Here is a 72,089-nt window from a genome sequence, read left to right as displayed (position 1 = left end):
TTTATGTAAAAAACCTAAGAGAATAAAATAATATGCACTCCATCTCATAAAATTTGGAAAGGAGTTGAAGATATTTATGACACCAACAGAAGCACTTGGGGAAATTGATTATGATGGCAGCAGGAAAGTGAGGAGCAAACCTCATGAGGTTGGTACATTCATTTTCTGATCAAGACAGTTAGGGAATCTACTTGAAGGTTTTAGAGGAGAAAGTTTTGAAAAGACTTGAAAGGATAGTCGTGAGAAGGCATGGTTCCATGGACACCACTCTGGCCCTTTCTCTCTGCAAAGTCATCTCCATTTTTAAACATATGGATTCTCCCATCAGGTGAATTGTTCCTCTCAATTTGTTGTTTAGATAACTGACCAGCCGTTTGTGGATTCCAGGGTATTACACACTGTTGTTGATATATAGATTACTGCAAAACATGCTACGTAGCGTGCTAGTCAAAAGCTTGGTCCCATAACCAGGCTTTTACTTTCTTCCTGAAGGTCAAGAGCCACAGGGAGGAGGGAGCAAGCTTGTTTTCTGCTTCCTTGGAGACTAGGATGCGGAACAATGGCTTCAAACTACAAGAGAGGAGATTCCATCTGAACACGAGGAAGAACTTCCTGACTGTGAGAGCCGTTCAGCAGTGGAACTCTCTGCCCTGGAGTGTGGTGGAGGCTCCTTCTTTGGAAGCTTTTAAACAGAGGCTGGATGGCCATCTGTCAGGGGTGATTTGAATGCAACATTCCTGCTTCTTGGCAGGGGGTTGGACTGGATGGCCCATGAGGTCTCTTCCAACTCTTTGATTCTATGATTCTATGGTTCTAAGAGGGAGGGGACAGCTCTGATTTCACTGGGGAGGGAGTTCCATAGCCTAGGAGTCACCACTGAGAAAGCCCTGTCTCTCATACCCACCAATCGCACTTGAGAAGAAGGCGGGACTGAGATCTCAGTCTCCCAGGTGGATTGTAGAGGGAGATCCGTTCAGACAGGTAAGCTGGACTGGAACCATTTAAGGCTTTATAGGTCAAAGCTAGCACTTTGAATTGTGCTCAGTAGCAGACTGGCAGCCAGTGAAGCTGACATAAGAGGGGAATCAGGGCCGTAGCCAGAAAAAAATTTCGGGGAGGATTGAAAATTTGGGGGAGGGGGGTTGAAACCTGCCTCTTAGCTCACGCTGAAGCAAAGAGCACAGCAGGGGCAGAGCAGCCTTCAATAGCCTCCAGCTCCGCCCCTGTCAACCACCCCCACCAAGTCTGGTCTCCTTCATGAGGGCCTTCAAATCTAACCAACCCCCCCCCCCCCCCCAACTTGGTTGCTTCGCTACATCAGCTATTGCTGCAAGTAATGACAGTGTGAATAAATTGTCGATATTTGCTTGAGATAGTGCTTGCAGTTCTGGAGGGACTCCAGAACTGAAACATTTCAGGGGGGGGGGGGTTAACCCCTAACACACACCCCCTTTGCTACAGGCCTGAGGGGAATTGTATGCTCCCTGTACACTTCTCCAGTTAGAAACTTGGCTGCCAACCATTGGACCATTTGGAGCTTCCAGTCTTCAAAGTTGCTCGTGACACACACACACACAAATCAGAAGAATAACCAGAAAAACTAAAGTCTGAATCAGTAAGATCATTTGTGTGATAGAGGTTTATCAAGTGGAGGAGGGTGGGTGGAATTACATTTTGGTGAAGTTGAAGTTCAGCCTTCCCTCCTCTCTCTTTCTTAAGATGCAAAATAGATAGGACAGCCAAGGTGCCTAATATCCTTGTCTGAAGCAAAAGCTCATCTTATTACTTGAATCAATAGTGTTCTTTTTCCATTTGAATTTCATTTTCCTGAAGAAACTATACATTTTGAAAGTGCACAGCTGAGGTGGGGTAGGGTGCTTGATTAATCACAAAGGTGGGTATTGATTTCAGGGCAGCGATGTACAAGCTAGATAACAAGATCACCAAGTAATATCATCTTTAGTTTTCTGAACAGCGGCACTCAGCTTTGTAATAATCCTTATATTTGCTATCATCAAACGGTAATGAAAACATCCACATCAGCATAAATATGTAATTGAAAGAACACCACCGCTTGTCAATGAGTGCAAAATACAAAGGTAAAGAAAAACCAAGACATATTTGCTTAGTTTTAGTAAGGAAGGGAAAAGTAGCTTGCTGGATTCATGTTTCTGAATAGAATAATCCATTTTGTGCTGGCTGCGATGCGTGATTTGGTGATGAGAAAGGGGAGAACCCTTCTTCATGGCTGCTTCCAAGATATGGAAATTCTTTTGACCGAAAGTACATTGAGAGCCCATCTTTTGCCTTTTTACCAGCACATAAACATCTTTTCGTTTAGACGAGTTTTTTGGTCTTTATAACTCATCGCAGCAGAAGGAGTTTTTAATGGTGAGTGTTTTGATGGTAAATGTATTGTTGAAGGCTTTCATGGCCGGAATCACTAGGTTCTTGTGGGTTTTTTCGGGCTATAGGGCCATGTTCTAGAGGCACTTTTTCCTGACGTTTCGCCTGCATCTATGGCAAGCATCCTCAGAGGTAGTGAGGTCTGTGGAATTAGGACAATGGGTTTATATATCTGTGGAATGGCTGGGTTGGGGCAAGGAGCTCTTCTCTGCTGGAGCTAGGTGTGAATGTTTCAACTGACCACCTTCATTAACATTTGAAGGCCTGGCTGAGCCTGGGAAAATGTTTTGTTGAGAGGTGTTAAGATGTGCCTGGTTGTTTCCTCTCTGCTGTTTTGCTGTTGTAATTTTAGAGTTTTTTAATACTGGTAGCCAGATTTTGTTCATTTTCATGGTCTCCTCCTTTCTGTTGAAATTGTCCACATGCTTGCAGATTTCAATGGCTTCTCTGTGTAGTCTGAGATGGTGGTTGTTGGTGTGGTCCAGCATTTCTGTGTTCTCAAATAATATGCTGTGTCCAGGCTGGTTCATCAGGTGCTCTGCTATGGCTGTCTTCTCTAGTTGAAGTAGTCTGCAGTGCCTTTCATGTTCCTTGATTCGTGTTTGGGCGCTGCGTTTGGTGGTCCCTATGTAGACTTGTCCACAGCTGCATGGTTTTGATGGTACTTTATTATATTTTAAATGTATTTTAAATCTGTTAAAATTGTGGTTTAAAAGTAAAGGTAAAGGTTTTCCCTTGACATTAAGTCTAGTTGTGTCCAACTCTGGGGGGTGGTGCTCATCTCCGTTTCTAAGCCAAAAATCTGACATTGTCCGTGGACACCTCCAAGGACATGTGGCCAGCATGTCCTTGGAGCATGGAGCGCCGTTACCTTCCCATAGAAGTGGTACCTATTTATCCACTCACATTTGCATTACTCACATTTGCATGTTTTCGAACTGATAGGTTGGCAGAAGCTGGGGCTAATGGTGGGAGCTCACCCTGCATCCTGGATTTGAACTGTTCAGCAAGTTTAGCAGCTGCTGTGTCTTCAGACAGCCCAGATTGTAGTTTATGTGTGATTTAACTTTTATAAAAGTTGGCACATGTACTTTGATTTAAATGGTTGTAAACTACATCAAATCTTATTCAGGGAGAACGTTAAGATTTCAATTAAATAAATTACATAAAATGAGGAAGGTAGTGGGACATAGGGTGCATCTACACTGTAAATTGAATGTAGTTTGACGCCACTTTAACTTCCATAGCTCAGTTCTATTGAATAATGGGAACTGTAGTTTGATGAGACATAAGCACTCATCGGCTGAGAAGGTTAAAGAACATGTAAAACTACAATTTCCATGATTCCATAGCACTGACAGTCAAAATGGTGTCAAACTGCATCAAATCTACTGTGTAGTTGCACTTCCCCAAAATACAATTAATTTCCCGACTTCACTCCAGGTCTTAATTCTGTTCTGAATCAGAACCACCAGGCCTTTGTCTATTAAAACAGCAATAACTGCTATTCATATGCTCATATTAGTGTTCCTTAATTATCTGGACTTACAAATCTTTTCAGATTTAAGCTCTCAGTGCCATCATTTAAATGCGTCAGCCCCCATCTGCCTTTTGTGCTCTTTGCTCTACTTCTGGACAACAACCATCAATATCAGGAAGGTTGCTTACCATTGATGACAAGGGCTCCTGTTTTATAGCCATGACTCACAGAGATGAGCAAGGAGAACCCATGTAGCTTTGGGAACCATGCTCTCATGAAATTACAACCTCTTTCTGCCTTGAGTAAAGGAGAAACACATGGTGGCTTATGTTGGCTTGAACAGAGGAGCATATCGAAACAGTGGTTTTGTCATTTCGGGGTTTATCAAATGCATTTTGTTCTGATTTTGTTCAGGAAAGCAGTTGTTGTGGCTGGGAAGAATGGGAAAGAAGATAAGACTATATATAAAATAATACAATATGATAGTTCAGTCAGATACAGTTGTTGAGAAAATATATACTGCCTGTTGCACCAGTCAAGAGTACTGCTGTTCAGTTCAAAAGACAAGAGGTTGGAGAAGAGAGGAGGACAGTGTTCTTACAGATTAGAAATATCTACTACGTTAATCTTGTGCACTCTGGTTCCGCTACAGAATCCCTTCCAAGTTTTGACATTTTGAGAGTTAGAGTTCTGTCTGTAGGCAGAAATGAAATATGTATGTGAATTTAGGAAACAAATAAGTAATTCCTGACAGAACTGAAACACAAGCTTTATTATTATTATTATTATTATTATTATTATTATTATTATTATTATTGTGCAGTTTTCTGGCGTATATTTCTGCTGCTTCTGTGATGGTTCATTTGTATTTTGATTTTGTAGCCCACTTGTCGATGGATGTCCAGAATCAGCAGCATCCACCATGGTCCTTTTTATCCTGGGCGTCGACCGAGCCAATATAGACTTCATTTTGGTTTGCTTCTCCATAGTGCTAATGGGTTAGGTGCTCTTGGTTCCATTCCTCAGCTGAGACCTCTCTGGCTTGATTGGACCTGCTGGTAGTTACACTACCGCCAGCACAGCTCTCAGCATCCTTGGAGCAGTTAAGGCCCTCCACCACGACAAAGTGGCACCCATTGGGGGGTGGTCCTTCGAGTTGGAATTGGATCATAAAGAATTGGCGGGATCATAAACCCACAAAGGTCGTGGAAAATGAACATGCAAAAAAACTGTGGGATGAATCCAGACCGACAAAGTTTTGAATCCAGACCGACAAAGTTTTGGAACACAATACACCAGACATCACGATTATGGCTTGGTGTTGCTGTTGTTGTGTTCAGTCTGTTTGTCTTTACTGAAGGCCATCATCTCTAAAGGCGGAATATTATTTTTTAATTTGTCTCCTCTGGACACATTCCAGCTTGTCAGTATCTCTCTTGAATTGTGGTGCCCAGAATTGGACACCATATTCCAGGTGTGGTCTAACCAAAGCAGAATAGAGGGGTAGCATCACTTCCCTAGATCTAGACACTATGCTCCTATTGATACAGAATAAGGGCTGGAGCTTTTGTGATGGAGTCTATCCCAAATGCAGTCTTACTCTTTTGATGTCACCGTACCGGGTTACAGTTGCATTGAGAAAAAACAACAGGACGAACTCAGCTGCTATCAAGACCTCAAAATCGAACTGCAAAGGCTCTGGCATAAACCAGTACAGGTGGTCCCAGTGGTCATTGGCGCACTGGGTGCCGTGCCAAAAGATCTCAGCTGGCATTTGGAAAAATAAACATTGACAAAATCATGATCTGTCAACTGCAAAAGGCCACCTGACTTGGATCTGCGCACAATATTCGAAAATACATCACACAGTCCTAGACGCTTGGGAAGCATTCGACTTGTGATTTTGTGATACGAAATCCAGCATATAGATCTCGTTTGCTGTGACATACTGTGCTTTTGTGTCAATAATAATGATGATGATGATGATGATAATAATAATAATTATTATTATTATTATTATTATTATTTACCTGCCCAGAAAATCAGGAGGCAGAGGGCTTCTGCAAGTGAAACAAACAGTAGAAGAAGAGAAACATGCCCTGGCAGATTATGGGAAAGGCAGTCAAGAACCAACATTGAGGGAAGTCAATAGTAGTAAACTGCTTCAAGTGCAAAAGACAAAGAGTGAATACCGTAAAAACACAATCCAGAGCAGAAGAGAAAACTGGTGAAAGAAGGCTCTCCATGGACAGTTCCTGGGAAAAATTGAGAGCCAAATTGACAAAGAAAAAACATGGATGTGGCTCACAAATGGAGCTTTGAAAAAGGAGATGTAGGGCCTGATTCTGGCAGCCCAAGAACAAGCCATTTGAACCAATGCCATCAAAGCCAGAATTGAAGAGTCGATGACAGATCCCAAGTGTAGACTCTGCAAGGAAGCAGACGAAACAATAGATCATATCCTCAGCTGCTGCAGGAAGATCACGCAGACAAACTACAAGCAGAGACATAACACCATTGCTCAAATGATTCATTGGAACTTGTGCCACAAATACCATCTGCCTACAACAAAGAACTGGTGGGATCACAAGCCGGAAAAAGTTACAGAAAATGAACACTTCAAGCTACTCTGGGACTTCCGCATTCAGACAGACAGAGTTTTGGAGCACAATACTCCTGACGTCATGATCGTGTTAAAAAACAAAGTATGGATTGTCAATGTTGCAATCCCAGACAACAGCAGGATTGAAGAGAAACAACTGGAAAAGCAGACATGATATGAGGATTTGAAGATCAAACTGCAAAGACTGTGGAACAAGCCAGTCAAGGTGGTCCCAGTGGTGATTGGCACACTGGGTGCAATGCCTACACTTAAAAACAATCGGTGCTGACAAGATTACCATCTGCCAGCTGCAAAAGGCCACCTTACTGGGATCTGCACGCATTATTCGGCAATACATCACATAGTCCTAGACACTTGGGAAGTGTCCAACGTGTGATCCAATACAACAGCCAGCAGAGTGTCTGCTGTGGACTCACCTTGTTGTGTTAATAATAATAATAATAATAATAATAATAATAATAATAATAATAATCGACACACTGGGTGCCATGCCAAAAGATCTCAGCTGGCATTTGGAAACAATAAACTGTTATTATGTCAGTAAAATAATAATTTTATTTTTGTATCCCACCACCATCTCCCCAAAGGGACTCGGCGAGGCTTACATGGGGACCAAGCCCAGTCAAACAGATTAAAATATAACACAGTAAAAATACAAATACAAGACATCATAAAAACATAAACCATCAACAAGAGCTAGTAGCTGAGCATAGTGGCCATATACTAAAACTAAAAATTGTTGAGAACCCCCAATGAAAAGAATCTTGAAATAAAAAGCTCCCTGCAGTTAGGGATTCATTCCATAGAAAAATTACTCCTGGTTCCTTTCTCTATTTTGTTCAGAGGAAATTGTGTTTTCTATGTAGAAAATTGTATTTCTATGCTGAGGTATTTCTAAAGCAGAAAAAGACACAGCTGGGCAAAATGTTATTGTGCATTAAATTGGCATATGGATGACTTAGGAAACAGCATTCACTTTGCAGGCAAACAGTAATATTATGCAAAATACTATTTTCTGTACAAAACAATCACATCTTAATTTTGCACAAAATAAGTCCTGAATTTGGGAATAGGCTTCAGAAAAGGTATAGTTTTCAAAGACTCACTTGATGGGAAGAAAATTACTAAAATTACATTTTGCTTCCATTGATAAGAAACCAAAGGTGCATCTACACTACAGAGTTAATTCATTGACCGTATCAGAAGCGAACAGAGTTGTAAGGTAGTTTTAAAAACACAAAGTTTAAAAAAACTTGGCATTATACAAAAAGTCCTTTCACCAGTAATTCACCTCTGCTCAGACTGCATTGTAATAGGTGGTCTGTGATTTGCTCTTCTCCACAATCACATGTTGAGGACTCTACTTCGTGGCCCCATTTCTTAAGGTTGGCAATACATCTTGTAATGCCAGAGAGCAGCCTGTTCAACACCTTGCAAGTCACCCAGGAGGGAGTCTCTCATTCAATATCAGCCATGGGTTGATGTTCTGGGTTTTAGCCTGCCACTTTTGGACTCTTGCTTGCTGAGGTGTTCCTGCAAGTATCTATAAAAATCTTAGAAAACTAGATGTCATTGCCTTGGTCTTTTCATTATTGATTGCTACTTCCTGGCTGATGTCAGGTGGTACAATCCTGGCTAAACAGTATAATTTCTCCAGTGGTGTAGGGCATAGACATCCTGTGATAATACGGCATGTCTCATTAAGAGCCACATCCACTGTTTTAGCGTGGTGAGATATGTTCCACACTGGGCATGCATACTCATCAACAGAGTAGCAAAGAGCAAAGGCAGATGTCTTCATTGTATCTGGTTATGATCCTCAGGTTGTGCCAGTCAGCTTTTGAATGATATAGTTTCTAGCACCCACTTTTTGCTTGATATTCAAGCTGTGCTTCTTGTAGGTCAGAGTATGGTCTAGAGCAGTGGTTCTCAACCTGGGGTCCCCAGATGTTTTTGGCCATCAACTCCCAGAATTCCTAACAGCTGGTAAACTGGCTGGGATTTCTGGGAGTTGTAGGCCAAAAACATCTGGGGACCCCAGGTTGAGAACCACTGGTCTAGAGTATAATTCCCAGGTATTTTGGTGTGCTGTAATGCTCCAGTGGGATTCTTAAGACGAAAAGCACATGTCTGTGATGGATTAGAAATCAGATGGTTTACCCAGTAATAGGCAGTAAGAGCATCTAAAGCTTTGGAGAGCTTCTGTTTAGAGTTAACAGAGTTAATGCAGTTTGTCATAACTTTACCTTGCATGGCTCAATACCATGGAATCCTGGGAGTTGTAGTTTTACAAGATATTGAGCTTTCTCCACCTAAGGGTACTAGTGCCTCATCAAGCTACAACTCTCAGGACCCCATAGCATTAAGTCATCACAGTTAAAGTGTGTCATACCATATTAATTCTACATTTTAGATGCATCCTTAGCAAATAATTATATTTATAACTAGTATCAGTTTTAATATTCTTCCTACCCAGAAATCCATGGGGAAGGTGGGCAAAGAAGCCCTAAGAGGGAATGAACTTGGTATTAATTTTATTTGTTGTGCAAATATTGTTTCTCTATTTGTTTTGATAGACTGCAAACTTTAAGGTTGTTTTGAAAGAGCAGAGGCCTGTAATGAAAGATTCTGCTGAGAGAGAGAAGAAAAAATGTGAGCCGATTTGAATGATGTATTGATGCATAAGGCAAGCTGAAATTGGATGCTTCGTGTAAATTCCCGGAAAATATAGATCAGGTTGGTGATTTAGAACAAGACTGGCTGAGAGGTTCAATGGAGCTCTCCTATTTGCTTTATTTATTTGCTGGGGTCTGTAATTTCTCAATATTTTGCATCAGGTCCAATTCCTATTGAAGCCTGATTGATTTCAAAGTTGAGCTGTGTAGAGCCATTCATTACCATTTATGCTCTCCATAGTTCTCTAACTTTTGCTCTTAGAACGCTAAATCTGAGAAGTGGCTATTGGGCCTGGAGAAATTGTTTGCTTGTTTGTTTCCTCTTAAAACTTTGGCATTTCTCTTCTTTTCCCTATGCATCAACCATCTTCAGACAAGAGTTATTTCAATATAAATGCCCATTTCGAGTGCAATTGTTTGCTTCCCTGCTCCCACGAGTAATCAATATTTTCTAGCGAATGAAGTAGGATTTTCTTATTCAGCAGTGGTAGAGCTCTGTGGATTTCTTGCCTAAGAAAATTCTATGAAATACATGGGGCTGAAATAAGTCAATAGGTAACTTCAAGGCACAAACACACACTCACAAAGCTCTGATCACCAGATGGCAATGGTCATTAAGAGGGGCAACATTTCTTGTGATAGAGATAAAGAGAAAAAGTGTTCTTGCCATACATTAAGGGAACCACTGACCGCATAGGGAAGCTGATGAGGAAACACAACATACAAACTATCTACAAACCCACCAAGAAAATCCAACAAATGCTACATTCAGCAAAGGACAAGAAGGATCCTCTCACTTCTCCAGGAGTCTACTGTGTACCATGCAGCTGTGGACAAGTCTACAGAGGGACCACCAAACACAACATTGCCCAGACACGAATCAAGGAACATGGAATGCAGACTACTTCAACCAGAGAAATCAGCCATAGCAAAGCACATGATGAACCAACCTGGACACAGCATTTTACTTGAGAACACAGAAATGCTGGACCACTCTCACAACCACCATGTCAGACTACACAGAGAAGCCATTGAAATGCACAAGCATGTGGACAATTTCAACAGAAAGGAGGAAACCATGAAAATAAACAAAATCTGGCTACCAGTATTAAAAAAAACTCTAAAATTGCAACAGCACAACAACAGAGAGGAAACAAACAAGGACATCTAATTACCTCTCAACAAAAGTTTGCCCCAGGCACAGTCAGGTCATTGTATGCTAATCAAGGTGGTCAATTGAAACATTCACACCTAGCCCCAGCAGAGAAGAGTCCTTTGTCCCACCCTGGTCATTCCACAGATATATAAACCCTTTTGCCTGGTTCCAACAGATCTCACTACCTCTGGGGATGCTTGCCATAGATGCAAGCGAAACGTCAGGAGAGAATGCCTCTAGACCATGGCCATATAGCCCGAAAAAACCTACAACAACCCAGTGATTCCGGCCATGAAAGCCTTCGACAATACATTTCTTGTGATCTTCCTAAACTATGGTTGGAAGTGGGAATGGGCAAATGTGATATGTTTGGATGAAATTAATAACAAATCAATTTTGGATCCATCATAGTTCTTCTGAATTTCCATTTGTTGGTGTTTTGGAGTTTATCTTATGACTAGCATATATAGCCTGCATTGCCCTTGTGTTGGAGAGGCTGCTATCCCACCATATCTTTCCCCCTTTACTTTCTATTCCATCACTTTTTCCCCCTTTTTCCTTTCCTTCCCTCTCTTCCTTACTCTTCCCTTTCTCCTTTCTCCAGCTCTGAGAGGGCCTACATCACAATGTCTCTCTTTGTGGTTCTTCTCTTCCTCCCTTCCCCTCATATACATGTCACCTTTCTTTCCCAATGACATCACAGTGGGCCATTTCACCTAGCAATAGCCAATCCTTTCCATAGCAATAGCCAATGAAGTGATGCCACAGAAGGACACATAATCTAATAATAGCCTTTATGGTACAGATAGACTGGCAGACATGCTTTGATGTTTATATCTTCTAATTGTGAGGTAACTGGAAAAACCTACTATAACTGTATTTTGTGCCTCTCTTTCCATATAGTTAACACTCGAGTCCCTTCAACCTCCCTTACAGACCCCATTTACAAACATTTGTGTGCACTTGCGCGCATTGAATAATAAATGCCAGCCATCCTGTTGATCAATTACAATGCCATACAATAAATGTAAGACCTTGAAACTGTTTCTATTCACATTTAACAAACATTGCCTTAACAGTAAATGCCTCCAAAGCAGCTTGAAATCAAGTCAGCTGTATTGAAGAATGAATGTGGGGGAAAAGTTGTTTGCTGCAAGAAAATGTAGTAGCTAGTGACTGAAAATTCCCAACTTTTTTGCACAGAAAATATGTTTATTGCACACAAATAATCTTTCTGCATGAAAATTGTACTTTGTGCACAGAAAATGTTTTATGAGTGAAATATATGTGAAAAATTGTTTGCAGAAGAAATTTCAAAACTCAGACTCTTGCTGGCTTGGCATTCTGCTTATCTTATACTTGAAAAACACATTTTCATAGTTTTCTGAATGTTGTGTGGTTTCTGGGATGTATGGCCATGTTCTAGCAGCATTTTCTCCTGATGTTTCACCTGCATCTCTACAGATCATAGAATCATAGAATTGGAAGACACCACATGGGCCATCTAGTCCAACCGCCTGCCATGCAGGAAAACACAATCAAAGTATCCCTGACAGATGGTCATCCAGCCCTTGTTTAAAGTTTCCAAGGAAGGAGCTTCCACCGCACTCCAAAGCAGAGTGTTCCACTGTTGAACAGCTCAAATGGTCAGGAAGATCTTCCCAATGTTCAGATGGAATCTCCTTTCCTGAAAGTTAAACTTATTGCTCTAAAACTTATTTTTAAGGGCAGCAGAAAACAAGCCTGCTCCTTCTTCCTTATGACATCCATTCACATATCTATACATAGCAAATACGTCTACTTTCAACCTTCTTTTCTGCAGGTTGAACACGACCAGTTCTTTAAGATGCTCATCATAGAGATTATGCGTGGTTTCCAGGCCTTTGATAATTTTAGGTGCCCTCTTCTGAACACCTTTCAGCTTGTCAATATCGCTTTTAAACTATGGTGCCCAGAAATGGATACAACCAAATCAGAATACAAAGGCACCATGACCTACCTCAATCTAGACAATATACTCCTTTTGATGCAGCCCAAAATCCCATTAATTTTTTTTTTAGCTGCTGCATCACAATGTTGACTCATGTTCAACTTCTGACGTAGGTTAAAAAAAAGTTTTTATTTCAGCAGAGAGAGCAGAGAGAGATATGAGACAAGGACAATTCTACTCCCTGACAACATCAGCATGCCACCACAGAAGGACCCTGGATCATCATGTGAGGTAGGTTGTAGTATTGTGACAAGATCCAGGCTATTGATGGGGCTTGCCTATCAATAGCTGGGAACAGCTTCATTGTGGGAATTGGTAGGAAGAATATTGAAACTGGTACTAGTTATGAATATATTTATTTGCTAAGGATGCATCTACAATGTAGAATTAATCCATGTTGACTTTTAGTAACCACAGCATTTTTTTCTAAGTGATTGCAGACTGCCTCCTTAATTATCTGCCCCAGAATCTTTCCAGATATTGATGTCAGGCTTACTGGATGGTAATTGTTTGGGTCCTCTTTTTTCCCCTTTTTGAACATTTGCTCTCCTCCAGTCTGCTGGGACTTCTGTTCTCCAAAGATTCTCAAAGATTATTGCCAGCGGTTCTGAAATGCCATCTGCTAGTTCTTTCAATACTCTTGTATGTAGTTTGTCTGGCTCCAGAGACTTGAATTTATTTAGAGTAGCCAGGTATTCCTGGACTACTTCTTTACGTATTTTGGGTAGCATTTTCCGTATTGCTCAAGTTGAACACCAGTCTCCTTTTGGGAGAAGACTGAGGCAAAGAATGTGTTGAATACCTCTGCCTTTTCCCTGTAAGCATTTCACCATGGTCTCCATGCAGAGGCCCTACCATTCCTTTTTCTTCCTTTTTCTACTGACATAACCAAAGAACCCCTTTTTATTGGTTTTATTCTCTCTGCCAAGCCTGAGCTCATTTTGTGCCTTAGCTTTATGAACTCTTTTCCTACATATGTTGGTTATTTGTTTGAATTCCACTTTGGTGATTTCACCTCTTTTCCATTTCTTGTGCATGTCTCTTTTAAATCTTAGCTCAGCTAAAAGTTCTTTGGGCATCCATTCTAGTTGCTTTACAGTTCTCCTATTTATTCTCTTTTCTGGCACTATTTGCAATTGAGACTTCAGTATTTCAGTTCTAAGAAACTCCCATCCATCATTAACTCCCTTCTCTTTTAGTATTCCTGTCTGTGGAATCACACTCAGTATTTCCTTAAATACACACATTTCCTAAAGTCTAGAATGTGTGTTTGACTTCACTCAGTTTCACCCTTCCTTTGTATCACAAACTCTAGGAACACATGGTCACTCCTGCCTAGAGATCCCACCACTTCCACTTCCACTTCCAGAATAGCTGATCCTCTTGCTCTGAGGGGGCTCTGAAGACTAGAAAATAAACCAGGGAGTTCACATTATACCCAAAGAGAATCCAACTAAACATGAAGGAGATCTTTTTGTTGGCTGATAATGAAACAGACTGCTTCAAGTAGACTGTCCTTCTTGGATGGTCTTTAAACTGGGATTGGGTGGTCATCTCTCAGAGGTGCCATCCTTGTATATTTTGGCATGGTAGGGGGTTCAAATAGATAGTCCTGGTTTTATCTCCCCTCTCCAAGAGTGTGAATGTTGAAATTTGATTCGTTCCAAATTTAATAAGGATTGACATATTCAAAGTGTGATGGATCTTTTTTTTTTTTTTACTAAAACTATTTCAGAGTTTGGATGGCTACATTCCAATGTTGCTGCAGGTATGGATTGCAGCAAAAAGAAGGGGTCTGGATGACATGGCCCCAGAATCTATTCCATTGTCTGAGAATTGTCATGTAATTGCAGAAGAGTTTTTCTTGACAACACTAAATTGAATGTTTATTGACTGGGAGAAAAAGGAGAGAAGGTTTGAAGAATATTGTCTTTCTAAAATGTCATTCAGTTAACACTGTGATTCATGCAGTACATACAAAGGTCTGCTGCACACGACAGCAAAACAGGAAATTCTGAAATCATTTAAGTACAATTACTGTTGTTGTGCCTGTGTCATTTTCTCTAATTCAATAAGAAACCCATTTGGAAAAACTATTCTAGCTGCCACTCTGAAATTATTTCTTCCAAGCATAAGTGCCTTTTTTGACCCTTCATTGAAGATTTACATTAACCAGGATATGAAAGATTGTGTTTCTTCACCTCCCCTGGCTAATTCCCAACTCTTTTACATATTACCTTATTCTTACTCCTTTTCTTTGATTTCAATTGTGTATAAATGGCATAGGCAAGCAACAACGTTTGCCTATGTGACACATCCTCCAACTAGGCTTGTGCACAGATTTGGTTTGGTTAGTTCCCTTCAGCCAATCTGGCTTGTTTGGCTTGGTCAGATGGCCATAATGATAAGGGCTCAGCTGATATATGTTTTGTCTGTAGCTGAGCCACATAGCAGTCAAACATTGCACCTCCTCCCCTATTTGGCATCACATGGCATGGGGAGAGGCTACCACATGCTGTTGCACAGGGTTTTCCTGTATGCCCTGCCTGTTGGGCCAGTCAGAATAGAAGAATGTTGTGACGTGCCTTGTGCAAACTGTGTCAGTTTTGGGTTGTTGTAGGTTTTTTCGAGCTATATGGCCATGGTCTAGAGGCATTCTCTCCTGATGTTTCCACCTGCATCTATGGCAAGCATCCTCAGAGGTAGAGAGGACCTCACTACCTCTGAGGATGCTTGCCATAGATGCAGGCAAAATGTCAGGAGAGAATGCCTCTAGACCATGGCCATATAGCCTGAAAAAACCCAGTGATTCCAGCCATGAAAGCCTTCGACAATACATTGTCAGTTTTGTCCTGGCTTTAGAGAGGTGCTTCAGTCTGATTGCCTTGACGCTCACTCTCAGCTTCGTTTTCTTGGATTGGTTTGGTCTCTCTAGTGTGGAATCTTTTTACTTTTCATTTATTTTCCTTTACTTTCATCATTCTTCTTATTTAGTGGGACTGGGAGTTGGGAAAGTGTGGGACAGATTGGGGGGAGGGGGGCGTGAAGGTATTTGAGGACCTGCTCTGAACCACCAAGACTTAAAATAATATGCTTCAAAACCATGTTTTTTCCCCTAAACATGGCTAGATTTCCTACAATACATTTTGATTTTTTCCCAGTGGATCATACAGGAGTGCTTTTTCTAATAAGGGGGCAATGCTTGCTTGCTGCTGCTGGCCTCTTCCACTATGCTTTGTGAGAACAAGAAATGCAAAAGCTTTGGAAGAAGTTGTTTGCTGCTGTTTTTTTATTAGTAAAGTAAAAAAAGTGTAACAGTGGAGCACTGGGCTGTGTGGTGTGGAAGTGCATTGTTGACATTTTGTTTTGTGGCTATTTTCATACTAGAGAGGGGTTTATTCTATCATGCCATCTGAATGAAAGAAATTATATGAAAACATTAATGAAATGTTAGAAATTGTTACCACGCACATGACTAATGACAACTAAAGACCAAAAAAGGGAAACTAAATGTTTTGTTGTTAAACATATTTGAACATTTAGAGAGAGAGAGAGAGGACATCAGCACTTAGCATATGGTTTCCTATGACCATATTCTAGTTGCAAAGGAACAAAACTATTTTACCTATTATTGACCCAAAGGTTTTGAAATTAGGCCTGTTTGATCAAGAAAAAAATTGTTTCTAAAATCGATTTGTAATTGGGGTGTTTTTTTGTTTCGATATTTAAAATATTTACAAAACTTTCCAAAAAAATGTTTTGTTATTTACGAAATTTCGTTAATATTTACAAAACATTTTGTAAGTGTGAATGTTGCAGTAATGGTCACCTTGATTAGCATTGAATGGCTTTCATTTCTCCCACCCTGGACATTCCATAGATATTAGATAACTCCATTTGCCTAGTTTCCAACAGACCTCTGAGGATGCCTGCCATAGATGTGGGCAAAATGTCAGGAGAGAATGCTTCTGGAACATGGTCATACATACAGCCCTGAAAACTCACACAACCGGCCTCCACGCGCCATCCGGCTCCGGCTCCTGCGCCCTCCTCCTCCTCCTCCTCCTCCTGACACTTCCTGCAACACAGCTGGGAGGAGGAGGAGGAGGAGGAGGGCGCAGGAGCCGGAGCCGGATGGCGCGCGGAGGCCGGTTGTAAGGGTGAGCGCGCGCGCGCCATCCAATCGGCTCCGGCTCCTGCGCCCTCCTCCTCCTCCCAGCTGTGTTGCAGGAAGTGCTAGGAGGAGGAGGAGGAGGAGGAGGAGGGCGCAGGAGCCGGAGCCAATTGGATGGCACGCGCGCGCTCACCCTTACAACCGGCCTCCGCGCGCCATCCGGCTCCGGCTCCTGCGCCCTCCTCCTCCTCCTCCTCCTCCTCCTAGCACTTCCTGCAACACAGCTGGGAGGAGGAGGAGGAGGGGGGGGCGCAGGAGCCGGAGCCGATTGGATGGCGCGCGGAGGCCGGTTGTAAGGGTGAGCGCGCGCGCGCCATCCAATCGGCTCCGGCTCCTGCCACGGTGCATTGCTGGGGTGCTTGGGAGCGCCGGATTGGCTCCCAGGCACCAGCAGCACTCAGCACAGCAGCCTCCATCCCATTAACGACACGAGCTGAAGCTCGTAAAATATATGGGGCTGCTGTTTCGATATTTTTAAACCCTTCCGGGTTTGAAAATGTGTTTTGAAATCGCTTATGGTAAAAATAACGATTTAATAACGAAATAACAAATTAACGAACGAAACCGCACAGGCCTATTTGAAATGCTTGACCAACTGCAAGGATGAGGAAAAACATTCAATAGAGTCTAAATAAATAGACTTTTTACACTCATGGTCAGTTGGAGACCCTTTTTAATGTTCTGGAACAAAATCAAATCATATGAAGCAATTTACCAAGAAATACTGAAATACCCAAAGTATTGTATTGCAGATTTTCCTGTTATAACCTGAGATTACATTGCGGCAAGTTCCCCTTGTTATTCTTAGAAAAATAAAATGGACTAAAATACTGACAACAAAGATGACAACAACAACAGGCTAATGAAGAGAAGATGGAAATGAAGAGAAAATAGAACTGCTCAGTAATGTCTGGTTTCTTCCCAAAAGGAAAACAGTGTTCAATTGGATAACAATAAAATAAATGATGCAAGTAATATTCTATAGTCTTAGATAGGACAGTAGATATGGGAACAGCTGGTTATTCAAATATATTCAGGCCTGAGAATTTGCAATCTGCAGCATTAAAAGAGTGGCCTATAATCTTTGAGAAGTATCAGAGAACGGGTGAGATTCCAGGACACTAGAAGTGGGTAAATACTGTGTTCATCTTCCAGGTGTGCAGGAGGCCATCTTGCCAACTACATGCCAGTCTGCTTGATACCAGGAGAGATTCTAAAATAGAGAGTGAAATGTTTGCCTTGTAAGAAAAGAGTAAGCTACTTATTATTGTTATTAGTTTTCAAGTTAACTTCAACTTATGATGAGTTAGAAGGCTTCCTCACATTGCATAATTATAGTGCTATTATTGCATTTTAACTGCGATGGCTTCATCCTATGGAACCATGGACTTTCTAGTTTGGTGAGGCACTATAATGCTTTGACTGAGAATTTTAAATGCCCTTCTTTAAATCGCCAGTCCCATGATTGTATAGGCTGGAGCTGTGGACTTTATTTCACTATAGTCATGCAACCACCTACAGTGGCTACAGACTGTCATGAGCACTTTTGTTGTTGTACAGCTCTCAAGTTGTGCATTGCACCAATATGCCAATCTGTGATCCCACATTCATACTCCTATACACTCTCATAATCATGCCTCCCCACAGATCTGCTGCTCTGTCACTTTTCAAATACTTAAAAAACCCCACAATTTTGCAATTAAGACTAAATTAAAAAATGACAAATACTGTTAAAAGTTTTAAAAGTACTAGCTCAGGAAAAGCAAAGGAGAGTAAAAGAGGATAAGCTGAAATGCCCTATTGCATAAGGTAGGTGATGGGAATGTTGTAGGATTAGCAGGTATTCATGGGTTTTCCTGGTAATCATGAGAGACACGCTAATCACATAGAATCATAGAATCATAGAATCAAAGAGTTGGAAGAGACCTCATGGGCCATCCAGTCCAACCCCCTGCCCAGAAGCAGGAATATTGCATTCAAATCACCCCTGACAAATGGCCATCCAGCCTCTGCTTAAAAGCTTCCAGAGAAGGAGCCTCCACCACACTCCGGGGCAGAGAGTTCCACTGCTGAACGGCTCTCACAGTCAGGAAGTTCTTCCTAATGTTCAGATGGAAGAGAGAAGGCAGGGAGAAGGCAGACCAGCAATGCAGATGGAATAAGGACTATCTGCTTTGGTCCTGCTTCAGTGATGGTTTGCTTCCCTAGTTTGATAAAGTCCCATTGCAGTCCACTTAGGCGATCCCTCGTTGGACGAGTAAGATGGTCTTCCATTATGGGTTTCCCTGTGGGTCCGCATGTGGCTGTGGAGCCCTATTCTTGCTCTGCATCTTCTTCCGCAGTGTGGGCAGTGTGGACCCCCAGTGTGGGCAATGTGGATCCTTTGAGGACCCCCATTGCAGTGAAAGGAAAGCAATGGTGTTACAAAAAATATCAAAGAAAGTAGCATTCTAAATGGAAGGAAAATGGAAGAAAAAAGGAAGAGAGGCCAAACAAGGACAAGATGGATGTATGGTATCCTTGAAGCTGGCTTGCCCTTGAAGGAGCTGGGGGTGGCCATGGCCAACAGGGAGCTCTGATGTGGACAGGTCCATGAGGTCATGAAGAGTCAGAAGCAACTGAACAGATAAACAACAACAAAGCATTCTAACGTGGAGGTGTCCTTTTTGCTTCTTGTAGAATTCGGGGAAATGTAGTATACAGAAGCCAAGGAACTCTCTGTCTGAGAATGCCAAAGGCCCCACCCTAAACTACATTTCCCAGAATTCTGCAGGAACAAAGCAGATAATAACAAAATGGGCACCTCCACCTTAAAATGCTAATATGATATTGTCCACAGTGAATGTATGGATGGATGATAGCGGCTGGAATTTGCTACTGAGTCAGCAGGTGTAAAGACATGAAGCATTCAAGACCTGCAAAACTGCCCCTTGGGGATTTTTGTAGTTTAATTCCCTTATACTGCAATTTTCTTTGTTTATTTGTCTGCTTAATGCACGAGGATGCTATGCTGATATAGTTAAGATTAATGAGTGACTGATTAGAACCAGCGTACACATTTGGAAGCAAGTGATCTGAAATAATTGTGGCAGGAATAATTGCACCAGTCTAATTGGCATACAACTTCCTCCAATGACTCCCCCCTCGACTCTACCCCACCCGCTTTTTAATTGATAGATTGCTCTCTAGGCTGTTCTTCCAATGTCCACCAAAGTGATTATCTTTCCCCAGCAAAAAAAAAAAAAATCCAGTCGACACAGAAGGCAAGCCAGTAAAGCTTGCAAAGAAATTAATTACTTATGTGTCAGTACCAGGAGTCACAGTCTTAAGGTTCAGCACGTGCAAGGGTGACTATCTCATGGTATTAAAAAAGCAGAGGAGGAACAAAAGAAAGGAGCTTCATCAGGCTGGAAGGTGTATTTTGCATTGAATTAATATGCAAATTGGACAAGCTCAAATGACATGCCCCATTTTAGATCTATCACAGTGGTTTACATTTCAAAATAATGAAATCTTATTTTGAAATAAAGTTAAAAGGACAGGCAATGAAAAGGAGAGACAACATAAAATGCAAGCTCACATGAGAGATGAGAGAAGCATACTGATTGCAGACAGTGGGCATGCGAATGCAAAAGAGTAACAAGAATTTAAGGAGAATTTCAATAAATACTGAGAAACTGGATGCATGTGTTATAGTTGGATTGGGACACTTAATATATGCAAAGATACAGAATGGGGGACAATGCCTGGCTAGAGAGCAGTACATGTGAAAAAGATCTTGGAGTCCTCATGGACAACAAGTTAAACATGAGCCAACAATGTCATGTGGCGGCAAAAAAAGCCAATGGGATTTTGGCCTACATCAATAGGAACATAGTGTCTAGATCTAGGGAAGTCATGCTACCCCTCTATTCCGCTTTGGTTAGACCACACCTGGAATATTGTGTCCAATTCTGGGCACCACAATGCAAGAGAGATATTGACAAGCTGGAATGTGTCCAGAGGAGGGCAACTAAAATGATCAAGGGTCTGGAGAACAAGCCCTATGAGGAGCGGCTTAAGGAGCTGGGCATGCTTAGCCTGAAGAAGAGAAGGCTGAGAGGGGATATGATAGCCATGTATAAATATGTGAGAGGAAGCCACAGGGAGGAGGGAGCAAGCTTGTTTTCTGCTTCCCTGGAAACTAGGACACGAAACAATGGCTTCAAACTACAAGAAAGGAGATTCCATCTGAACACGAGGAAGAACTTCCTGACTGTGAGAGCCATTCAGCAGTGGAACTCTCTGCCCTGGAGTGTGGTGGAGGCTCCTTCTTTGGAAGTTTTTAAACAGAGGCTGGATGGCCATCTGTCAGGGGTGATTTGAATGCAATATTCCTGCTTCTTGGCAGAATGGGGCTGGACTGGTTGGCCCATGAGGTCTCTTCCAACTCTTTAATTCTATGATTCTATGAATATATATACCCATCCATAAATCTAGAATTTTAAATTTCCCAAAAACCTGGGTTGACATATCCAGAGTGCATATTGTGCCTCAATCAAAAAAGAAACCACCCCATTATCCGAGTAGAATGGCAAAAGTGCTAAGTCCATTCCAAGGAAGCTTTTTCTACTCTCTCTTCTGTAGCATTGCTTCAGGCCTTTTTGAATGCCTGCCCATGGAAATGACGGTGATGGCTCTTTGGCACTTCCTCTCAAAGAGTGCCAAGAGAATAGAAGGAATCAATTATTCTTTCAAGTTCTCCTGGGACAGACTAAGCTTTCATCTTTCAACACTCAATCCAGAGAGAGAGATGATTCCTTTTTTGAATACTACACATAAACTTTTATCAAAACATGCATAGACAAACACATCCTTTTATCTGAGTACAGAGGCAGTTTTTAATGACTCCCTGGAAAATAGGGCTGGAAGCTGGGCTGCTTGGCTCAAGGTGTTGTGGGTTCTCCCTCTCCAGAGAACGATCCTTGACATAGTCATGGGTTATATCAAAATACATCATTTTGCCCCCAAAACCTGCCCTCAATTTATACTTGAGATTGAATTATGCATGAGTATATATGGTTATGTCTACACGCAGAGAGACATATCTGACACATAGCTAGTAGGCCTGGGTAACAACGGAAAAAAATTGTTTCTAAAATCGATTCGTTTTTTGGGGTTTTTTTGCATTTCAATATTTAAAAGAATTCCGAAATTTTCCTTTTTAAAAGTTTGATATTTACGAAATTTCATTAATATTAACGAATCAATTCGTTAAAATGGCGGATGCGGTTGCGCAACGTGAAAATAATAGTTTTAAATAATAGTTTTAACCTCGGAGAAGGAAAGAGGGGGGAAAGAGAGAGAGAGAGGAGGGGTGAAATCTCTATTCTGGTTTGACAATGCTTCTCAATAATAATAATAATAATAATAATAATAATAATAATAATAACAACAAACCACTTTCTGCCTTCGTGCATGTAAGGCACAGTGAAAGCACTACTGAAAGATGGCCATCCATTCTTAATAATAATAATAATAATAATAATAATAAATATAATAAATATAATAGTTTTAACCTGGAGAAGGAAAGAGGGGGGAAAGAGAGAGAGAGGAGGGGTGAAATCTCTATTCTGGTTTGACAATGCTTCTCAATAATAATAATAATAATAATAATAATAATAACAAACCACTTTCTGCCTTCGTGCATGTAAGGCACAGTGAAAGCACTACTGAAAGATGGCCATCCATTCTTAATAATAATAATAATAATAATAATAATAATAATAATAATAATAATAAATATAATAAATATAACAGTTTTAACCTGGAGAAGGAAAGAGGGGGGAAAGAGAGAGAGAGGAGGGGTGAAATCTCTATTCTGGTTTGACAGTGCTTCTCAATAATAATAATAATAATTATAACAGTTTTAACCCCTGCCCAGGAAGGAAGGAGGTTAGGCAGGCAACAGGCAGGTCTCTGAGTGCTGCACTGCTGTGTCTCTTTGCCCAATGCACGCAGACCAGAGTGAGGAACGAGGTGAGGTGACGACAGGAGGAGAGGAGAATTTGATCCACTTAAGCAGAGGCCAGGGATCTGGAAGTGGGGTAAATGCCGACCACTTGCAACCAGGGAGAGGGGAGGGAAACAACTATAAAACTTGCACCAGACATATGGAAATAATAACGAAATAATTACAAAACAATTACGAAATAGCTTTAAAAATTCGTTTTGTTTTTTAGTTGCTCCTGAATGGTTTGTTATTGCTTCGTTATCAAGAAAAATAACGAATTATTAACGATTTACGAAGTTTTGTCACAGTTGCATGTGACGAACGAAACCGCCCAGCCCTAATAGCTAGTTCTCTGTAGCAATGTCTACTAGTGCTTTCCCTTCAAATCTACAGTGATACAGCCAGCTTCAACACAACAATTTCAATGTTGTGGATAGAAATGGATTAATCTGTTTGCATATTTATCCAGGTGAAAGTGCTACAGCAGGTATAACACATGCAACTGTAACAAAATTGTATAATGTGCAAAATTGCAGAAACCCATTTTGATTTTGTTTCAAAATTTTCATTTTGAAAATATTATTAAAAATAAGGATTGGGCGGGAAGGGGGGTGTTTTGAATCTGGATTTCAAATGTTTTGTTATCATTTCTTTAGTTTTGTTCTATTGGTGGCAAACATTTTTACAAATATATATATATATATATATATATATATATATATATAAAAACCAAAAGAGGTATAGTTTTCAATTTCTCCACAGTGACAAAACATTAGTAAGGTATCATTCCTTCAAGGTTTCCAATTTAAGAACCTTGGGTGAGTTACTATCTCTATCTCAGAGGATTGAAAAAATAGAAAATTGGATATCAGGATGAAACTTGGGACACTTATAGGACACATTTATGACTGTAAGTCTGCCAAGTTTCAGAATATTTTGGTCATCCATTGATTTTTAAGATTTTTTTTAAAAAAAATACATTTTTTTAAAAAAAAGCAAAAGACATATCCTTTTAAATTTCCCCACAGTGACAGAACATGAGTATCATTCTTACAAAGTTTCAGAAAGGTTCAGTCATCTACTGATTTTTAGGATATTTTATTCAATTTAAGCACCTTGGGCAAGTCACACTTTCTCAGCTTTAGAGAACTTTGGACTTTCAAATTTTTATGGCTTTCAAGATGAATGTTGTCATGCTTGTAGGATTTTTAATTTTAAATTGAAGATTTTTTTTTCAAATATAGTCTTTTGAGTTGGTCTGGACTAGATGCCTTTGGGAGTCCCTTTAGGGAAAACTTTAGAGGCTCCATTTTCCATCATTTTTATGGCTATCAGAATGAAACATGGGACACTTGTAGGATAATGTTGTACCTGTAAGCCTTCCAAGATTCAGAATGTTCCATCCATGTGCTGATTTTCAGGAAATTTTAAAACTTTTTGTAGTTAATATTTGTTTTTTGAAAAACACGAGAGGGATCCCCTTGAATTTCTGGACAATGAGACAATATATTTAGGGCAAGTTTCAGAATGTTTTGCTCATGTACTGATTTTTGGGAATTTTTTAAAAAATTCTCTCATACTAAGAGGAGAAGAAGGCTTGCACAAAAAAGAAAAAAACCCACAAGGATTTCTAGGACTTGAAGCCCAAAACAAAACCTTCACAATAGGAAAGAAGAATGGAGAAGAAAACCAACCCTGTGATTAGCTGAGGAAAAACATTTGATGCATCAAGTGGGACTGTACTCAGCCCCATTAACCCCACAGAGAGATCACTTGCTTCAACTTGGAAAAAAACAGTCAGGATATACTAAGGAAACTAAAGAGCTTTTCTGGAATTTCAGGGGACAGGCATGTTTTGGGTTTTTTTGGGGTTCGGGGTGGGGGCTGCCTGCATTTTATTTCAGCGGTTCATATCTACAAATTGATGAATTTGTCTTAAACCTCAAACAATGTCCAAATTTTTGCATAACCCCAACACATACTGATTAGTAGCACTTACCAATAATATTGGCTTGAGGGAGGCTGCTTCACTGCAATGTTGGGTTCAAGGGACTGTCTTGATAGTTGCATAATCTGTGAAGAATTCCAGACGCCAGAATGACCCAACAAATTTCTGGTACCATAATTGACTAACTTACTGAATTATCATTTGAGTGAGGTTTTATAAGCATTACAAAGCTTCAGCAAAAGTTTTGAGGGAAATAAATGTGAAACATGATGATGTAATTGGTTGCATCTAGAGTTAGTCTTCACTGTAGACATACTTGAATTCAAAAGGCCAATAGATAGTTATTAGGCTTGGGCGGTTTCGTTCGTTAATTTCGTAATTCGTTATTAATTCGTATTTAAATTAGCTTACGATCCAATATTGAGCCATGCAGGAATAGTGTGAGGAGTAATTAAGATTCGAAACATTTTTTTCAATTTATTTCGTAATTATTTCGTAATTATTTCGTAATTATTTCGTAATTATTTCGTAATTATTTCCGCATGTCTGGTGCAAGTTTTATAATTGTTGTTTGTTTTATCACACCAACAGTCAACAACAGAGGGAGAGGGAAGCTTCAGAAGTTCCTCCTGTCCCATTTGGAGGTTTTTTTTTAGCATATTGTGCAATCTCGTCCGCCATTAACGAATCGATTCGTAATTTTACAAAATTTCCTAAATTTCAAAAAATTTTAAAGGTAAAATTCGGAATTATTAAAAAAAATGAAACGCAAGGGCCCCCTAAAAACAAAACGAGTTTAGAATCAAATTTTTCCGTGGTTACCCAAGCCTAATAGTTATGACTAAAATGAATCTACTCTGCAGATAAGATCTTCCACAATGCTTGCACAGTATAAATCTATACTCACATAGATAAATAATGGTTGTGTTGCACCATGCTCTGATTGAATAAATTGTGCAACCAGCTGTGAACATGCTTACCATTTTTGCACCCCCCAATGAATTAAGTTGTTTATTGGAAGGCACTGATTAACAGTTATGCACCATCTATGCAGGTGTAATTATATGCAAAACTGTTATTCTAGCAGAACAGGTTACTCAGCTGTGAAATAAATATGGATATTAAATGATGGTCAAAAGGTCCAGCTGTATATGTATGGGAACTTGCATGCTCATAATACCTCAACAGGATGCCAGCCTCCTGAATTACTTACATATTTAAAGCATTTTTATTTTGCCCTTCTCACCCGGAAGGGGACTCAGGGAGGAGCACAACATATATACGGCAAACATTCAATGCCAGAACATAAAATAAACTATAAATATGCATAAACACTAAAATCAATTATCTCCACTTTAAAATCAATTGTTTAAAACCAACCATCAAATCAATAGTTTAAAACCATTTGTATAACTATGTGTGATCCAAATTACCACCAAGATACTATAAAAATGCACAACTGCAAAACACATGTAATAAGTTCTGCTTCTTAATTTTTGAATCTATAGTCATCTGTAAGGTATATATTTTAAGGTTCCATGGATGATGTTACCCATGGGATAAGGTTCCATGGATGATGTTGCCCATGAGGGCCTTTTCAGTGGTGGCCCCTCGGCTGTGGAACGCCCTGCCTGCAGATATCAGATCGGCCCCCTCCCTGCTGGCGTTTCGGAGGAAAGTGAAGACCTGGCTGTTTGAACAAGCATTTGATTAAACAGTGTAATTGAACATAGGAATACGGAATAATGGACGATGAAACTGGATGAGGCGCTAATGATTGTTGCACGTATGCTTAATGATTTATGTTACAATTGTTTTTAATTGCCCTATACTTGTCTCGTGATATTTTGTATTGATGTTGTTCACTGCTTTGAGTCACCTGAGGGCTGAGAAAAGTAGTATATAAATAAAGTAAATAAATTACAATTTGCTCTCCCCGGTGTTCCTCTAAGCACCTGGAAACTTGCATTTGAAAACAATTAAGTATTTTTTTGGCCCAAACCAGCTGAAAATGTCTCAAAGCTGCTACAACATGATGTGGTTCCAGACTTCCTACAACATGTAGTTCCTCCAGCTACACAAACCAAGTGAAAATTGGCATCACTTCCAATCACATCAGGCACACTAGCGTGGATTTGGGATGTTGGAGTTGGGAAACATGTCCTCATCTTTTCTGCAGTCATCCACTCATGTTATAGGTCATACTTGTTTGATATGGAGATTTGCCAAATCTTTTGGACCCCACCATTTCCCTGTGTAATTTAAGTTGTGAAAAGGAACCCATGTAATACTTTCAGCATGCCCAGTGCTCCCATCACCCTTTCCTGTTGTAATTTTACATTTATCAGGGTGTTTTGTAATCTTGGGTGAATAAGTTGCCATTCAGAAACATATTCCACCATCCCTAATTTTCTCACTAAGGAACTCTCACTGAACTTTCCAGGAAGCCCAGATACCTTGGAATACACACCAAAAGCCCCTGCTGTATTTCATAGATTCTTTATCTTTTAATTTAGCAGGTGTCATTTGGAGATGTGAGACATATTGTCTTTTTGAAACACTCTTGATTTCCCTCAGGTTTTCTCACATGCTTTGATCAAACAGGGATCTTGAATTTCATCTCAAATGTCAAAAAAAGAAAGAAAGTGCAAAAATGCAATCTTTTTTTCAAGTTTCTATCAGGGAGTTGCAGACAGAAATTAATGAATGGCATGAGACATTGGTGGCCTACATGGAATGATTAAGAGGAAGTCTGAAGTGTGGAAGGGTTGGAGTGCAGTTGCAGAAGACAGGAACTTTTTTGAGATGCAGTCAACTCAATATGAGGAGTTAGAATTCTGGACTGAACCATGCTAGAATGCAGAAGAAACCAATTTATTGAGTGTTCGTCTATGTTAGCAACAAACTATTCCCCATCATATAATAAACTAGTGATGCATTTACACAGCAGAATTAATGCTGTGCTTTAACTGCCATAGTTTAATTATGCCATGGGATAATGAGACTTGTAGTTTACATGGCTATTAGCTTTGTCTGCCAAATAATGCTAGTGCCATCCTAAACTACAACTCCTATGTTCCATAGTAGGCTTGGGTGATAAAAAAAATGGTTCTAAACCCGTTTCGTATATAGGAGGGGGCTGGCGTTTCGATTTTGAAATGATTTCTGAAATTTTCTTGAAAAAAAGATTGGAAATAGCAGAAATTGGAATTGCTTCATTTGCTTCGTTAATGGAAGGTGCCCCTCCCTCCAGAACCATTAACTTTGACAAAGCCTAAACAGTTTTAAAATCTCGCAGTTTTTTCTGAACAAAAATGTGTTGTTGGTTTGAAAAGCATTTTCAATATGACAAAACCCTGGGTGGTGGCGAATGGCGATGGATTGCAGAGCCGCCGATGCAAAGAGGGGTGTGGCCTTCAGGCAGAGCTGTTCTTTCCCACACCCACCTCGTCCCTCTTTGCATCGGCAGCTTTGCATGCCCGGCGATGCAAAGAGGGACGAGGTGGCCATGGCTAAGAACAGCTCTTCCTGAAGGTCACTCCCCAGTGGCCTTCAGGAAGAGCTGTTCTTAGCCACGCCCACCTCGTCCCTCTTTGCATCACCGGACATGCAAAGCCACATCCAAAAATAATTCTGAACAATGGGGAAATTATTTCAGTTCAGAATTGCTCCTACCACTATTCCTGCATGGCTCGAAATTGGATCAAAAGGTAATTTAATCCGAATTAATTATGATTTTAGAAGCTTACGAATGAACTTACCCAAGCGTATTCCATAGCATTATATCATGGCAGTTAAAGTGATGTCAAACAGTATCAATTCTACAGTGTATCTGCATTCTCACAGAATGAGTAAAAACATTTAGGTTTGCCCTCTCTTCTTATTGTTTTACTGCTATAGTTAATGCTCAGAAATCCAACACAGAGGAATAAGATCTAGAAAGGTTTCAAATTATGCTTTCTTCCTTCCATGAAATCTGGGCACCCAGTGAATGCAGCTAATGAGAAACTTCAGCAGTTGATCCTCTGAACTGATGGGCACTAAAGAGTTACTTCCACCACTTTTTTGTGTGTCAACAGGGCAAGGAGCAAACATGAAAGAGTGAAGAGCTCTTAAATAAGAAATTAAGTATATGGCATTTCAAGGTCAGGCAGCTTTAAATCTCATAGTCACTGTTGTTGTTAATACTTCCTGAAGCATAGATTGATTTAGATTCTTGACTTTGGATTAAACTTTACATCTCTTTGCCTTGTGGCTCTTGTTATCTCGGTAACTGACTTCTCATAAGGGAATGTAAAATGGCTGAGTCCCTGCTACTGTGCTTCACTACAACTTTGGTGACCTTCCTTGACTATCCATATCTGACCTAGATTAACTTGGCCCATCTACAACTGCCTCTCCTTATGTTTAGAGTGTTTAATACTTGCAAAGATGACTGGTGGCTTTCATATTATTGGGTCGCTGAGCTTACATTGGTGTTTCATTTGAAACTCAAATGAGCTATCAAAGCTTCTTAATACCTCCAAAATGAGTTCAGCACCTTGGATAGGTCCTTTAAAGTTCAAATGAAAACTTAGTAGATGAATCATGCCCTGACATGAGAGTCAATAACTTCCAAAGACAACATGCAAGGAAGCATGACCAGGTGACACAATTAAAAATGAAGTTGAAATGGTACCATACAATCTTATCAGCTCATATAGGACTTCATGTTGTGTGCAACAATGAGAAGTACCTCTGGGAAATGAAAGGAGGTATTATGCATTGCCTATTATGTTCAAAAATATTTGTTAATCTGAATCTTTAAACCCCATAGGACTTTTATGTCACTATTTTTGAACTTTTTTAAAGCTTATTTTGCCACCTTTGTAGATAGAGCAAAATATGAGATTCAGTTCCTCTGGGAAATGAAAGGAATTGTGGTTGTAATCCTTCTAGATGTAATCTTTCTAGATGTAGGATTACAATATCCACGATCCATAGTCCCATACCGGTTAGACTACCAAACCTACAATCCTTTAACATTGGCCATACTGATTGGGGTTAACCTGGTACAGTACAAATACAGGAAGAAAATGCAGATGAAATTCATAGAAACACAAAGAAATAAAAATAGGCTTTGATCTCCTTGAGAAATTTTGCAAATTTTGCTAACCATGAGGAAAATCAGTTGTTGTTTTCCTTCATATTCTTATTTTGTAAGGCTCAGATTGCAAAATGTATTTAAAAAGAAAGATTTCAACGAATTGTTCCAAACTGATACAAACACTCCTCTCCTCACTGAAGACTTTTAATGCACTTAAGTACCATATATACTTGAGTATAAGCTGACCCTAATATAAGCTGAGCCACCTCATTTTACCACAAAAAACTGGGAAAACGTATCAACTCGAGCATAAGCTGAGAGTGGGAAACGCAGCAGCTACTGGTAAATTTCAAAATAAAAATAGATACCAATAACATTACATTAATTGATGCATCAGTAGGTTAAATGTTTTTTAATATTTACATAAAACTGTAATTTAAGAAAAGACTGTCCAACTGTGATTAAATTATTATTCTAACCTTCAGTGTAAATATGTTTACATATCCTTCCAATAATCACCATAGTTTATTTTAACTATACATTTTTGGGGAAAATGCTGTATGTATACGAATAAGGAAAAGTGGGAAAGAATGGCGCTGAGAGAGGAGGAGAGGAGGTGTGCGCTGCACCGAGAAGGGGAGAAGAAGGTGTGTGCTGCATGAGAGAGGAGGAGAGGAAGGAGAGCTGGAAACTATTTGGAGAACATGAAACTTCATTTTTTCCCCTCTCTTGTCTATAATGCTCTTGTCTTCTGGGATAGACACATCTGTAATCCAAGTTTTCTTTCCCTCATTCACCATTATGCATTGCCTATTATGTTCAAAAATATTTGTTAATCTGAATCTTTAAACCCCATAGGACTTTTATGTCACTATTTTTGAACTTTTTTAAAGCTTATATTGCCAACTTTGTAGATAGAGCAAAATATGAGATTCAGTACCTCTGGGAAATGAAAAGAATTGTGGTTCCAGGAATGATAGGTGTTCTGGGAGCAATTCAAAATGGTCTGACAAAATACCTGAATTAAATCACTGCAGATAGGATCCCAGCGGCACAATTACAAAAAAGTGGCATTGCTCAGAATGTGCCACATTAACTGACAATATCCCACTAATTTCCTAGTTTCTTGGATAGAATCCAAATCATTGGAGCACTCCAGTTGGTAACATCTAGCATACTCTGAAACTGATAATAATCACTACTACAAGAACAGCAACCATTAGTCCATTGTTAATAATATATTTGAGAAATGAGGTGAATGCTTTTTTAAAAAACCAATATGAATCAAAAAGTTCACCCATCTCTCACCTTTGGGGTAAGTCACTACAAGTTAATCTAGGCATTGGCTTTTCTCACCTCTATTCCAAAATTAATTGCCCATTCTAAAAAGCTTGGCTTTTCCTCCACTGGATGAGTAGTCACAGATCAACAAACATATTATGTATACATTTTCTTCTAGGAATATTTTCAAACTGATGGCTGGCCTTCACAGAAAGCATTAGAATAAACAAATGAAAAGGCTGGAAAGCTGTGATAAGGTCTCCGTATTTCCCCATTCCTCCACTTTTGCTTTCGCCTTCAATATCTCCGCCCATAAAATGTCACTCTCTGGCTCTCTGAACTGTCGGAGAGAATTGCTTCCATTACACATAAATGGGTTCCACGCTTATCTGGGAAGCCACATACTGAGAAGGCAACATAAATAGTCTCCTTTCTTCCCGGCACCAGGCAGGGCAAATCAAAACTCTCAGAGCCCCATTTTACTCAGCGGTTCTTCCTCTTTCCTAATTCTGATTTGTGCACATGACTGCACGGTAATGCATTCTGCCAGCATGGTGTTAATGTTCATAGAAGCACCAATGTCATAAAATATTCTGATTTATCTTGGAGGTTGTTCTGAGTATGCCTTAAGGGCAAGGATTTGGGAGGTGGGGATTCCAGATTTAAGTGCTCATCACCAGGGTGAGTGGCAGGCTGCCATAAGGATTTGCTGACTTTGCTTTTGTCAGCAACATTTTTTTGGGCTGATGTACAATTGTGATGGACGCAAAAGGCATCAAATGACTGCTTTGTCACAAGTCCAGTTCTGAGCCTAGACAAGTTACTTTTTGGCCAACAACTTGAAGAATCATACATCCAATGGGTTGGCCATGTTGGTTAGAACATTATGAGAGTTGTAGTTCAAAATTAGCCTTTTCAGGCCTTGGTGAGATGAGATTCAAGTTCTGAGCAAACTACTGCTTATCCATGGGGCACCTTTCTAAATAAGATTACATTAGTCCCTGGGGAAAATGTCCCTGAAAGAAAGAGCTCTTTTGATAAAGAATTATATCTCTAATATAATGGCATAGTTGCTACAAGTAAACCTTTCTAGGCATTTTGTCAATGTCTATTCAATGTTTAGTATAAGAATAGGGATGCCAAACTGTAAGTATTTACAATTTTTCTAGTCCTTGATGAAAAAGTATATGTCAGCACACAGTGACACCTCATTGAAGAAATGGTCAACTGTGAGGGTTTTTTAACCATTGGAGAACTTCCTGAGGCTGGATCTATGTTGATTTATTGACCTCAGAGCATCTGCTCAAAGGCACAAAAGTAAATAAATGAAGTGTGCTACCTTCAGTCAGCTCCAAAGCCCAGAGTGGCACTTAAATATTTATTGCCAATTACTAGAAACTACAAAACTGTGTACATGAGTAGCAAAGTCACGTCTATCTTCTTAACTGTCCATCGTTGGAAGAGAACACATGTCCTTATCTGATTCTCTGGAATGCATGACGTAAGCCTCACCCGCAGCCAAGCAAAGCTTAGGATGCGGGAGGGCATTTTGAATTACCCCATGAAGGAGGCAGACTTGGTTTGGGCCAGGTAGTTGCTGGCTCATGCATGTGAGGGGGCGGAGAAGAAAGTTGGGTGAGGATGCTCTTTTCCTCTCTTTCAGTTTCCTTTGGACGGCGTGACCCACCCTCCCTCCCTATGGACAGTGTGAATATAGACTGGTTGCACATGGGCTAGGTAGGAATTCTTTCCCCCAAGTTTGCATTGGGGTTTTTTTCGCCTACCCCATATTGTTTCAGATGGGTGTGGTAATTACCTTTTGGGTGGTGTCATTTAAATAGGTTTCCTTGAGTATTAATAAGTTTCCATGGCATGTTAAAGGTGAAATGGTTATGGTAGGCACCGTGGCACCCCTGCCTTAGGGGGTGATGGGTGGACTCCCACAAAAGTCCCCATAAGTTTTCATAAAATGGGAGCTACCCTTGGGGCTGGATTGAGGGTTCTCACTCTTGAAAAACTCTGAGGTTTGGGAGGGAGTGCCCTCTGGCCTTCCAACTATGATTGGCCGAGAGGTGCAGACAAAGAATTTTGCTTGGCCCTCGGGATCCTTGGTGCATGCTTGTCCTTGGAGGTGGTCGGGGGAAGTGACACCTGGCCAAGGGACTAGGCTCACTAGGTGGCCATTAAGCCATGAGTTATATTTTGCATTTTTACAGATTTTCCTTCTACAGATTACTGCAAATTCTTTCAATAAATAGGTCAGAAAATGGCCCTTTAGATCTGACCTTTGTGTCTGACTCTTTATTTCATGGTGGGAGTTCAAAAAGAACTCTCCAAAGTTACACTCTAGGCATCAACCACAGCTCTGTGCATTTAACCCTTACACTGCATTGCATTTCTACACCACACACAGAATTTAAACTACAAACAATATTTCACTACATTTAAACCAAACTACTAACAATCTACACTGTCATATAATCCAGTTTCCGAATCCAGATTATCTGATCTAAACTGGATTATATGAGTCTACATATAATCCAGTTTAAAGTAGATAATCTGGATTCAGAAACTAGATTATATGGCAGCGTAGAAGGGGCCTGAGAACACTTTGCACAAAATACACCCTGGAATGTTAAATCTTTTTGCACATTTTTTGTGGAAAAGAAACTTTCACAATGAGGTCCAAATATATGTAAAGGAGTATCTCTAAAATGTATAGAACTTCTCTTAATCTGGCCTGAGAAGGAAAACTTTTGGAAATTCTATATTCTTTAATGTGAGAATGAATCAACTGAAGATTTACATCCATTTGTAAGAGCTGCAGTACCCAAACAGTTGAAATTAATGTCTTTGTTTTGCAATGCCAGACAGTCTATAACAACATAAATCAGCATGATTCCAAGTTTTTGACTCTCTTATATTAGACAGCAAACTGGAGTATGTAAAGGCATAATTGCTGCAAGGGGAAACACTACTGAGATTGTGACATTTCAGAAATGCAAAAATCATTTATTTATTTCTCTCTGTCTCTCAACAGCTGGGCTGATGTTTTATTTGCACTGCCCAGGATATAACAGCAGCAAAAACAACAACAGCAACAGCAGCAACAACAACAACAACAACAACATTATCCTTGTATCCTGCTATCATCTCCCCGAAGAGACTCAGACAGTTTAGACATGGCAGAAGGTGCCCAAAAACAGAACATAAAACAAAAATCATATAAAATGCAGTTTAATAAAACATGTTGTTGTTCATTCGTTCAGTCGTCTCCGACTCTTCGTGACCTCATGGACCAGCCCACGCCAGAGCTCCCTGTCGGCCGTTACCACCCCCAGCTCCCTCAAGGTCAGTCCAGTCACTTCAAGGATGCCATCCATCCATCTTGCCCTTGGTCGGCCCCTCTTCCTTTTGCCTTCCACTTTCCCCAGCATAATTGTCTTCTCTAGGCTTTCCTGTCTCCTCATGATGTGGCCAAAGTACTTCAACTTTGTCTCTAGTATCTTTCCCTCCAATGAGCAGTCGGGCTTTATTTCCTGGAGGATGGACTGGTTGGATCTTCTCGCAGTCCAAGGCACTCTCAGAACTTTCCTCCAACACCACAGCTCAAAAGCATCGATCTTCCTTCGCTCAGCCTTCCCTAAGGTCCAGCTCTCACATCCGTAGGTTACTACAGGGAATACCATGGCTTTGACTAGGCAGATCTTTGTTGCCAGTCTGATGTCTCTACTCTTTACTATTTTATCGAGATTGGACATTGCTCTCCTCCCAAGAAGTAAGCGTCTTCTGATTTCCTGGCTACAGTCTGCATCTGCAGTAATCTTTGCGCCTAGAAATACAAAGTCTGTCACGGCCTCCACGGTTTCTCTATAATAAAACATATAGGCATATAAAAAACAACTTAAGACTCAATTAAATACAGTGCTCATCAACCAATGGCTGTAAGTTAAGGTAAACGTGGCCAGGCTGTAAAAAATGGGACAAGGTGCAGAGCTGTAAGGAGGGCATGGAATAACGTGCAAGGCTGCATAACTATTGCGTAGAACAAAAAGGGACAAGGCATTCTCAAAAGTTTGTTTGAATTGGCAGGTCTTCAGGTTCCTATGGACAGTGTGAGGGCCTGCCACATCTAGCTGGGGAGGGCTTTCCAAAGCGTGGGGCCACCACTGAGAAGATCCTCTCCCTCGTCCCCAACTACCACACGTGTGATGAAGGCAGGACCAAGAGGAGGGCCTCCCTGGCAGATCTTAGAGCCCACACTGGTTCATAGGGGGGATATGGTTATGAAGATAGGGAGGACCCAAACTGTTTAGGCTTTATAGTTAATAACCAGCACTTTGAATTGGGATATGCATGGGTAGGTGGTGGCAATATATAATTAGTCTTGTGTGACAGATGGATAATGTCATATTGGATAAATATTTTAACCTGGTCAAACAAAATTCCACATCTTTGAACAACTTTTGGAAAATGTACAAAATTGTTTGCAATGGGATGGAGGAGTACATAAGGATATGAGTCTACTGATAAGTACTTTTCCAGAACTAATTTCACACACTAATTACACAACTGAAAGAAATGAGTTGTGTGCATTTGGATGAGAATTTGAATAGACTAGAAGCCACCCTGTGGCACAGTGGGTTAAACTGCTGAGCTGCTGAACTTGTTGGCCAAAAGGTTGGTGGTTTGAATCTGAGGATGCGGGGTGAGCTCTCACTGTAGCCCCAGCTTCTGCCAACTTAGCAGTTTGAAAGCATGCAAATGTTAGTAGATCAATTGGTATCACTCTGGCAAGAAGGTAATGGACCTCCATGCAGTCATGCCAGCCACATGACCTTGGAGGTGTCTACGGACAATGCTGGCTCTCCAACTTAGAAATGGAGATGAGCACCCCCCACCCCCAATCCCCAGGGTAAGACATAACTAGACTTAATGTCAAGGGGAAACCTTTCCCTTTACCTTGATTAGATTGCATACAGGAAGATTTTTGGTTAGAATTCCGTTGGTTATTACAGCAGGCCTATGGAATCCATGTTTGAAAAAAAAATAATGCCAAGCTAAATCCAATTGGATTTAGGTGCATATCTATTTCTCAGTCTCCACCTAAATGCTCATTTTCAGCATTCTGCCCCAAATAGTCATATGAATATGTGTATAAGACTAAAGTCTAAATGGGATGAAAACATAGCCACATGAGAATATCTGAGCAATGGGTATGTAAGTCACCTTCGCCATCTGAGTCATGAAACATGGAGCACAGGAGGAAAAGATGTGAGGGTTCACTCATTCTAATGCTCTCATTTTCTATAAGAAAGAAAAAGGTTCATTTTGATGTTTTTAAAAGAAGCCTGTTCCCAATTGGCACATGTGTTCCCATAAAAGTCTCCCAGGACAATGCTAGCTGATGCCCCTCCTGGATGTATGAGAGGAATTTGCAGATAGCCGACCTTTTGTTGACAGTTTTGCAGAATTCATGGAAGATTTTGAAGTATTTGTTTCAGTGATGTGTAAATTAAAAGCAAAACTGGTTCTGGCAAGGATTTGTGAGATGGTATATACACCACAAGTCATCTGTGTTTTCTCTTTGTCATTCTGTCACACCGTGACATTTATTCTTTTGCAAAAACAAAAGGAAAGGAGGTCAAATATGAAAGTGACAAGAACCTTGTCTGAAAAGATATTCGGAGAGAGAAAAGGAGCTTTAAACAATAAAATAATATCCTGAGGTCTTTCTCCAGCTCTGAACATGATGTATGTCAGCCTTCACCTTCAGGAAGGAATTGTACTGAAGAACCAAGTGTACCCAAAGAGGAAACCATAGGCAGTCTTCAACTATCATAATGCATGGTTTGCTTATTGAGAAGAGCTGAATGGCATATCATCATCATCATCATCATCATCATCATTTATTTGGGCTGCTGTAAGTTTTCTGGCCTGTATGGCTATGTTCCAGAAGCATTATCTCCTGATGTTTCACCCACATTTATGGCAGGCATCTTCAGAGGTTGAGAGATCTGTTGGAAACTAGGCAAATGAGGTTTATATATCTGTGGAATGTCAAAGGTGGGAGAAAAAAGTCTTGTCTGTTGGAGTGAATTGTAAATGTTTCAGATGGCCACCTTGATTAGCACTGAATGGTCCTTCAAAGCCTGGCTGCTTCCTGCCTGGAGGCATCCTTTGTTGGGAGGTGTTAGCTGACCCTGGTTGTTTGTTGTCTGAAATTCTTCTGATTTTTTGAGTGTTATTCTTTATATACTGTCCTGATTTCGGAGTTTTTTAAAAATACTGGTAGCCATATTTTGTTCATTTTCATGGTTTCCTCCTTTCTGTTGAAAGTGTCCACATGTTTGTGGATTTCAATTGCTTCTTTATGTAGCTTGACATAGTGGCTTTAGAGTGGGCCAGCATTTTTGTGTTCTCAAATAATATGCTGTAGCCAGCTTAGTTCATCAGGTGCTCAGGTTGAATTAGTGTGCAGTTCTTTTCATGTTCCTTGATTCGTGCTTGGGCAATGTTGCATTTGATGGTTCCTATGTAGACTTGTCCACAGCTGCATGGTATATGGTAGACTCTTGCAGAGGTGAGAGGATCCCACTTGTCCTTTGCTAAACTTAGCATTTGTTGGATTTTCCTAGTGGGTCTCTAGATTGTGTGTAGGTTGTGTTTCTTCACCAGTTTCCCTATGCAGTCAGTAGTTCCCTTGATGTATGGCAAGAAAGAACACTTTTCCTCTGAGTGGATCTTTGTCTTTACTTTTGTGGCTTCTTCTTTATTTGTATTCCACCCTATCTCACCAAAGAGACTCAGGTGGATTCCAATAACAAAAAAGGCAAACATTCAATGTCTGAGTACAACAACAATACATGCATAATATACACACATATGAATTGACATCTCAGTAATGAGTCTATCCAGAATATGCATCTGCTCATGAAGCATGCTTGCACTCCAAACTTTCCCATTGCCATCTGACAAATCTCCATCTCTCTGTAATCCCAGTAGTCAAACTGATGCACATAGTCATCCAGCCATGACTGGTTCCTGGTGGGATGATTGCTATGAACCTGGGGATGCCAGTGGCAAGAAACCGCTTTTTTCTCTTCTCTCTGATTTTTTCAATCTTTCTCTGGCATTCAGAACTCAGCTAACCATTTATCTATGCAACAAGGTCCTCAGAAAGTGTAAATTTGCCAGGGAGAGGTTTCCAGAAGTGCTTCACTTGGTACTGACGCCGGGAGACCTTTAAGGCCCTTACTGCTGGACTGCATATACCCTCATCGGAAAAAAAAAAACCCCAATTTCTAATCTCCCAAGTTTCCTCTAGAAAACATAGGGATGTCAGCATCATGGTTTGGGGCCTTCCGGAGTCATTTTATGATCAAGGGAGGTCTTTTTATAATAAAAGAAAGTGAGCAGGAGTCAAATGTTTGTCTTTTCTGAACCGAAATGGGTTGATATCCCCCACACCCCAAATATGGGAGAAATACATTTGCATACATTTTGAGGCAACACGCTTTTTAAAAAAATATTTTTGGCTGCAGGGGAATCCAAGGGGCCACTAAACATGGGAGAAATGCCTTTCACACCACCAAGTTATTGTTTTGCATTCCTCACAAGGAACCACTGCACAATGTAACTTATGCTACTAGGAGTGATGAAGACATGGCTTCCCTCATAAGAATTTTGTCAATCACATTTCTAACATTGCAGAGAGTGAGATAATAAAATTATTATCACCAAAAACTTATTTCATTGGCATGGTTCACATTATCTCTGCTAACTTTACATTTCCCCCCTTTCACCATGCTTAATACAGTTCCTCATGTTGTGGTGACCTCCAACCATAAAATTATTTTTGTTGCTACTTCATAACTGTAATTTTGTTACTGTTATGAATAGTAATGTAAATATCTGATATGCAGGATGTATTTTCATTCACTGGACCAAATTTGGCACAAATGCGCAATAACACCCAAATTTGAATCCTGGTGAGGTTTGGGTGTGTGTTGATTTTGTCATTCACTGGGATTTATAGTTAACCAACAATCAAAGAGCATTTTGAACTCCACCAACAATGGGATTAAACCAAACATGGTACACGGAACTCCTATGATCAATAGGAAATACTGGTGGAGTTTGGGGAAAATAGACCTTGACATTTGGGAGTTGTGGTTGCTGGGATTTCTAGTTCACCTACAATCAAAGAGCATTCTGAACCTCACCAATGATAGAATTGGGCCAGACTTCCCACACAGAACCCCCATGACCAGCAGAAAATACTGTCTTTGCCAACACCTCCGACACCTCCTTGTGACCCCCCAGGGGTACTGACTCCCAGGTAGACTAAATAAACTAAAGTTTTAAGTTGCCATAGTGTTGCAAGTTTGGGGAATGAAGGAAAATTTCATCGGGACAGAATTCTCTGTGGTCCTATATCCCAGCAACTAAAAAACCCAGACCATTATGACAGTGTAAGGCAGGCACTGGATTGTAACCTGTAATTCCAACAATAGTCCAGCTAGCATGGCAACTGACTGAAGATCCAGAGCCCTGCCAATAGTCCAAAAGCATGCCACAGTTTGTGAGTACTTTTTCTTGCTCGTTATTTAAAAGAAGACACAGTTTACTTCGTTCAGTTTATAGTATATAAATTTTGAAGTGCAATGTCATGAGATGGAAGGTGGAGGGGAAAATAATATGGTTTAAAGGCTAATGTTTCCTGTCTTAGTGTGGGAGTTTGACTAAGTTCATGCTCAAGATTCTTTCCAACTGTATAATTGCACATAAAGGCCTAGACTGATAAATTGCCACACAGCTGTCAGCCAGATGTGATTTGATTGAGCTATAAAGCCTTGAAATATCAAAGTTTATCCGAAACACAGCAACTGACCTTTAATTATGCCATAGCGAATGTATTACAGTAAGGATGCATGGGGTTGCCATATCGCTGCATCTCTTTACAGTATATAGAACATGCAAGGAGAGATGAAAGGGCATAAGAGAAAATATGAGGCATTCTTCACAGCATGCTTCAATGAAAGTCTAGGCACTTATATAGTGATACATGGTTTTTAATTCAATGTTAAAATGCCTGTAAGACTTCCCTAGGGATCTTTCTGGCTTCATCACATATCAGTTTTAGCATTACCTACAGCAGATCTAGCATAAGCTGTGCAGCTGTCACAAAGATGGTCTATAATAGGCTGCATATCCGGATCGCTCTCCCGCCTAGGACTAGGAAGAAATAACTCACTACTATTTGCTCACCAAGGATTTATGCCTTATTTCTAGTACCATTCATAACAATGTATTTGTTCAGGTGTAACATATTGGACTAACCTTGATCTACCTATATGAATTCAAACCAACATAGGCACTGCTTTGGAAGAAACCACAAGGGCCATCCAGTCCAACCCCCTGCCATTTAGGAATACATAGTCTACCAAAATATTATCTTGCTGTTTATCCATCTATACTATATTGTAGGCCTGCACAACCTGTTGCCCTCCAGGTGTTTTGGACTTCAGTTCCCAGAATTCTTGCCCACTAGACAAGCTCGCTAGGGCTTCTGGGAGTTGGCGTTCCAAACACCTGAAGGGTCACAAGTTGTGCAAGCCTGCTCTATCAAAATGTTTCATTAGCCTCTTCTACGTTGCCATATAAAATCCAGATTATTTGCTTTGAACAGGATTATATGGAAGTGTAGGCTCATATAATCCAGTTCAAAGCAGATAACGTGGCTTATCTGCTTTTATAATCTGGATTATATGGCAGTCTAGAAGGGGCCAAAGTGTCCAAGTTTAACGGAGGAGTTTCATCTGGTAGGAAAGTTGGGAAGACCTTGGTTCCAACATCTTAGGAAATGGCACTACAGTAGAGCTTATCCAACTTTCACTCATCCAACGTTCTGTATTATCTGCCTCCCACCTGGAATAATGTCCAGAGTGGGAGAAAGAAAGAACCTTTGTCTGTTTTGGTGCTAAAATAGTTAATACAGTAATTACTACATAATGTTACTGTGTATTGAACTACTTTTTCTGTCGATTTGTTGTAAAACATGATGTTTTGGTGCATAATTTGTAAAATCATAACATTATTTGACATTTAATAGGCTTTTCCTTAATCCCTCCTTATTATCCAACATTTTTTGCTTATCCAACATTCTGCTGACCCATTTATCTTGGATTTTTTTTGTCGTGTCAGGAGCAAGTCACTTCTGGTGTGTGAGAATTGGTCGTCTGCAAGGATGTTGCCCAGGGGACGTCTGGATGATTTGATGTTTTTATCATCCTTGTGGGAGGCTTCTCTCATGTCCCCGCATGAAGAACTGGAGCTGATAGAGGGAGCTCATCCACCTCATAAGGGAGACTCTACTGTATCTAGGTGTTTACTATCCAATATCTCTAGCAACCATATTGGATAGAGCAGATTGACTAGAACTAAGCTTCTGACTCCCATTCACCCAGGACAGAAAATGGCGCATTGACGCATTTGTAAAAAAAAGTGTTGTGCAGAACTGTGTCTTCAAGCCTGTTCGAGTTTATGGTGATCCTATTCAAGGATTTGCTTGGCAAGATTTAGTCTGAGATTTGTCACAGTCTTCCATTTAGGCTGAAAGATGACTTGCCTAAGATGATGACTTCCCTATGGTTGCACAGTGGGTTTCCTTGCTGGGAGGGGGGATTGATTCCTAATTCAACACACCCAAGCCACTATGCCATATTGGTGGGATTGTTTTGTAAAAGCTGAGATGGAATTTCCCTTTGAGAGACATTCTAAAGTGTTCAAGATAAGAAGGAAGTCAGATAAGAATCATAGAATCATAGAATTGGAAGAAATCTCATGGGCCATCCAGTCCAACCCCCTACCAAGAAGCAGGAATATTGCATTCAAATCACCCCTGACAGATGGTCACAGAGGGGAGTATTTATTGCAGTAACTGACATAGCACAACTATACTTGATTTCACCCTTGATGCTTCTGCAACTCCTTCAAATTGAACATGAGCTCTCTCAGGGCTGGGCCTTATATCTGCAAAGGTTCGGGTCCAGAACAGTGGTCTTTTCCATGGAGCATCTGTGGAATGAGTGGCAGTAAAGACTAGATTATCTGCTCACATACAGAAAATGTTTCTGGGAATCTATTCAAAGTGTGAACTACCCTTGGGTCCATTTAGTAGCTCCCATGCTATTGTCAACAAGAGCATGCAAGAGTTAGTGGTGGACTCACAATCATGTGAAACCCAGTTTGCTATAAATGTTTGAACATTAGACTTTGGACCTCATCACACTGAGTCCAAGAAACTGGGAGACAGAAGCTAGTTATCTCAAGATGATGTGAATTATGAACCAATGTGAATGTTACAATTTAAGTAATTAAGTGGGAGCAAAGAACGACTCAATGGCTGCAAACTGAATGGTTGCTATTTTGAATATGTTTCCCCGTGTGGTATCTCTTCTCCTGCGAGTCTTGTACTATGCTGCTGAAGTTAGTTTCTGATAAACTGAACAATAGCATTAAACAGAGAAGGATGACTATGTTGTGGATTTAATGATGGGATCAAATTTCAAACCTGTGGGTGCACCTTTCTAAGGCAAGCTCTTCTCTCCCAAACACAGACTAGAGACGGAAAAGAAACTTCTGAAGCAGTGTTGCATAACTAACTCCAATTTGAATGAATTAAATGTACTTTATTATAATAGTGAAACAGATTGTGAAGAGAATATGGAATAATCAGAATACAGCCACAAAGATGAGAATCTATGGGCACATGCAATTCTAACCTGCACCAATAGGAGTACAGTGCCCAGATTGAGGGAAGTGATGGTACCACTGTATTCTGTTTTAATCAGATCTCACCTGCAACACTATGTCCATTTCTGGGCACTGTAGTTGAAGAAGAATGTTGTCAAGTTGGAACATGTCCAGAGGAAGATAAGCAAAATGATAAAAGGCTTGAAAATAATGAACTCCTGCAAACAAAGGTATAAGGAACTGGATATGTTTAACCTGGAGAAGAGTAGGTTAAGTAGGGGACCCTATGTTTCTAAAATTATATTATTATCTCACATATATTTGACAAGATATATAAATATTCTGGTGCCTGAGGCTTTGCCAAGTAAAGCAAAAGTTGTCAGAAATATGGAAAAAATAGAAAAGTAAAATAAAAATTAAAAAAGGAGGCTATATCTTGGGGGCTATTGGTGAAGTTGACACTAGCCAGACCCTGGAAATAAACCAGAGCATATACTAAGGACTCACAGTAATAAATTTATTTATTTAGTATGGATGTGAGGTCTGGACCATAAGGAAGACTGAGCGAAGGAAGACACTTTTGAACTGTGGTGTTGGAGGAAAATTCTCAAAGTGCCTTGGACCGCATGAAGATCGAACCAGTCCATACTCCAGGAAGTAATGCCTGACTGCTCACTGGAGGAAAGGATATTTGAGGCAAAGATGAAGTACTTTGGCCACATAATGAGAAGACAGCAAGGTTTGGAGAAGAAAATGATGCTGGGAAAATGGAAGAAAAAAGGAAGAGAGGCTGACAAAGGATGGATGGTATCCTTGAAGTGAATGGCTTGACTTTGAAGGAGCTGAGGATGGAGATGGCTGGCAGGGAGCTCTGGCATGGGCTGGTCCATGAGGTCACAAAGAGTCATAAGCAACCCAACAAATAAACAACATGCTCTCTTCTGTTGCGTTGTCTTGGCTTGTGGCTTCACTATGTGCGCAAATGTAGCACAGATTGCTAGGTGCAAATCATGTATTCAAAAATGTTACACCTGATCCTTTGATTACATAACTATTGGTGTTGTTTATATATTCAAAACATTAAGTCCAGAGAAAAAAATATAGAAAGGCAGTAAGCACATAGTAACATTCTAGGAGGTTTGCTTATCTGGGTAACTTGGCTACATTGATCTGACTATAATTGTTTGGATGGTGCTTCCAAATATATTTAGGGTCATAAGCTTCCGAAATGAACTTCAATTTGAAATGAAGCTAACATAGATAATCTGCTGAATTTTCAGTAGGCTCGTTGGAGTTCCTGAGAGGCAAAATGTTTGAACTCTGGCAGCCCTTGTCAATACCAGCTTGAAACCTTAAGTGCCAGACTCCAATTTCAGTCCCTTGTAAACAAAGCAAATCTGGCCTTGTCAGCTAGCCACTCTATTTGTAAAGGGCATGCAAACTGGTGCTCCTGGTACCAAAAAAAGAAAAAAAGAAAAAAGATTGGGCCGGTTTGCAGCTCATAACATGAAGATAGGAGCAAAGGCAGTCAGCCAATGTGCAGGAAATGAAATAGATAATTTCAAACCCACAAGCTGGTTCTCTCAATGCATCGCAGAAAAACAGGCATCACTTTCAGAACTAGAAGAAATTAAGACCTTGGCTCTCTCATTTTAGGCTATGGGTACCCCATAATTAAATCTTGAGATACAGTTCCAGGTTCCTGCATAGCTACAGCATTTTAGCAAATATAAACATACCCAAGCATGAAACCAAATGTTTCACAACCAAGCCTAGCATTCTGTGGGTATTATGTGCACATGTACTCAGAGGCGGCCCTAGGTAATTTTCAATGGTAAGCAAAGAGTATTTTGGCGCCCCCCCCCCCCAAAAAAAAAAACAATTGCACACACACACACACAAATATATGGGCATGGACAAATTTTGGTCCTCCAGGGGTTTTGGACTTCAACTCCCACCATTCCTAACAGCCTCTGGCCCCTTCCTTTCACCCTTTTCCTGCTTAAGTGGCTGAGGGGGAAAAGGAAAGGGCCTGAGGCTGTTAGGAATGGTGGGAATTGAAGTCCAAAACCCCTGGAGGGCCAGAATTTACCCACACCTGGTGTAGAGCCAGCCTATATCTTTGCATACAAACATTAGCATGACTCATGGAAATGGGGTGTTTTGAGTGTGTCATGTTCTTGCGAGTAACACTACAATTCCAAAAATCTGGTGATGCACTCTCCACTGTGAGTGAAGGAGAGGCCAAAGAGCAATGGAAAGCCAAGACTTTGTCCTGAGGTTCTCTCTTCTTGGAAAGTCCAGTTTTGCACTAACACAGCCGCATGACCTGCAGCATCTCCTGAAAGCCTCGTTTTACAAGGCGAAGGAAGGCTTGAGAAAGGGTGGGGTGGGGAAGAAAGCAGGGTGCCAAGGCACGCAAGAGCACTCACAAACTGCCCAAGAAAAGGCTGAGGACAGAGGCCAGACACTTTGTAAAAGTCAAAGGGTGCATCTACACTGTAGAAGCAAAGCAGTTTGACACCACTTTAACTGCCGTGCCTCAATGCTCTGGAATCCTGGGAGTTTAAGATTTGTAAGGTCTTGAGCCATCTTTTCCAAAGACTAGTGCCTCACCAGCCTACTGGGTGCATATACACTGTAACCTTAATGCAGTTTCATAGACTCCTAGAGTTGGAAAAGACCTCATAGGCCATCCAGTCCAACCCCCTATGATGAAAATAGTCTCATCCATGCACAGAGGCACTCACTTAAGGACCTCAATTGGATGGCCATAAAGATACTTGCTACGTCTCTGCCATACTTGCTTTTTAAAAAAATGTTTGTTGTGTCAGGAGCAACCGCTCCTGTTGTGAGAGAATTGGCCGTCTGCAAGGACGTTGCCCAGGGGATGCCCGGATGATTTTGATGTTTTATCATCCTAGTGAGAGGCTTCTCTCATGTCCCCGCATGAGGAGCTGGAGCTAATAGAGGGAGCTCATCTGCCTCTCCCCAGATTTGAACCTGCGACCTGTCGGTCTTCAGTCCTGCCAGCACAGTGCTTTAACCCATTGCGCCACTTGCTGAATGCCTTGGTCCCTCACCAAACTACAATACTTTAGCCTTCTTTGTAAGTGCTGGTGCTCCACTAAACTACACTTCTCCAGGATTGACTCCTGGCACCTAAAAGTGGGGTCATAATGCATTAACTTTACAGTGTTAGATGCACCCAAGGTTTTTAGCCTTTCTTACTAAAATGCTGCCTCACCAAAAAAAAAAAATTACGTGTCAGGAGTGACTTGAGAAACTGAAATTCCTAGTATTGAGCCATGGCTGTTAAAAGTCAGCCAGACTACATTCATTGGACAGTGGAGATGCACTCTGAATTGCAATGAAAATACAGTCTTACCTATACAGAGAGGGTAAGACTCTTCCTTAGGACCTCATTTGGATGGCCATAATGATTGCAATACTTGTAACAAAGTGCTGGTGCCTCACCAAAACACAAGTCCTAGCATTGAGCCATGGCAATTAAAAGCGAGTCTCAACTGCATTAATTCTACAGTGTGGAAGCACCCAACATCTCTCAGAATTCCCTAGCATTGAGCCATGGCACTTAAAAGTGGTGCCAACTCAGACATGGACAAGTTTTGGCCCTCTGGATGTTTTGGACTTCAACTCCCACCATTCCTAACAGCCTCAGGTCCTTGAACAGCCTTTTCCCCTTCAGCCGCTTAAGCAGGAAAAGGGAGGAAAGGAAGGGGCCTGAGGCTGTTAGGAATGATGGGAGTTGAAGTCCAAAATGCCTAGAGGGCCAAAGTTTGCCAATGTCAGGGCTAACTTCATTAATTCTAAACTGTTGATGCACCTAAGATCTTTAGCCTTCTTTACCAAAGCGTCCTGGTGCCTCCAGGATTCCCTGGTATTTATTTATTTATGGTATCAGACCAAACCAAGGGTACCTTTGTACTGGATTTAAAAGAAAACATGCACACAATCAAAGTTTGAAAACTTGGCATTATATTATATAATTTATTTATTTACGGCATTTATATGCCGCCCTTCTCACCCCGAGGGGGACTCAGAGTGGCTTACAAGATATATATGCATACAATATATTATAATATTATTAGTAATATTAAATGTAATATAAAATATATTATATTTTATATTACTGGGAGCCCCCGGTGGTGCAGTGGGTTAAAGCACTAAGCTGCTAAGCTTGTTGACCAAAAGGTCGCAGGTTTGAATCCAGAGAGTGGCATGAGCTTCTGCTGTTAGCCCCAGCTTCTGCCAACCTAGCAGTTTGAAAACATGCAAATGTGTGTAGATCAATAGTACTGCTCCGGTGGGAAGGTAATGGTGCTCCATGCAGTCATGCTGCCCACATGACCTTGGAGGTGTCTATGGACAATGCCAGCTCTTTGGCTTAGAAATGGAGATGAGCATCAACCCCCAGAGTTGGACACGCTGGACTTAATGTCAGGGGAAAACCTTTACCTTTACTATAAAATATATAATTATTATTTTGTATTATTATTAGTAGTATTATATTATATTACATTATAATATTATAAATATTATATGAACACACAATATTAAATATCCTGGACTGGCTGGAAAGCCTGGGGTTGGACTTCAAGCCTTTTGCAGAAACCACAGCTTGTGGAGAGGGAAAGGGAGAGGAGGAGAAACTTGGGAAACTAGGAAACGCTCCATATTCCCCAGATCTGACGCTTTACAAACCTCGAGAGCTTCGGGGGAAGATCTCTACGGAAAGTCTCTCCTTCCACGGGAGAAAAGGACGCGGGAGGGAGAAGGGAAAGGAAGAGAAAAGAAGGGGAGCCTGCTCTTGAAAAGGATGAGGGGGGGAGAGAGAAAAAGAGAGAGAGAGAGAGAGAGAGAGAGAGAGAGAAGGAAGGGGAAAGGAAAGGAAGGGAAGGGAATCCTGCTCTTGGAAAGGCCGGGGGGGGGGGGGAAGAGAGAGAGAAGGGAAGAGAAGAGAAGGGAAGCCTGCTCTTCGGGCAAACCATTTGCTGCAAGCCAAAGAGAAGCAGGCGGGAGCAACAACAAAGAGTTCAGTCCCTGAAGGCAACACACCCACACCTCAGGACTCCACGCGACACCAGGGAGAAATCTCTGCTCGTCCCAAAGTAGTGGGAGGAGGAAGAGAACGAAGAGGAGAAGCCATATTCCAAGCCTTTCCTCCCCAAAACATTGCAGAAAAGTAACCAAATGGGAATGAGTTTCCCACACCAAGTCACGGATTGTGGCCAAACTGAGACTCCAACTCCCGAACCCAATGGAGGGGAAAGACAGGCAGAAGAGGGGTCTGTCCCTTTGCCCCTCCCACGGCTCTCCTTTTGCCCACTTTGCTCCCTTCTCTCGCCAGCCCTCCCCAGGCCAGGAAGCGCCATATTGATCTTCCTCATGCTCTCCACCGAGTCCCCCGTCAGTTCTCGTTTCCCCCGGAGGCCATGTGTGGGAGCTCAAGAGCGCCCCCCCAAGACGCACGCTCTAAGCAAAAGTGTAATTTGCCTTGAGCCGCCTCTGGAGACAGAGAAAGATTGCAACTCGCAACTGTGGAGGGGCATTTACAGAGGCGCCTCGGCGCCCCTGGAAAAACAAACTATTCCGCAACTGCTTACTTAGCGTAATGGAAGAACCGCCCCTGCATGTACTATATGTTCTCTGATGCATGTGGTTGGATTTCTTTGGCCATTCCTTAATGTTTGTATTCATCTTGCAATAATATAAGCAGAGTTCTTCAAGTGTATTTTTGCAATATCAGCTTTTGAATGGTGTATAACTATTGATCAATGCCTCCAATGTCTTGTTTGATTCACTGGTGTTGTAGAAACAACCCTTGTACAGCCCACATTTCACATGCTGCAACACAAAAGGCTTGATTGAGCATTTCCTGCAGGGCAGGGGTTAAGGTGGATGGCCCTTGTGGTCTCTCCCAACTCTATGATTCTAAACAAGCATAATTTTAGTATTGAGATGAAGAATGGAGTGGTACAACTTACTACGTGAATGTAGATTTATACTAGACAAGCACAACACAAACTCTGAGCCCATTGTGATAGTATATAGTGATTGCACTATGTAATCCTTCTGCGAAATACCTGCAACCAACTGTGTATCTGCCAACGTGCCACTTTATTCCCCCATTATGTGATGGGGAATACAGAGGGGTTGTTTCTGCAGATCCAGTGAATAAAGTGACCAATGCATGGAGAAAGAGTAGTGTAGCACCCAAGAATGTGCAACCAAGAAGTTCACAACTGGTGACCAGCAGAAGCAACACCATCAGCAAGGCCTGACTGGAGAGCTGCTTTTAGCCATCTACACAGTGGTAGATCCAGTTGGTGCATGGATACTGTATCAGACCAGATCCAACTTGGACCAAATGTCTATTCCTAAAGAGCAAACACAACACAAGTCCCACTAATACAGAAAGTAACAATGGTCAAATTCAGCATGTAATTATATAGACAGGTTGTACTGTTCAATTTCACAGTGATGTCAAACAATATAATATAAGTTGTAGTCCTGTCTCTTTGAAATAATAAGTTGTTTATGTATCAGCCGCCCACGACCAGTTTCGGCCTTACCTCAGGTCTGCTTCTGGTGGGCTAAAATTATTATATAAATCAAAATTTTGCTACAATATATACATATTGATTATCAGGCTGAAACCAGTCGTGGGTGGCTGATACATAAACAACTCAACAAAAGAAGATACGACACTGATATTATTTCAAAGAGACTGGACTAAAACTTATATTATATTGTTTGACATCACTGTGAATTGAACAGTACAACCTGTCTCTATAATTACATGCTGAATTTGACCGTTGTTTACTTTCTGTATTAGTGGGACTTGTGTTGTGTTTGCATATTCAGGAAACCTTATATATTATACTATTCCTAAAGAGCACCAGGATCACTTCAGAGCTTTCTGGAACTTGAGAGTCAATTCCTGGAACTTCAGAGTCAAAGGACATCTAATCAACTACCAAGCTTGCAAACTTTGTATTTTGTTTGTTTGTTTGTTAAAAATGCAATACAACTGTTTGGTTTGCTTCTGACACAATAAATAAATAAATAGATAAATAAATAAATAAGAGTCAATTCCACTTCTCGCACCAGATTAATGACTGGAAGCAGCACTTCTAGTACAAAGGTAAAAGATAACAGTTTCCCCTGACATTTAGTCATGTCCGACTCTGGGGGTTGGTGCTCATCTCCATTTCTAAGCTGAAGAGCTGGCATTGTCCGTAGACACCTCCAAGGTCATGTGGCCAGCATGACTTCATAGAGTGCCATTACCTTCCCGCATAAGTGGTACCTATTGATCAACTCACATTTGCATGTTTTCGAACTGGTAGGTTAGCAGAAGCTGGACCTAACTGCGGGAGCTCACCCCACTCCCTGGATACAAAACCTTGCAGCAATCAGGTGAGTCCACTTTATTGGGCATGTGATCAGAAGTAATTTTTTTGCTATTTGGTTTTTTTTTTTTAGGCAGATGAAGACATTTTTGTTGGGTTTCATCCCTGACTGCCCAAATCTCTTAGCCTAGATAGAGTAGAATGAGGGATTCCTTTCCCAAATTCCTTATGCATGCTTACCTCCATAAGGGGCTCAGTTTGTTTTACTCATCCTGCATGACACTATCTCCTCCCCCTTTGAATCACTTAGCAATGTGATCTCTTCAGGGAAGACATAATATCCTCCATATTTTTATTGTCCTGGGCTGGCCATGAAGCCTGTCTCCATTTTCTGGGCTGTCTTCTTTTGTTTTCCTTGAGTGAGGAGGCATCTTGCCATTCTCCAGGCAAGATGTAGATTTATGGATGCTGTTTTGTTATTTTTCCTTTTTCTTCTCTTTAGAAGATAGCTCAGTGAAGCTAGTTCACTCCAATAACATTTCCTTTCCAGTATGGATTTCTAAACATATTATTTTCAGAACCTATAATGTTGTTGATCTGCGATCCTGTTCCATCCTGTTGAATGGAAACTAATCCTTTCTCTCTACACATCAGCTTCTGCTGGTAATGAACTGTGCTCCTGGCACTCTGATATATTTTGTGGAATCTAGGCTTGGGCGGTTTTGTTCGTTAATTTCGTAATTCGTTATTAATTCGTATTTAAATTAGCTTACGATCCAATATTGAGCCATGCAGGAATAGTGTGAGGAGTAAATTAGATTCGAAACAATTTTTTCAATTTATTTCGTAATTATTTTGTAATTATTTCGTAATTATTTGTAATTATTTCGTAATTATTTTGTAATTATTTTGTAATTATTTTCGAATGTCTGGTGCAAGTTTTATAGTTGTTGTGTGTTTTATCACACCAACAGTCAACAACAGAGGGAGAGGGAAGCTTCAGAAGTTCCCCCTGTCCCATTTGGAGGTTTTTTTTAGCATATTGCGCAATCACGTCCGCCATTAACGAATCGATTCGTAATTATACGAAATTTTGTATATTTTGAAATTTTTAAAAGGAAAATTTCGGAATTATTAAAAAAAAAACGAAACGCAAGGGCCCCCTAAAAACGAAACGAGTTTAGAACCAATTTTTTCCGTGGTTACCCAAGCCTAGTGGAATCATCCCCAAGTGAGAGTTATTTTTGAGCCTAACAGCTCTTGATTCCCAACAATTTTTGTTTACAAAGTCCTTTGAGGTCTGATTCATCACATGTAAAGGTTCTTTAATAATGAGGTATATTGTGTCTATGTTTGTTAGTTTTTCTTTTAAATTATTATACTTTTGCATTGCTTTTAATCTTGTCACTATTTTACTCATATGTTTACCTTTCTGTTGTTTTCTATATTTGTTTTGACTTTTCAGCTGTCCGAGGTCCCATGACTGGGTAAAATTTGGGAGAGAGATATTTCTATTCTTGTTTCATTGGTTGCATTTCATCTTTCTAATGTGTTATTCCCCAGCCAGAGAATTGTACTTAATGGGCAATCAAAGGGTGAAACATAGCTTTCAAAATGCTTATTCAAGCTCTTTATGAAATTAGTTGACCAAGGTGAGGATTTTATTGGTTGAGATATTGTACCAGTGGTTTCTTTCCTGAAATATAGCAAAATCTTGCCATTTTACCCAAGGCATTTCAACTCACCAGCTTTAGCTGGGTAATTTTTATTGCTTTCTGTTGGATTTGTGTTGCTTCTAATGCTGCCAAATCATTATCTGACAATATGGATAAATACCAAGATGTGTGTCTGTGCCTGCTATTCATCCTTTTACTCTACTTAGATTTTCTTTTACAGTTTTATATCACTCCCTGGAAACTTACTTCCTGAAGGCCAGCATAAATATCTTCAATAAAGAAACATTAATAATGTGCAGAAATCACCTTTTTCTGCTCTTATCCTCCTTGAAATACTGAGTTTCCTCCTGGACATGAAATTCAACAACTTTCCCCAGAGTTTGGCAACTTTGCTCATTGCATATGGTTCCTGATATTTACAGCAGATTTGAATAATGGGTAGACAAGAAAATTAGAGCTTTGCCAAGGATATCACAGTACCAGCCTTGAAAGTTGAAAGAAAAAAAAGCTTGGCATGCAGTATGTACATCACTCTCAGTACAAACTGTGCAAACAAGACATCAGAAAATGAAGTGGTCCTAGTATATTAGCTTCATTTTGGAAACAAGAATAGATAATCTGACAATCTAAGAATCTGGAGAGGGGGGAAATCAAAGTTCAAGAACTTCAGAAGCGTCCTTATAAACACCTGCCAGCTTCTGCTGTGGTGTTACATTACTGTGCTGCACAACATGAATGAGCATAGCGTAACAAATCAAATGGCTCTCCACAATTGCGTGTTTTTCAGATGTGCTGGGCAACAAATCTTACTATCCTCAGTGGTGTAAACTGGTGTAAATCGTAATACTCTGAAGGACATTAAATAAGCAAAGGTTGATGTAAAGCAAGGATGGACAACCATGAATATCCAGTAGACTTTTTGCCTCTCCCTTGACCAGTTGTTCCCAACCTTTTTTAACCAGGGCCCATTCTGACCAGGGACCACTTGAACGGGGACCACTTGACCAGGGATCACTTTGACCAGGGAGTATTTTCCAACATTAGTACCAAAATGGGGCAGAGCTGGTTAGCTTGGCGGAAAGGAGTGTCAATAAAATAAATAAAGAGAAAGGAGGTTTGAGGACCGGATTTTTGTTCTCGCAGCCCGCTGCTGGGCCGTAGCCCACAGGTTAAGAACCACTGCCCAGGCCCGTAGCCAGGATTTTGTTTCGGGGGGAGCTGAGTTTGATTCGGGGGGGGGGGGGGGATGCTGAGTCTGAGTGAAAGAGGGTCTAGCCTAGCAAACCTTTTGCATCGTTACCCCAATACCCCCATGCATATGGGATATATTGAGCATGGTGATCAGATCATGATATGAATAAACATAACAGTTTAAATAATGTACCAGTAAGGCCTTCTCGCGGACCACCATGAGAATTTCAGGGGTGGGGGGGTGGAGCTGAAGCCCCCCAACCCCCCCCCCCCCCCCCCCCGGCTACATGCCTGCCACTGCCCTAGACCTTCGTGGACCACATCCTCTGCAGGGACGTCACTACCACATACCCAACAATTGTTTCTCTGGAGGGTGAATCTGAAAAGCTTGAATACCAAAGGCCCCATATGAAAAGTTTAATATCCTCAGATTGTTGGAATTTACAGCCCAACAAAATCAGAAGAGTCATGTGCATGCCCTTCAGCAGCTCCAGTTTCACAGGGACAATCTCAAGTCCCTTCTACACAGCCTTATAATCCAGATTATCAAAGAAGATAATCCACATTGTCTGCTTTAAACTGGATTATATGAGTCTACTCTGCCATATAATCCAGTTCAAAGCAGATATTCTGGAGTTTATATGGCAGCGTAGAATTTTTTCTTATCCCACTTTTTCAGCTGTTTTTAAGATGTCATGATTTCTCCCTCCTCCAGCACATTCCCCTCTTTGTACTCAGGGCCCTTCTACACTTCCATTCAAAGCAGATAATCTGGATTTTGTACAGCTGTGAAGAAGGAGCCTCAGATTGCTTCCATTTCTGCAAATTGAGCCCAAAGTCCAAAAGTGGATTTCACAGGACCTTCTTCTTCTCAGTAAGCAAAAGCAAACTGCAGTAACCTCTCCTAGCTTATGTGTCCATTATATTATTAATATTTGCCTTCTTGACCACACTTGGATGTTGCTTAGCCAAATATATACTGGTTTTCAGCTGGGAAATGTTGAAAAGTATGCGTGGATTCCCACTTCTGTCATGAATGAACAATCACCTATTTTCTTGCTTGTAAGCAATTCTCTTAACACAAAGATCCTTTTTTTTCCTTTTAAGGCTGCCTTACTCTCCTCTGCATCCAAGGACCTGGGAAATTATTTGAAATGATGTTGAGCATGATGGAAGAGAGAAAAGGAAATATAAAGAGCAGAAATGAAATAAAATGTAGAGGACTTGCTAAACCACTCTCAATTCCTCACAGGTAGGTTTGATATAATAAGAGCAAATGTTCTTTCCCTGGTTCCTTTATTTAATTCAGGTACTCTTTCTGTTTCATTGCACAGAGAGTACATTATGAAGATCAACAGGTACATTTATATATATTCCAGGATAAAGATCTCAATGTAAATGGCTCTCCGACTCTCCAATAAATTAGACAGACTCACTCGGCCAGGCATCAGTCCTCTCATTATGGCTTGTTGGTGTTATAATTCACCTTCTGGAGTTAAACTAGGCAGACATGGAGCAATATCAAGAAATGTGCATCTGCTGATGGCAATGGCCTCTCTGGGTCTGGAGAGCTGGTGTCTAAGGCCATCAAGGGGGCCCTACATTCCTGTGAGAGGTGACAGGCACCGAGGACTTTGAAGACATGTCACCACATGTTCCTGAATAAGGAAGAAATAAAGAGAGATTAAAGCAATTCCAAAAGTTGTTAAATAGGAGACACTGATTAATTAGGCCCCTGGTATTTTGGAGACAGCTGTCAACAAATCTCCTAGCAGCTCCGCAGTATCCCTGCTACTCACAACTTTTTTATCTGGGTGAGTGAGAGTATTCTTTAACATTTGTGTTTTCTTGACATTTAGACTGGCCTATGATTCCATTTCCTCCTTGCTGGCTGCTTATGCCTGGTCTCCTGATAAAATATAACATCTTCTGGACAAGCCGATGATCACCTTCTTGGTTCATTCTCCATCTTCTTGGATAACCTATGGATGACTGGAACCAAATTAACTACTCAACAGCTCTTGCATTTTAACCAGCAACATTAAGTCAATGGCTTCCCTCCTTTCCTTCAGGGAAAAGTTGAAGACGTGGCTGTGGGACCAGAAATTTGGATAGCAGGTTGACAATAAAAAATATGACAATGCTAAAGAAAACTATGGACAGGCTTCAGATTAAGTTGTTGATTGTAGAATTCAGACTTGGCATTCCAACTAATTCAGTTTGTACTATTTAAATGTTTTTTAATCTAATGTTAATGTTTCACTTATTATGTAACTGTTTTTTTACCTGTTGTATATGTGGGGCATTGATTTGTTGCCATCTGTAAGCCACCTTGAGTCCCCCTTCAGGGGTAGAGAAGGGTGGGGTACAAATATTTGAAATAAATTAATAAATAGATAAACCACCTGATTACTGGGACACTTGCTGCCTGACACATAAGATAGTTTCCAACAAGTGGAGTTATGTTTCTATTCTATACCAAAATGGGTAAACTAGTATCTTTCACAATATAGGAATGTGGTATCCTGAAAAATTTCATTGATTTTTTTATTAATTCTCATAAAGACCATTAAGAAGGCTAACAAGACTTTCATCCTGATCTTGTGAAGATAATTTGTATGGAAAACTGGATTTCCTCAAAGTGACATCCTTGCTAGGTGGATGCCAGAAATATTGAAAACTGACAATGTATTTTTAATTACAAACATATTGGTCAGGCACTGAAAGGGGTAAATTGCAATGACTATGTAAAACCAATGGGGTAGTAATATAAGCAGGTTTCCCTGTGTGAGATCAGCCCCTGTGTGAGAAACCTGTGAGTTAAGAGTATCTGTGTAAATCCTGTATAAGGTTCCTCTGTAAAGGCTCTGTCTGAGTGAAGCTGAAGTGGAACAGTTGGAAACAAGAAAAGCCAGTGTATGAACAGAGAAACCAAGAGCAAAGAAGCAAGGAATGAAGAGAAATGAACTTTATTTGGGTTACAAGAAATTTTATTTTGTAAGTGCTGATGATGGGGAGATATTGGAAAAATAGATATTTATTTATGTATAAATTGTATGTACTTTATAAGCACTGAAATGTATAGAAAAATCAGGTTCTCTCTCTGTATTAGAAAGGATGCTGAAGGAGATCTGTGTTCAAGGCACAGGCAGGAGGGGGATGAACATTCCAGGAAGGAGGGAGATAAGCCTGTCCTAGTAGCAACAGAGATAAGTAAAAAGTAAGGAGCCTATCCCCCTCCCTCCTGACAAGTTAAAGTAGGCCCCTTGATTGATGAATGTAAGCTGTAAACTGTATGCTGCTCTTTAGAGAGAAATACAGAGACATGCCTTTTGTATGTTGGAAGATAGAATTTGATATTTCTATGATGCTAAAGTGATGCAGAGAATGATGTCAATGTATGTAGAAGCATGTTTCTTTGTTTGCCTGCATTTGAAGTGTATAAAAGGCAGTCAATGCCTTTATCGGACACTCTGGTTGCTTTTGGATACAGCTCCACTCCAGGGTCCCAGCTAGAAATAAAGCCATACTTTTCTATCTCCGAAAAGGATCTCTCTTGATATTATCTCTCCTATCATGCAGCAACACTGAAACTATTTTATTTTTGTTACAAGAAAAAGGCCTTCAAAGGAAGTGAGAAATGGGTCTGTGAGTTTTTGTTCTGTTGATCATTTTGTAGTGCTGGGTTACACCACTGCAAAGAGGACTACTCTGCTGTCCATTTATGGGGAGGGTCTTTTGTTTATAAGTCCACTTGCCCAACAGTGGAGTCATATTGACATTGACATGCTAGATTAGCAAAGACTGAAGCCCCTCTACATTGCCATGTAAAATCCAGATTACTACATTGAACTACATTATATAGCAGTGTAGACTCATATATTCCAGTTCAAAGCAGATAATATGGATTATCTGCATTGATAATCTGGATTATATGGCAGTGTAGATCCAACCTGAGTGTGTTCAGTGTGATATGGTGGCATTTTACAGTGTTAGAAGTCACAACTTCATCATGCCTATGCACTCAGTAGTTGCCAAATGATGTATTTCTATACAATTTGTCAGATTGTTTCACTTTCAGTTCTGTAGTTATCTGTTCTTTCTGCTTTATGTTTGAAGAGCACATGTCACAGAGACTATGAAATGTTATGAAAGCTTCAAGATTTATAAATATGTATAATTTCATATATTTTTACAAAGAAGGCCAACCCTTTGTTATTTCCTTGCCAGAGCCAGTGTGAGGGTTGTGGTAGAATGGGAATAGCTGTTCATCACATTATGTATAATTTATGCTACTTGTGAGATATATTACTATTTCTCATAGTTACCAACATGAGCCGTATATCTCATTTAGCTCATCAAATGGATAGGTCCATGATTGGCTAGTATGCACTTCAGCTGACAAACAGATGATTGACTAATTGGCTTTAGTGTATGACATAGCTAAATAGATTACACATTGTGCAGGTGGGATTGTACACTGAAGTTCCATTTGGAAGTTTGATGAGATTTACCTAGTCCTAAATCTCTTAAAACAAAACCCTGACATGATGTCCCAGTTCAATACCTCCTAGGGATAGCAAAGACACTGAAGAAACTAAATGATGGGCCTTGAATTAATAATTCTTTATCCACCCTTCCTACTGAGAAAAACATCGAGTCTTCAGTGATTGTAACTAACATAAGCCTGAAGCACAGCATCTTGATGCTTCAGTGACCTCCCATTTTGATGAGCTTAGATGTGCCTGCTGCAATCTGTCAAATGCCGAAATAAAGCCATCCTAATAATGTTCATAAAATACTAATCACACCTGGAGCATCATTTTAATAATGATAATTCTGATGATGCTAATGCGCCGCTCGCTTTTAACATGCCAGCTACCTGTTAAAGTAATAGCAATCTAATGAGATAACGTGGACGATGCTCATTAAACATCCCTGCAGTTATAAAAATTCTTTCTCTGCTTGGCCAGGTCTCTTTCCCCTGGTTTTAATCAGTGGTTTACATTTCAAATTCATTCATGGGGTGATAAAATTCTTTAATTAAAAAATGCAATCCATTCTTCCTGGTTTCAGGGAATGGCAGCCTACAGTGATGAATGGTATTAACCCATTCATACCTTTTAAGGTTCTAAGGCCAAAGGACCATTTGGTTTCCAAACTCAAACTGTGTTCTCTAATTTTCTCAAAAAGGAAATAAGAGGGGTGCCATTTATTTCCCCCACACATTGTTTCTGTTATAAAAAGTCAAGCCCCCAAATTATAATCCTTTACAATGAAACTGGAGGATCTGGGGAGAACACACATTGGTTTTGGATCGGGGTGGGGGGGCTGGGGGGGTTCTCTTCCTGTCTCACTTGATATGATCTGGGTAATCAGTGGAAACAATTCTTCTCCCATGCCCCCAGATAAACCCATCCTTGTGACACCCACTGAGATGGGCTATCACCCAAAAGCACCCATTGTTTATCTGGACTAAAACCCTTGTACCTATCAGAGCCAGGACATTAAGCCCATTAACAATTGCCACACTGCATTCCTTTCTGATCATGCCACTCTTGGGGCAGATCAATAAATGAGCAGGCTCTTCAGATTAAATCAATGACATCTTATTGGAATTTCCTGCAACAGTGGGGACCAATCAGCAATGACCCCTGTGCCAGCAAACTCAAGACTGACAGGTCGCAGGTTCGAATCCGGGGAGAGGCGGATGAGCTCCCTCTATCAGCTCCAGCTCCTCATACAGGGACATGAGAGAAGCCTCTCACAAGGATGATAAAAACATCAAATCATCTGGGCGTCCCCTGGGCAACATCCTTGCAGACGGCCAATTCTCTCACACCAGAAGCAACTTGCAGTTTCTCAGGTCGCTCCTGACACGACAAAAAAAAAAAGCAGTGACATCCAAGACCAACCACGTAGCAGATCCTGAACCAATCAGGAGCTAGCACAGGAGTTTTGAATAGCTGTCAAAATGTAATACATTTGCTCTGAATTCTCAATTGTCTTATGTCAGTTCTTTGGAGTGCCTACTCCAATGACATCCTCTTTAGCCAGTGAGAATAAACACCTGATATTGCCTCCCACCACAATAATATTATAATAGCACTTTATTTATATTCTGCCCTTCTCACCCCGAAGGGGACTCAGGGCAGATCGCAGATACACGGCAAACATTGTGCCACTTTGTATAGACAATACACAGTCAGACAGAACAGAACAGGAGGTGCCATGGAAGGTTGGGCTTGAGTCCAGGGGGTACTGTTGCTCCATTTTCTATGACGAAGAGCTGTCAGGACTTCCTCCTTCCTTTTGGTCGTCCAGCATTCTCTGATCTTCCTTCTTTATGGCATCGTAAAAAAACCTCCCCCGCTTTTTTAGCGGTACTTAATTTCTCTAATCACAGCTAAAGCTGTTTTCAAATTGCTTAGGTAAACAATGAGCTAGGGCTGACAGTTGGCCACTCACGCCAACCCGGGACTTCGAACTTGCAACCTTTTTGTTGATAGATCTTATAATTGCTGATGATTTACCAGCTGTGCTAACCTCCAGCACCATCTGTGTCTCATTCTGCCTTCTGGGAAGCAGTACATGCCAGGCCTCCAAACCTGTGGTTCTTGAGATAGCTGAAATCACACAACAGTTCCTTTAATGGAAATACTGGATAGATACACATGGAGAGTCAGGCCTACTTGAGGAATCTCACTTTCCTTCAATGTATGTATGCATTTTGTTTTAGCAACTGCTGAAGACGTGATTCGTATCAGCGGATAACTTTGCTGTATATCTTAGTTCCACACTGAGTGGTTTTCTTTTCAATACCCAGCTATTGTTGCAAAGCAGAACCCACCAGTTTATGACTGTTGACAAAGAGTTTCATTGGTAATTCTCCAAATTCAATATTTATGGAAATGCCTGTGCATAGGTACTGTAGATCATATTTCACACAGTGAATATTTATTTTTTTAAAAAAGGAGCATCCATGTGGAGTCAATATTTGTTTTAAATATATATCCACTATTATCTCCAGACCAAATCATTGAAGTTCAAAGACAGAAAATAACTATAGTAAGTATGATTCATTTGGCACATTTCCTTCAAAATTTCATTTGTGTTAATTTCACTTGATCTACATTTCTAAGGAAGATTGGGTAAGAATATTTTCCATTGTATTTCACTTCTGTTTCAAGAATATGGGATGACAGAAGGAACTAGGACAAGTCTAAAATCTACACAGTAAATAGGTTTACAATTTTATTAATATCTTACTCAAGCACACATTTCCTGCAAGGTGTTCGGACATTTAGTCCAATTCAGAATGAATGTCTTCATATCAAGAAGCAAAATTGCATGTGTGATGCCATTTTGCTTTTTATTGATGTGCCTTAGTTGTACAATTGATGCCTTGGTTCAGTTGCACAACATTCCCATTCAACAGAAGAATGGTGCAGGTGCACTACTCAATCTAGTTGTAGGACCTTAGGACACCTTCCTTCATGTATATCCCCTGTTCCTCCTGAAGGTCCCAAAATGTCTCTCAAAGTACCATGAAAACACTTGAGAATTTTTTTAATATATTCTTCTTCCCATCAATCTTTTTGGAAATAGTGATGGAGAATCATATGACCTTTTCATTGAACATAGATATTGAAGAAAAAGGAATGTGACATTTCAGAGATGGCCTTGTTAGTATGTTTCAAAATAAAAAGAAGCAAAGAAGACCAAGAAAATCCATCGTGGTACCTTTAAAAATAACTGATTTATTTTAGTGTGGGCTTTCATGGATTACAATCCATTTCTTTTATGATTCATATATAATTGAACAGTAACATTTAAGAAAAAGGATCATAATCTGTGTAAAGTCATGGTGTGACTTGTCTCATGAAACAAGAAAGGGAATCCTGCAACTAGTAGAATCAGACTCCACTCCAGGCACTAGAGGCCTTCCTTTTTGTTTTCCTGTACCGAAAGGAAAACATGACCTGTTCATCTATCCTTCTACTAGGCCTGTTTGATCAAGAAAAAAATTGTTTCTAAAATCGATTTGTAATTGGGGTGTTTTTTTGTTTCAATATTTAAAATATTTACAAAACTTTCCAAAAAAATGTTTTGTTATTTACGAAATTTCGTAAATATTTACAAAACATTTTGTAAGTGTGAATGTTGCAGTAATGGTCACCTTGATTAGCATTGAATGGCTTTCATTTCTCCCACCCTGGACATTCCATAGATAAACTCCATTTGCCTAGTTTCCAACAGACCTCTGAGGATGCCTGCCATAGATGTGGGCAAAATGTCAGGAGAGAATGCTTCTGGAACATGGTCATACACTCATACAGCCCTGAAAACTCACAGCAAAAGAGCCTCAGTGGATGGATGCAGCCTTGGTATTGTTGGTCTCAGGCGGGCCACGGAGGCAGAGCCGGCGCTGCAGGAATCCCCTCCCCGGCTCCTGCGCTCCGGCTCCGGCTCCTGCGCCCTCCTCTTCCTCCTCCTCCTCCCAGCTGTGTTGCAGGAAGCCGATTGGATGGCGCGCGGAGGCCGGTTGTAAGGGTGAGCGCGCGCGCGCGCCATCCAATCGGCTCCGGCTCCTGCGCCCTCCTCCTCCTCCTCCTCCTGGCACTTCCTGGCTGCAACACAGCTGGGAGGAGGAGGAGGAGGAGGAGGAGGAGGGCGCAGGAGCCGGAGCCGATTGGATGGCGCGCGCGCGCGCTCACCCTTACAACCGGCCTCCGCGCGCCATCCAATCGGCTCCGGCTCCTGCGCCCTCCTCCTCCTCCTCCTCCTGGCACTTCCTGGCTGCAACACAGCTGGGAGGAGGAGGAGGAGGAGGAGGAGGAGGAGGAGGGCGCAGGAGCCGGAGCCGATTGGATGGCGTGCGGAGGCCGGTTGTAAGGGTGAGCGCGCGCGGGCCGGGCGCCCAACAGGCAGGGGCGGTGCTTGGCTCACTGGGTGTGCGCTCGCGCCGCCCCTTCGCCCCGCCCGCCCCATTTACTGCTGGGGTGCTTGGGAGCGCCGGATTGGCTCCCAGGCACCAGCAGCACTCAGCAGCCTCCATCCCATTAACGACACGAGCTGAAGCTCGTAAAATATATGGGGCTGCTGTTTCGATATTTTTAAACCCTTCCGGGTTTAAAAATGTGTTTTGAAATCGCTTCGGATGTGGTAAAAATAACGAATTAATAATGAAATAACGAATTAACGAACGAAACCGCACAGGCCTACCTTCTACCTTGCCACTAGAAAATCTTTCAAATACACCCACCAGGATACCCTTGGGCATCAGGTCTTCAAAATATCTTCCCAGATTGTGGGAACTTAAGAGAGTGGAATAGAGAAAAAACTTTCTTTCATGAGCAACAATTTGCTCAGCCCAGAGTTATCAACCTGGCCTCAAAGCACGTCATGCCGGATCATAGTTCTTCATTGTCTATCACTCTGATCTGTTATTGGTAGATAATTTGGGGGACAGTCTCCAAACCCACTTTCAGGTGCTATGTGAATAACTGCCACAAGGTACATTGTATGTACTTATATTCATAAGAAATCATCTTTTTAAAATAAATGCAAGATAACTTCAAATATATTAAGCTTTTAAGTCTCATGTCAACCTTTGCTAACCCCATGAATTTCATAGGATCTTATTAGGCAAAAGGATATTCATGAATAGCCAGTTTCTTCCTTTGAAATATACCCTACAGCACCTGGTTGGTAGTCTCCTATCCAAGTACAACCAGCACTGGCCCTGTTTAGTTTCCAAGATCAAACAGGATCTGATGTTTTAGGGCAGGGGTCCTCAAACATTTTAATCAAAGGACCAGGTCACAGTCCCTCAAACTGTTGGAGGGCCGGATTATAATTTGAAGGAAAAAAAACACAAATGAATTCCTATGCACACTGAACATATCTTATTTGTAGTGCAAAAAACACTATAATAATTAAAATGAAGAACAATTGTAATATAAACTTATTAGTATTTCAGTGGGAAATGTGGGACTGCTTGTTGTTGTTGTTGTTGTTGTGTGCTTTCAAGTCATTTTAGACTTAAGTTGACCCTGAGCGAGGGCCGGGTAAATGACTGGCCCTCGGGCCTTACTTTGAGGACCCCTGTTTTAGGGTATTTGGGGAACATAAATTACTAATTACTATAATGTTTCACAGTTGAAAACTAGGATATGTGGTGCCAAGGAGCATCTTAGTTTATCCAAGAGAAGAAAAAGGTATTAATGAGATGAACAGATAAGCCAGGAGAAGGTGCAGCAGTTTTCTTTTGCTTGAGTCTACTTGTTGCAATCCAGAGCAGGGAACGAGGCCCTAAGATAACTATCCACCACACTTGGCTGTGAAAAACAATCCTTTTTTATTGAAGAAAAAATGGTTACAAAATAAAGGAAAAATGCAAGTCAAAAGCCACAGCAAAATCAGCAAACATGAATTTAAATGGACAAAGCAAAACCAAAAGCCTCACTGTGAAATACTGAAACCTGTTAGCAATCCACTAACCATACTTGATATCCTAGAAATCTTCCCAAACTATGGCCAGGGAACCGGGAGAACTGCCAAGGTCTTCATCAATTCTGAAACGATGCCTGAACTGAGACAGTCAGCCCGGCGTAAGGCAATTAAAACTCAAGAATTGGTTCCGTGAACCGCCATTCTTTTTTGAAGCCAATGTTTTTAATTCTTGAATTCGGGAGGATCGACGCAAACTTCTGTCTTCCCAAATTTGGCCCCTTCTGTTGTCATTACAGTTAACAGGTGCAGAAGGGAGGGAAAGTTCAAGGTCTCCCTCTGAAACATTCTCATGAACATTGGTACTTTCATTTTCCAAATCTACAGAAGTTCCTTCCTCACTAATTTCAGGAACATTGGCATTTTCCAAACCTACAGCAGTTTCTTCTTCACTAATTTCAGGAGCATTGGCATCAAAAGGTACATTTCCATTAGCATCAGTAAATATACTTTCATTAGCATCAGGAGGAACAAACAGAGAATCAGGTTCAAGTTCAAACTCAGGCTGAACCCCAACACTACTGGGAAGGGCAAGATTCCTTCTCCCTTTGTCCTTCCCATGCTTTTATTTATTATTATTTACAGTATTTCTATACCCCTTTTCTCACCCCTAGGGAGATTTTTGTACATTGAACTGAGGGCACTTCCACAAATCCATTTAACCCATAATATCAAGGCAGATAATCCACAATATCTTCTTTGGCAAGGGCTTTCTGACCCCACACTGCCATATAACCCAGTTCAAAGATAATGTGGGATTTTATACAGCTGTGCAAAAGGGGCCTCAGTCTGCAGCAACTGAAACAATAAGGAGGAAAGCAAGAATAAGATAAAGAAACTGGGGCATTTTAAAAGCAGATGAAGGAGTGCTACAATCAAGGATTAATCAGAATCATCCCTGCCAAACTGGAGCCAGAGGAGAGTATGTAACTATTGGTGCTGCTCACAGGATGGCAACTATCTGTTCTTTTTCTTGGCACAACTATTGTGTCTCAGCTTCTCCTTCTTTTTGTCATTTCTTAGCTAACCTTGAGATAAGGTGAACAAAAAGAACATATCCTATTCATGATATGAAGAGGCAGTCGATTTATACAGTGGCTCTATGTATTTCATGTTTCATCTCAATTTGCCATTAACTCCTAGTCTTGTTTTGGTTGACTTGGACTGCTCGACATTCACAGAGCTGATGCTTTCATTGAGCTATGTCAAATTCATCTGACCCTGGAAAAAACTCAGTCATTCTAAGCTTGAGGAAAGAGGCAGTTGGGTAATGAGGTCTTCTGGCTGAACTTCACGGTGTCTTCCACAGTGGAAATATGTCTTTGTTTCCAATAAGATAACCTATTTGGAGAGGCACAGTAGTCTTGCAACTGTGCTGACAGTGTTCTCAGTTTAGACTTGGAGAAGCTGTATTTTGGGTGTTGTAACCAGAGGGAAAAAAAGGGGTGGGGAATCAATTAGGAGATTGTATTGTTGAAGGCTTTCATGGCCGGAAACACTAGATTCTTGTAGGTTTTTCATGCTGTATGGCCATATTCTAGAAGCATTATCTCCTGACGTTTCACCCACATCTATGGTAGGCAACCTCAGAGGTTGTGAGGTCAGTTGTAAACTAGGAAAATAGGGTTTATATATCTGTGGAATGTCTAGGGTGGGAGAAAGAACTCCTATCCATTTGAGATAGGTGTGAATATTTCAATTGGCCACCTTGATTAGCATTTAATTGTCTAGCAGTTTCAATGTGTGGCTTCTTACTGCTTGGGGGAATCCTTTGTTGAGATGTGATTAGCTATCCCTGCCAGTATTTAAAAAAAACCCTAAAATCTTAAAAGTAAATAAAGAACAACACTCAAAAACAGGGGAACTCCAGAAAAAAAATCATGGACAGAATCTTGGAATGATGAACATATTTGCAGTTTATGACTCATTCTATGCCAAATCTACCCATGGCTCTTTTGTACAGAAAACAACATGTTATGCATGGAAAATAGTATTTTCATACAGAAATGCTATTTTATGCACAGAAAAGGCTGCAATTGGGGATTTATTCTCATATGGGTGATTGAAAATAGTATTTTCTATGCATGAATTTACATTTGAGGATTGAAACATTATTTTCCATACAGGAAATGTTCCCTGTGTAAAAGATTCTGGTTCCTGCACAAAACAATCATGTGCAAATCTTGCATAGAAAAAGTCCCGAATTGCAAAACTTTGTGCTTTTTGAAGACTTTTTCACAGCAGGAAGAAAATTGCTGAAATTACTCACTGAGAAGAAACTTGGTGAAGAGTTCCATGCCTATTCTTCGGACACCCACCCTTGTTCTTGAGATCTGATATTCAATTTACTCCCAAACTTTGAGGCTTAAGTGGCATCCAATGACAGATCCCCTGCCGTGTCAGGCTCTCTCCGGGGTGCGATATGACTCACCAGGCGCCCACTATATTAGGTTTTTCAAGATGCCAGACAAAGGCATTATTCTTTTGAGCTTTTAATGGAGAATATTTCAATTCTGAGCTTGCTGCTTTATTGATGGTTCTCCTATCACTACTAAGAAGCAGGAGTGATTTTTTAAAAATTATTATTCAGGGATTTTTCTTAAATTTTTATCATTGAGTTTGATTTTAAATGAATATTTGTTTTCTGCTGGTTGCAAATACTATATATTTTACACATTGCTTTTCTTGAAGCCATAGAGATTTAAAACAATATCTCCTAGGGACCAATAGGCGAGTGCTATGACACCGGCTTTATACATAGAAGCTCTCAGGTTCATTCTTTGGCACTTACAGATACAACAATCGCATAGAATACATGTTGGGGAACATCTTTTTCATGAGATATTAGAAAACTGTTCTCAGTCAGAGCAGAAATTATTCATTCATGTGGGCTCAATGGTCTGGCTGAGTATAAGTCAGCATTATGTGTTTGCATTCATTAAGTTGTCTTTGGTTGGCTCGATTAGTGGCATTTCTTGTTGCCATTGTTGTGTGCCTTCAAGTCATTTCCAACCTATGGTGAATCTATTAAAGGGTTTTCTTGGCGGGTTTTGTTCAGAGAATGATTACTATTGCTGAAAATGTGTATTTGCCCAAATGGGTTTCATGGATGAAAGGGGAATCGAACCCTGGTCTCCAGAGTCATTATCCAAAGCTCAAATCACTACACCAAACTGGCTCTCATAATGGCATAAACAGTCAAACCCAAGACTGCATATGTCTTTTTTTGGTCAACACACACATTGATATCCTCTTCCTTCCTCTGCTCTAACTTCTGTAGACTTTCCATACATACAGACTTACCATAGATCCATTGTATACACATTTCACACCTGGCAGAGAGCAGAAGGCATTTGAGCCCCCTGTATTTATATGCCCATAGCTGAACATGAAATTATTGTATCTAAAGGACCTCAGCAGATCTCAGTAGATTATGTAATCATTATTGCGCCTAAAAATGGAAGATAGCCATATTTCCAGTCTCTTCTCTGTCATGCATGGAATAGCCATGGGGATTATAAACTCTCTATGGTAAATCTGGGTAAGGGCATGGGTGGTGGCAAATTGTGGTTCAGATGTGCATGGAGAGCTACTACTATGCTATATTTAGCTACACAACATTCTAGTCTCTGTATGTCAACTAATGACCGAGATCATATTATACTCTGACCAAGACATATTTTGGTGCCTGAAATGTTAGACCTGTTTCTGGCTATATTTGACCTGTTGATTTAAAAAATGGCACCAGCTTCACCCTATGTCATCTAGTTTTTGAGAAAGAAAACATATGCCATGGACCAGTCTTCATCTGCTTGCTGAGAGAAAACCTTGATAACCCCTATCTAAGGGCCCTTCCAGGCAGGCCCTATATCTCAGGATCTGATCCCAGATTTTCTGTTTAAACTAGAGCTGATGCAGTCTATACAATGCAGTTTCCCAAATCAATGCTCCATAACCCCAGGAACAGTCCTAAAAACCAAGACACACACATACAAACACACTTATTTGGTTGGGCGGTGTTATCAGTCCTTACGAGAGGAGACCCACCATTCATCAGTTGATTAGTAGGTCTGCTACTGATGCAATTCTTGCAAGTGTTATTGTATAGAGAAGTTATTAATGAGTTTTGTAAATCAGCAGATAAAACTTTATCAGTGGGGCAAGTTATCGATAGAGACCCATGGAGAGCCATGGACCATCTTTTAATCTAGTGGTTCTCAACCTATGGGTCCCCAGGTGTTTTGACCTACAACTCCCAGAAATCCCAGGCAGTTTACCAGCTGTTAGAATTTCTGGGAGTTAAAGGCCAAAACATCTGGGGACCCACAGGTTGTTACACCTTAGCTAGAGTTTACCTTGCTCAAACACTCACTAGGAAGCCAAGCGTAGTAATAAACAGTTTATTGATAAAGTACACACACAGTAAAAGAGTAAAAAAAAATCCAAATATTTAAAGAGAGAGAGAGAGTCCCAAGAGCCAGAGATAAATCTCCAATGAAAAGGTTAAAGCATGAACATTAATCCAAGGTGCATGGGTTGATTAATCCAAGAGACAAGGAATAAAACATGAGTTCTAGTCCATGGTAAAATCCCCAAGACTGGTAGTAAAACTTGACTAGGAAATTTGTCTGGAAGCTAAGATAAGACCAGGAACAAGGCAGGAGCTTCTTGCTCTATTTGTTATGTTGCTTGATCTGATACCTAAGAGCTATTCTTTGCCTAATTAAGGACAGCAATGCATGAAAGCACTCCATTGGCCTCTCAGCCTCTGCCCCCTTTTCTCATGGCTCGGCTTGCAGCTGGAATTCTTCCCCTGCAGGAGCAGCCTTGAATCTCTGTCCAACCCTGCTTCCTCCATTCTCTGCCTGTCAGCTTCTAAAACAGGTTCCTGGACCATCTTAACAGCATCCACCCAAACATCCAGTTCACTATGAAAAAAGAAAAGGAAGGAAGACTGCCTTTTCTAGATGTCCTAGTCATCCGTAAACCAGATCAACAATTGGGTCACACCGTTTACAGAAAACCCACACACACAGATAGATATCTACAGAAAAACTCCAACCATCACCCAAGTCAAAAAAGAAGCACCATTAAAGCCTTGGCAGACCGTGCAAAAAGAATCTGTGAACCCCACCTCCTCCAAGATGAACTGAACCACCTCAACTGGGCTCTACAGGCCAATGGATACTCCACCTCAGACATCAGAAGAGCTGCAAGACCAAGAACAAGACACGAGAGTCAAGATGAAGATCCACCCAGAGGAAAAGTGTTCCTGCCATACATCAAGGGAACCACTGACCGCATAGGGAAGCTGATGAGGAAACACAACATACAAACAATCTACAAACCCACCAAGAAAATCCAACAAATGCTACGTTCAGCAAAGGACAAGAGGGATCCTCTCACCTCTGCAGGAGTCTACCGTATACCATGCAGCTGTGGACAAGTCTACATAGGGACCACCAAACACAGCGCCCAAACAAGAATCCAGGAACATGAAAGGCACTGCAGACTCCTTCAACCAGAGAAATCAGCCATAGCAGAGCACCTGATGAACCAACCTGGACACAGCATTTTATATGAGAACACAAAAATGCTGGACCACTCTCACAACCACCATGTCAGACTACACAGAGAAGCCATTGATATCCACAAACATGTGGACAATTTCAACAGAAAGGAAGAAATCATGAAAATGAACAAAATCTGGCTACCAGTATTAAAAAATTCTAAAATTATAACAGCAAAAACAGCAGAGAGAAAAACAGGCAGGGACATCTAATCACCCTTCAAGAAGAGTTTGCTCCAGGCACAGTCAGCCCATTGTATGCTAATCAAGGTGGTCAGTTGAAAGATTCACACCTAGCCCAACTTACAAAAGCCCTTTGTCTCACCCTGGTCATTCCACAGATATATAAACCCCTTTTTTCCCAGTTCCAGCAGACCTCACCTCTGAGGATGCTTGCCATAGATGCAGGCGAAACGTCAAGAGAAATGCCTCTAGAACATGGCCATATAGCCCGAAAAAACCCACAAGAACTGAGCTTCTAAAACAGTTTCATTTTCACACTGAAAGTCCACCAAATCCCCCTCCATTTTCCCAACTGGGGAATCACCATCCTGTTCTAACATCCCATCTGTCTGAGCACCTCCAGAAGCATCAGGCCCAGCACACCCTGCACCCTCAAACCCCTCATCATCATCCTCAGCTGGCTGAACTACAACACAGGTTGAGAACCACTGTTTAAATCCTCCCATTTCCATATGGGCTAGACAGCTGCCTTTTTTTTTTTTTTGACATCAGATGTGATGTTCAAATCATTTCCGACATTTTAAATGTGATTTTGGCTCTTCTGTGGTATTGGGTGGGAAACAAAATCATGCCCCCACAGTTAATTTTCGACTGGAATAAATGTTTATCTTTCAGAACCTAAGTCCTATCTTTAACATTTTTGATGTTAGGAGTCAAATAAACCTGTGGGTGTATATATTTGTTGTGAATAATATGACTTAAAAATATTTTGCATCTACCTATCGCATCTTTACTTTTGGGTGATCCTGTCAACAAAGTCAAACACAGCCAGAGATTAAGAATATTTGCACAAACAGTTCTGCAAGGAGACATCTTTGAAATGCTCAGCAAGGGAAAATCTGATTTGCACAAATCAAAAGAAAAGGGTTTGAGCGAAATATTAATAGTAGAGTCCTGTTTGCCTCAATGTAACTCACACTGGGGACACCAGGGATGTGAAATCCCCCAATGCTCACTATCTCATAAAACAAAACAAATCAAAACTGGAATGCATTTAACATTTCTATTTCTGGTAATTTCTGTCAATTTGCAGGAGAGACACAAACAATCTTTTAAACTATGGCACACACACACAAAAATGTTTCCACGGAAGGAGGGGAAAAGAGCTGTTGACAAATAGGAAAGCTGCACAGGAGTTCTCAGTTGAAAATAAATGAGATTAAGGATCCTTCTACACTTCCATATAATCCAGAATATCAAGGCAGATAATTCACTTTACCTGCTTTGAACTGGATTATCTGAGTCTACACTGCCATATAATCCAGTTCAAAGCAGGTAATGTGGATTTTATACAGCTGTGTAGAAGGGGACTAGGACCACTTCTACACTGCCACATAAAATCACTGGAAACACTTTAAAACAATTTCAGTGAATAACAATGAATATATCAATTGACTCCATAGTGAAATGTTGACATAATACATAAGTAAATCCAATTGATTCAATGGTTTTGCTCTAATAATAGGATTATTATTAGAGCAAAACAGAACAGAACTAATAATAGGATTTAGACTTGTATGAAATAGTGGAGCTCCACTCATGTAACCATGAAGTAAACATGCAATGACCACAAAAAGTACGACTGCATGTGTAAAGGAAGTATGTCTGAGGCCCCTTCTATACAGTTGATTATCTCCTTTGAATTAGATTATATGACAGTGTAGACTCAGATAATCCAGTTCATAGCAGCTAATGCGGCTTATCTGCCTCAATATTTTGGATTATATGACATTGCAGAAGGGCCCTGGGTATCACTCCAACACGACTCTGGTCATATATGATGATGATTTAATTTATACCCCATTTTTCCCTGGGTAATTGAACTCTAGATTGCTAACAACATATTAAAAAATACAAGTTAAAAGCAACACAATAGTCAAAATAAAAGTATAAATAAAATATTTAAAAGACAATAAGTTAAAACACTGAACATTAACTCTCTCTCTCTCTCTCTATATATATATATATATATATCCCCTCAATATGGACCTTTGAACATCTTGAGAACAGCATCCAGAGGAGTGTTTCTCAAACTCTACTCTTCCAGGTATTTTGGATTTCAGCTCCCAGAAATCCCAGCCGTCTTGCCAGTTGTTAGGAATTGTGGGAGTTGAAGTCCATAACTTCTGGAGGAGCAGAGTTTCTGAAACAAGTTTGGGGTCATAAAAATGTTTTATCTCCCATGGAAGGAGAACAAGGATGGGACCGTATTAATTAAATTATTTAATTATTTACCTTATTTATATCCACCTTTCTCTACCTTGAGGGGGACTCAAGGTGGGTTACAATCGTACCTCCATGGTGCCTTAAAATATGCCACATCAGTTAAAACATAAGTTAAACATTAAAACATAATAAGCATAATAAAAATACATGTCAGTGAATCACATCATCCAGAGTCATAGTCTAAAAGCCAATCGGTAGTCAAATTACACATATTCCATATAACATTCTTGCACTGCTCTATTTTTCAAATGCCTGTTCCCAGAGCCAGGTTTTGACTCTCTTTTTAAACACTAAAAGGGAGTGGGGTGTCCTGAAATCACTAGGGAGGGAATTCCAAAACTGAGGGGCCACCAATGAGAAGGCCCTGTCTTTTGTCTCCACCAATCACACCTGCGAAGAAGGTGGGACCAAGAGCAGGATCTCCGTAGACAATCACTGAGATGGTTCATAGTGGGGAGATACGTTCGGACAGGCAGGCTGGGCCGGAATTGTTTAGGGTTTTATAGGCTAAAGCCAGCACTTTGAATTGTGTTCGGTAGCAGATTGGCAGCCAGTGGAGCTGACACAACAGAGGTGTGGTATGCTCCATGCTGGTCTCTCTGGGGAGGGAGTTCCAAGGTCTGGGATCAGTCACTAAGAAGTCTCTCTACCTGGTTTCCATTAAATGAGCCTGAGAATATAGTGGGACCAAGAGAATGATAATACGGCCCTAGTAGACTCATTCAGGA

This window comes from Anolis sagrei, chromosome 5 (assembly GCF_037176765.1).
Source record: "Anolis sagrei isolate rAnoSag1 chromosome 5, rAnoSag1.mat, whole genome shotgun sequence".
In the NCBI taxonomy this organism is placed as follows: Eukaryota; Metazoa; Chordata; class Lepidosauria; order Squamata; family Dactyloidae; genus Anolis; species Anolis sagrei.
The sequence above is the reverse complement of the archived record's forward strand: the minus strand, read 5'-3'. Positions refer to the sequence as shown.